Below are 72,089 nucleotides of genomic sequence, written 5' to 3' on the forward strand. Positions count from 1 at the left end.
GCTTTTGGATTACCTCATGGTTTGTTTTCCAGATCCTGATAGACCCAGGTCTCCAGATTCCATTTTTGATACCACACGGATCGGTGTGGTCCGTCTGGCGTCAGCCCCTGCTTCTCACCCAGTGTTTGCTACAGTCCAGGAGCCATTCGCTGGTACTCGTCTGGTAAGTTTGCGGCTCCAGAACCGGACCTTACAGCCATGGCTCCGGCTCCAGAACCGGACCTTACAGCCATGGCTCCGGCTCCAGAGCCGGCCCATTCAGCCATGTTTCCGGCTCCAGAACCGGACCTTACAGCCATGTTTCCGGCTCCAGAACCGGACCTTACAGCCATGATTCTGGCTTCAATTCCGGCCCCAGCAGCCATGGTTCCAGACCCAGTTCTGGCCCCAGCAGCCATGGTTCCAGACCCAGCTCTGGCCCCCTCTCTAGTCTCTTCTCGAGTTCCCCCTCTAGTCCCTTCTCTAGTCCCTTCCCTAGTCCCTCCTCAGGTCACTTCTCTAGTCCCTACTCAATTCCTTTCTCAAGTCCTTTCTCAAGTCTCTCCTCTAGTCTCTCCTCTCTCCTCTAGTCTCTCCTCTAGTCCCTTCTCTAGTTCCATCTCTAGTTCCATCTCCAGTCCCTCCTTTAGTCACTTCTCTAGTCCCATCTCAAATCCCAACTCTAGTCCCATCTCAAATCCCCTCTCGAGTCCCCTCTCGAGTTCCCTCTCCAGTCCCACCTCAAGTCCCAATTCAAGTCCCAATTCAAGTACCTACTGAAGTGCCGTTGGCGGTTCCGCTGGGGGTCCTGCCAACTCCATGTCCTGTCCCGTTGGAGGCCCCGCCGACTACTCTCCTGCCGGGGGTCCTGCCAACCCTTTGTCCTGTCCCGTTGGAGGTCCCGCCGTCTACTCTCCTGCCGGGGGTCCTGCCAGCTCCTTGTCCTGTCTCGTTGGAGGCCCTGCCGACTACTCTCCTGCCGGGGGTCCTGCCAACCCTATGTCCTGTCCCGTTGGAGGTCCCGCCGTCTACTCTCCTGCCGGGGTCCTGCCAATCCTTTGTCCTGTCCCGTTGGAGGTCCCGCCGTCTACTCTCCTGCCGGGGGTCCTGCCAACCCTATGTCCTGTCCCGTTGAGGTCCCGCCGTCTACTCTCCTGCCGGGGGTCCTGCCAACCCCTTGTCCTGTTCCGTTGGAGACCTCGCCATCCTCTGTCTCGCCGGGGGTCCTGCCAATCCCGTGTCCTGGTCCTCTTCCGTGGGGGATCCTGCCGAGGCCTGTCCCACCAGCTCCGGTTCCTGTCCGGCCGACACCGGGTCCCCCTTCTCGGCTTCTTCTGCCTTGCCCCCGGGCCGTCCGCCCGAGATCCCTTCCGGGTCCTCCGCGGTGCTCTTGGGTTGTCAGCCCAGACCCGTCCTCCGGACCCCCTCCACCCACCCTGGTGGCCCTAGTTTTGTCCTGTTATCCAGGACTCCTGATGTTCCTTGCCATGAGGCAGTTGACTTGGGTAAGCAGGATTAAGATGGGAAGTGGCAAAAAGGTTCAAGGCGACAGTATGTGTGTACTGAGACTTGCCTGGAAAAAACCTCTGAGACAAGCATTTGAAGTACATTTTGATCAATTCAAATCAAAAAAGCACATGGAAATCGACTCACTTTACAAGGTAACATGGCTCACTGTTATGCAGAAAGTTGTCATCTGAACTTCCCGATTGCCTTCATTTTTTGCCTACCAGGCATGACCCACCCCCCCCAAAAAAACAATTCCCCTCTTTAAATAACCCTGATATTCTTATATAAACCTAACAAATGTCAACGGGCATGCCTAACTCTGACCAACCCACCAGCAGAGAAAATATGTACTAGCAAATCTTAGGCAGAGAAAGGTATGTCATACTACGGCCATTTGGGAAAACAAATCTGGAAAGTCTGAAGATGTCATTCCTCAAAAGTGTTACCAATGTGCTTGTGATCGTTTCAGGAAGAGTGTATTTTCAGAGCAATGGGTGTTTGCTTACGGGATAACAAGCTGTTTTAGACAAATGGGTTTTCAGTCCAATGGGACATTTTTTGGATTTGAAATAATGGGCCATCAATATCCAAAATGAACAGGAACTTCCTTGGCTCATAATACACCCTTCCACCAAGTTTCATTAAAATTGGGCAAGTATACAACAATATAAACGCACAAACAAAGCGAAAACATAACAACGACAACTGAAAAGGTATTCTCGCAGTGCTGATCTGAGATACAGGCCATTCAAAGGTTGACACCTGAGATATCAAACCTTTATTTACATTATCTAGTATAAAATATATAAAAGCTCAAAAGGAAAGAATACAGATTAACAATATGGATCCCAAGTTCCTGCAATTTCTTCCTTGGAAGGTCTTCACTGAACTTTATCTGCACTCTTGCTCTGTTTTTTTGTCGCTGCCGGGCTTAGAGTTACATAGATTGTTTTCTGCATGCTAAAATACTTTCCAACACTTATTCTGCAGCTGATGATACACAAGCTGTTTTTTAAACATGTAATATACATGAAAAGTAATGTATCAATGTCTTAAATTATGAATTTAAACATGTTTGAACGTTGAGGGTTGCAGCATCAGCTTGCAGAGTTACAGCATGTGGAAATCGCTGTCCTATTTGTACTGCTACAGAGAATCCCATATCTATATGTTCACTGGTTACTGAATAAAATCATGAAACTCCTGGGCACAATTAGTCCTTATTAGTAATGCATGGGTCAGCTTTGACATCATTTAGATCTCCTCGCAAATAGAGCTCAGCCACCCGTGTGTGCCCAACATAATTAAATTCAGAGACCCACTATGCATAATGCTAATAATGAATAATGCACTACAGTTGGTGATCTCTTAACCAATGAAAATATTGCTGCTGTGTATATCAACGGGCATTGGTATACAGAGATAGCTTTCATAGGAATAGTATGAGTTTCTAAGACCACTGAACCACTGGTGAACCAATTAAGAAAGCAATGGGATTTTTTCATTAGATTTCAGAGTGTTGCAGGAATTCTGATCCGTTGCAAACACATATTTATGATACTTACATGTTTTGTTCAGCAGGATAATCTCCACATAATAACACCACTCTTATAGGATATAAACATACTACGTCACTGTCGCAAGGCATCGCATACGCTGAGCTAACGGCGCCTAATGTTTCGCATGAAGATTTGTAATAGTCTTATTTACTAATTAATAGCAACTGCCGTTTGTATGACAATTAGAAGTATCAGAATCATTAAGGCAGTGGTCCTATTGAGAAAATATACATGATGACGCAGGGTATGCATCGGGGATACCTTGAGAATGACAGGTCGTTAGTACGCCATTGTTCGGTTGGTGTGTTCATGTTTTCGCCTTCAATCTTTGACCCTTTTACAGTCTTTTTTCAAAGAAGCAAATTGTAGCAACTGTATCTTATAAAAGTGTTATTCAGCATTCAGTTGTACTTGGTTCCACTTTGTTTCATAAAATCAATTTGGCAATTCCAAAGAACCAAGATGGGCCCAGCTAAAATGTAGATTAGAGGCTACCTGTAAGAGCCATTTAGGCACATTATTTTATGGTAATGTATTATGGTTTTGTGAGCCAATTGAATATTCTTTAATTTAACTTAAATGAGCTGAATAACTATGAATTATTATTTTACTGTTTTGTAACGTGTTATCTTGCTTATGGACTGCTCTAGTTTACGTTTTGTTATTATTTATAAAAAGCAATCGTAGGAGCGTGTTCAGGTATAAATGACGCTGCCAGCAGGACACAGCAGGAAGTTGGAAAAAGTTTTTGACCGCACACATCCGTATGACCAATGGATCTTGTTTGTTTATTTGTTTAAATACCGTGCAAATGTTGCATGTCGGCAGTGGGCCGCCAGCTGATCGATTGAACCTCTCAATAAAGCACCTGAATGGAACGAGCAAGGTATCTGATTGTTTGAATATACGCGAGTCAATACTCGAGCTCGCCTCCTAGACTAAGTGGCTTTTGAACATGGATTTTCTTTGGACAATTGGCCACTACACTACCAAACCGCTATTCCACACACCAATGGGTATCTATACAGTGATCTACTTTTCATATACAGTCTACGATATTAATACACTCTTTTATGGAGGTATAAGAAAGACAAACCTTGAGATTTATATCAGGACGGAGTGCAGTTAAAAACAAGAGAGTTAAAGCTGGATTAGCCTCAGATGCCCTTTTTGCTATCAGAACCTTTTTTTAAGAAGAAAACGAAAAACATTGCTGTGTCTCCAGGGGCTTGCACGACTTTAAAATACAGCATGTCAAGTAGCCTATAGCTGTTATAAGATAATGAGGGTCTGTAGCATAGATCTGTATCTTTAACCGGCTGTCTTCTTTGACTTAATGAGAAAGCCACCAGGCTTGTTTACCCGACTAGATCGCTAACAATGTCTTCATTAGTGAACTCATTTATGAGTTTTGCTGTCAGGCCGTAGAATAAAGTCCGACACAGACTCAGGCCGTTTCTCAATGTCGAGTATACATTCATGTCTCAACAAGACCTTGAAAAACTAGTTCACGCCTTTGTTTTTAGCAGGCTTGATTACTGTAATAGTGTATTTACAGGTATCTGTAAAACATCGGTTAGAAAACTACAACTAATCCAAAACGCCGCTGCCAGAGTCCTGACCAAAACAAAAAGAGTAGAACACATCACCCCAGTACTCAGGTCTCTGCACTGGCTACCAGTAGCTTACAGAATCAATTTTAAAATTATATTGTTAACTTATAAAGCATGAAATGGTTTGGGACCCCAATATATGTCTGACATGTTGCCCTGTTACGAGCCCCCCAGAGCTCTGAGATCATCGGGGGCGGGCTTACTCATTGTTCCCCGGCTCAGAACCAAACACGCCGGAGATGCTTTTAGTTTTTATGCTCCCCACAAATGGGACTACTGCAACTCCCTCCCTCCAACGCTGAGTTCTTTTAAGTCGAGGCTAAAAAGACTACTTTTTACAGCTGCTTACCCAGAAGCCTTTTAACTTGTTTTAGCACTGACCGTATTTACAATGTCGTTTTTAAACTATTTTATATCTCATTATGTCTATTTATTGTGTTCCTCTCTGTTCTATTATCATGTGTTAATAATCATGTAAAGCACTTTGAATTGCCTCTGCGTCTGAAATGTGCTATATAAATAAAAGTACCTTACCTGCTGCAGAGCCACTATTTCAAGTACACTACGTCATCGAGTGGCGCCGAATGCTGGGCATTTAACATGCATTTAAACAGTCCTTCGGCTTCGACTTGAAATAGTGGCTCTGCAGCAGGTTTACTCGACATTGAGAAACGGCCATAGAGTTTACACGGAGCAGATTTGTCACAAAATGGGTAGAAAACTCCCCAAAGTTCACTAGTTTAACTTTGAAATATCTATAAAACGTAGCGCAAAAAGGTGGGTTTGGTTTTCGTTTTTTGCTGAAGAGCAAAATCACCCGACTCGCCCAGACGGCTATAAACCTCTCTGGAACGTAGAAGCACCAATCACTCGACTTTCTTTCAGCAAAAAAACATTAATCAGACAGACAGAGAAGATAATTGCACACCATACTCCCTTTGAATTTTGAATAGTAGCTCCTTTGCACACTGAATAGCTGCAAGTTCTTCTTTGTATAGCAGCCATCCTCCTCTATTATAAGTATACACTCAAGCGTGTGAATAGATGTGTCATGTATACGCCAATTTAAATGCACACATGGTCTCAGGCTTTTGTTAATTCATCGATGTTGTTCACGGAGAAGCCTTCTGTGAAATAGTCGACACAAAAACTTTATTCTCTGTGTATCTTCAACAATATTTAATCAGTCACGTACAGTTGATACATGCTTACATGAATAGATGAGGCATAACATTATCCTCCTTATGAGACTGCTACATACTGAATAATCTAATCCCTTTCACTTCGCACCAATGGCCCAAACTACGGCAACAGCATTGTAAGATAACATGATGGCAGTACTAATAGAGGTTTTCTGTAACTGTCCAAGTCTGTTCATATTTTATTTTCCATTAAACAGTCTTTAAACACTGCCAGATCCCACCATGTTTCTGTTAGTGTTCCTGTCGGTCTTCTTCTGCTGTTCCTTTTAGTATTTAGGCAAGGCAAGTTTATTTATATAGCACCTTTCAGCACACGGCAACTCAAAGTGCTTTACAAAATAAAATACCTTTAAGAATAAATACAGTAGAAGCACATTGTAAAATGGCATTTAAAAACAGGCATTCAAAAAACTTCCTGTCTTCCTGTTAGTGTTTACTTCCTGTCTGTCTTCTTCTGCTGATTTCTCTGACGTCCAACACTCTGTCCTTTTTAACCTCTTTCCTTCTCTTGCGCAGTTTCTTTTTCTTTACTGGGGACAGTTAGTTATCACAAATCCACATTTTTGTTCTTTTTTTCAATGACCAACTATGAATCAATGTATCCTACTCAAAAAGATAAGGTGGATACTGTATGTCTTCATCTTGGTTTCCATAGAGCTACATTGTTCATGTAGACAGACATGAAGTGGACGCTAACAGGAACAGAGTATGGTCTCTGGGCATTATGGCATTGTTCATAATGGAGGCTGTGGCTCAGTGGGTGTTAGTACACTAATCCACTGAACTGTGGGGATTGAGTATTGAGTATTGAGTGTATGCTTTGGGTAAAAGCATCTAACAAGTGACATGTTATTGGTTAGTCTTCGAATAACAATGTAGCTCTATGGAAACAAAGATGGAGACATATCATCCTTATTTTTTCAGTAGGATACACTGGTCCATAGAAAAACGTTGGATTCGTGATGGGTAAATGTTTTCGTAAATTAGCTCTTCTTTTAGAGACGAGCACTTACCAAGATAAGAAAAAACATTTAATTTTTTTACTGTCCATTCATTCTTTGTCCAAAGCAACAACACTTGAAATCTGAGGAACATGCAAAAAAACAACTCAATGATAACATCTTATCAAATGTAGATATTGGCAACTATTGGGCTCTGACCTTACACGCTCTAGCAAAACGTATAAGCTGATCTGTGATAAGCCCAACATTTCATCCATTACAGACTACAGAAGTCTCTTTAATGGAAGCTTATGTCACGATGGGAAATGGGTGGGAATTGTAGATGATGCAAACATGTACGCAAACAAAGAAAATGTAAATTATTGCTTTATTGTGATGACCATGAAGGGAAACCTTTGTGGAAGGAGGGCATGAACGCAAAGTTATATCAGAGAATAGATTAGCTCCAACCTTGTGTGCACTAAAGACAGCAATGATTTTTTTTCTTTTCAAATATGATGTTTAGCAAATGACAGATGTTGTCCTCGATGTTAAGTGTATTCAATTTCATGAATTAATCTAATAAGGACTTCAATTGTGCTTGCGTCAATAAGAGGAAATCAAAGCCAGCGAAAAGCGTTGATAACCCTGAAGCAAATGATCTGGGGTGATTTGAAATACAGGAGAAGAAACCTTTATTCCAATATGTTACCTTGCTTAATCAAAACTATGTTGGGCAAAATGGCACAACATTGAACTTCACCTCCTGGAATGAGCGATTAAAAAATAAATGTTCCTACACACAATCTCTCGCCTGCTCTCGTGTCCTTCGGTTTTGTAGTACATTGAGTCCTCAGCTGCTATTCCGACAGCCAAGGACACAATTCATGCTCTGCAAGTTTGCCATTTTATAAAAGACTAATAATTGGGGAGCGGGGCGTGAAGTGGCCCTGATCTGCTTCGTGAAAATGTGTATTTGAAGATTACGAGGTTGCATGACGTTGCTGTGTCTCACAAAAATCAAATGTATTGCTGTGGATTGCCTTATAAATCCTTAAACTGTGTTTTTCTTTCCTCTTAGCATTTCATTTACTGCACATTAACGGTTTATATACTTTAAAGAGGTATGCTCAGATATATTGCTTCCTAATCTCATCTCTAGGATTGTCCCAGCAGGTGGGGGGGGGGGGGGACGTCATGAAACGCTGTACAAGAGGGTCATGTAATAGAGAGGAAAAACAGCAGATTATGTGAGACAGAGAGATGCTGGCATGTTGTGTGGCGCGGAAGCATCATCACGTCACAGAGGGTCTAATCCTCTGATGACATCCTCTGGCAGAAAGATTTTGATGTTGGCCACAACCCAATAATCTGCTGGCATGTGTTCCTATGTGGAACAAATGAGATTGGAGATGGCAGATGAATGAGAGGATAAACTCTGGCTGTAATGGAAGCTGCAACCTCCGGGACTGAAAAATGAATCCAACACAGAAGTGTGAGATATTAAAGGTCACCTATTATGCAAAATCCACTTCTCCATGTCTCTTCTACATCAACATGTGTCCCCTCTGTGGAAAGAGACTCTGAAAGTTTCAGGAAAAAAGATTCTCTCTCTTTTGGTCCTGATCCATTTCTATAAAAACCTGTTTGAAAATGAGCTGATCAGATTTTGGCCACTTTATGATGTCATAACGATTTGTTGGCTCGTGTAACCATTAGCCAATCACCAACCAAGGTGATGGAGATGAAAGCAGCCTGGGTACGAAAGACAGAAAAGAAGCATTGGAAATTGTATACATCTATACTTAAGCTAAACTAAGATTAAAGACTAGCACAGTAGGTAATACAATTCATCCGGCATAGTAGGGTCATGGAACAAATCTAACATTTCTGATTGATAGATGCATTTTAGAGTTTTGGTCAGATTTCTGTCTGGATTGAGACCACATCAGAGCACCAAGTAGGTTATAATAGGGTGTTGCTGATTGTATATAAACATTGTCATCTCAGATTCTGGTAAAACATCCCTTTTGAAACTGTTGCCCACAAAGTATTTCTAAACAGACTTGAAAAGTAGGTAAGATGTTCTGGTCAAATTGTGAGTTGGATGAGATCATATCTCAAAGGAAGCTGTATTGTTGACATTTGTGTTCATGAGTCTGAATGGGTCAAGGAGTCCCCCAGGGCTTGAGTTTTGGGCCACTTTCATTCAACCTGTGCCAGACCATATGAGAGAAGTTGAGGGTAGTAGACTGTTAGTCCTCAAGTCCAGGCTTGATTTTATTTATCTTAATGTATTCTTTCATAACATTGCCACTCCTTATAATTGCCTCAATTGTGCTTTAAAAATACCTTCCTTGTCTTGAGGTCTATTCCTTCCTTGTCTATTAGTCATCAATATAACATAGCGTCCTTGGTGAAGACTTTATTTGTGACATCCTGTGTGACTCAGTTGTCAGTGTCACTGTGCTCAGCTGTGATGAAGTGTTGATGGGCCAAGGTGCCACTTCTCTGAAACACATTGACACCAACACACTCATCACCATCATCCGGTAAAAATACAAATATATGACACATGTAATAGTTTCAAAGGACAGTTCATCTCTGTATTCTTAAGAGTAACGACCATGGAAAAGCTATCGTTTTCTATGCTTGATTTCTTCCTCCGAGATTACTTGAAAAGACTCATTTATTATCAATGATCTCTATTGATTGTGTCTGCACTACTACTTTTGAAATAGAGAGTTTAATTATGTGTGTATAGATCCATTGAGATATTGTGAGAAATGAGCAAACCACTAAAAATGTAATCTTGAAAGACATTTCCAAAACAAGTGTTTAGTGTTGGAGTACATGTATCTAGTGGATACCTTACCTGCATTACTGCCATTAATTATTACACTTTCTGTGCCTCTTCATGGAAAAATGTGCTTCTGAAGACACCTACCTTAGAGGGAAATACCACAGAAGAAGTTAAAAGACTTTGCCAGGTGGTAATTTGTCTGTTTCAGGACCTATTTTGTCACCGCAACTTTGCAGGATGATGAAGTCACAGAACTTTACAGATGTTTAGTTGAGATCAACACAAAGGTTGAGTTTAAAGACAGATGTGGTAAGATTGCAAAATAGTTTCCATTTCTGTATTTAATCTGGTTTTGTTTTTATTCACCTTTTAATAATGTCTGTACTTGTAGTGCCCACGCTATGTGTTTTTGAAGTCACAACATTCTGCTATACTGTATGTACTTGCATGTCTACGTGACAAATATGAATCTTGAATCCTAAATACAATTTCTTTTCAGGAGTACAGTGGCCTCAGAAATGGGATTTATTGTTGAGAAAATCATTGAATGTGGGTTTGAAAAGGATGTTTTCAAAACAGTGGCCTTGGGATCTAAAAAGGTGAAGTGGAAAATATAAAGATGGTATGGATTTTACAGAATTCCACAGTGAGCACGGCTGCACTCATCTGGAGTGGGATACGTGTTTCAATATAAACGTACGGCAGTGGTTATTGTCATTAAGATGTTTACCTTGGTCTTTGTCCTGCTGTTTCGACGCTCCTGTGAGGCGATGCTGGTCTGAGTGAGTCACAGAGTTACTGAATGGCGGGCTGGGTTTATAAACCTCCGTGAGGGAGTTTGAAGTCCACTTGTCCCTGCGATCCGTCACGTAGGCACATCAAACAAGGTCCGACAGCTTCAGAAACATCACTTTTCACCATGGAGTGCACGGGAGCGCAGAGGCAGCTCTTCATCATTAAATCCTTCTTCCTCTTGCTCTTCACTCTGTTGTTGGTGTCCAACGGGTCTTCAGCAGTCATCACGGGGGTAAGTGGAGCAAACAGGTAGATAGGCAAGGCAAGTTTATTCATATAGCACCTTTCAACTTTCAATTTCAAGGCAATTCAAAGTGCTTTGCAAAAATGAAAGACATTAAGAAAATGGCATTTAAAAACAGTTATTAAAAAGCAAAGATAATAAAGTAAACATTAAAAGTCAAATACGTACATAGGGGCATCTTAACTCTAATCCCAGGGCAATGGGAAGCTCTCAATGGTGTATTATGGGAACATGCATGCTTTTCCAACTGCTGTTCTCATAGTGGAAAATGTTTCATATTTGTTTGTATGAAAGGCAAAAATATAATATGAGTTATTACCATCAAGAATAGTGTTTTTTTTATTTTAAAGATTGACAATTCAATTGGATTGGATTTTTATGAAGAATATGAATTATTTTTTGGGTAAATCTGTATAGGTATTTTTTTTTATTGTGGTTTTAATATTTATCTAAGTAAAAATATAAACATTTTATTCCGAATGTTTTATTATAGAGTGAAAATGCTTGACTTTTTTTCCGAATTTCTGTAACAATAAATTATAGTAATTCCTCACATCAGGCATTTTTGATATTCGAAAAGCATGAAGGGCTATTCATATAATATAACATTATAAGTGCAGCATATCAATCAGTTTCTACAAAAATACATCATTTCATTACAACCATCCAGGTAAACTTATCTTTGAAGTATTTCCATAAAGGATTTCCATAATTCTGCGAGCGTAAATCACGGACATAACCTTCTAATAAATCAGCCGTCCCTGTCACTACAGCCCTCTGTGTGCTGATGTGAGTGCACAGAGGAGCGGCCATAAAACAGACATTCATTCTCATCCTCGCCTGTCACATGAAATAATTTCTGTTCCTCTCCATCATCCTGTGTGTTCCCTTCATGTCATCCAAAGCGAGAACCGTAATTCAGCTTCTCGTGCAGACCCTCAACAATCAATCACCTGCAATCCTGACGTGTTTTGTTGATGTATGATACGACTAATGGAGCACTAATATCCTCTCATTAGCATAATATACTGTCAAGGTAACACCAGCGTTGCTTCTCATACATATCTCACACATTCAAAGCTTACACCAACATTACCTGCATTTTCCAGTTGATATACTAATGAGTGTTGTATCATTAATTTACATACATGCATTAGAGCATTACATACACAACTTGCATGTGTATTTGTCAAACTACTTTCAATATAGTAAGGGTGAAAAAAGGGTAACCAAAAAATCGAAAATGAGAAATGTTAAAAAATAATTGAGTATGTTAGTACGTTCATTTGTAGGCTGCATTAATTAGTAGCTGGAAATTATGATTAGATTCAAATTACGGTGGCAAGTTATTTCATGTCCATAAAACTAATCAGTCTTTTCCTCTGCATAATACGTCTTAAATATGCCTAATTAAATCCCAGAATATTAACCGTGTGTGTGTGCGTGTGTGTAGGCCTGTGAGAAGGACTCTCAGTGTGGAGGAGGGATGTGTTGTGCGATGAGTTTGTGGATCCGTGGCCTCCGTATGTGCACGCCCATGGGACAGGAAGGAGACGAGTGTCACGCCATGAGCCACAAGGTGAGGTCGTCGTCTTTGATTTCTTTCCGTACAGTTCTGCAAGAGGCCAAACATAATCCCAATGTGTCTCGATTTCTGTGTCCAGGTTCCTTTCTTTGGGAGGAGACTCCACCACATGTGCCCCTGCCTGCCCAACCTGTCGTGTCTCATGTTAGAGGGCAGATTCAAATGTCTCTCACCGTACCAGTTTCCAGATATCTACCTATGAAGACTACCACTCAGTTACTTTATCTCTACTTGCAATGTAACTATCTGCCTTTGAAGTCCTGTTTGTTTGTTTCTTAATTTATTTTGAATAAAGAGATATATTTAATAATGCATCATCATTTTGGCATCACCATCGCTAAGGTAAATGTGTATTCCTGTTGGCGTGATTACAGTGCGTTTAGTAGTTAAAGGTCCCCTATTATACTGTTTTTCATCAATATATTATAGGTCTCAGATATATACAAACATGTCTCTGAAGTGTTTGGCTCCAAACACCAAGCAGATCATTGCAGCATTACCCATAATCCCCTCTGTTTCAGCCCTGTTTCAAAAGTGCTGATTCTCTGTTTGTTACTTCAGATGAAAATAAGGAGCCCCTCCCCACGCCCCTCTGAGAGAGATTTGGTTACAAAGAATCAGAGTTGGGTGCATGCCCGGCGCCGTGGGAGGGCCAGGGAGGGCCAGGCCCTCCCATTTGACATTCCTGCCCTCCCCCAATAAACACGTTTTTTTATTATTTATAAAAATTAAAAAATATATATATTTCATTTTTTTAATTATAAATAAACTGTGAACTTTTATGCTACGATGTATGTGATGTCAGAACAACAACAACAAATCGCAGGCTACGTCAAATAAATGCATGTGTCTGTTGTGATTCGTCCCCATTTAGACCAATCACAGCGTCACACTCTGCCGCCTATTCTGGATTTGTTTATTGTGCATTCTGTAGACTCCCATTTCTGTTTGAATTACAAAATGGACATAACAAATTGGCTTAAAAGGTCTAAGGATTTATTCAAACGAAATAGCGATGAAAGAACTGCAGCCGATGGTGCTGCTGGCGACCCTGCACCTGCCATTTGTTCTGGCGCCGGGTCTGGTTGGGTGTAACACGTTACAAAGTAACGCGTTACAAAGTAACGCGTTACTGTAATAATATAACTTGTGTCGGCAACGGAGTAGTGTAACGCGTTACTTACTTACTATAATTCAGTAATCGCGCTACAGTTACTAACATTGCCCCGACACGCGTTACTTCGTTACTTTTATAAAATAATCACACTCACTGACAGACAAGAGGGATTTCCGCCGCAGGTTTATATACATGTAGGCCTATGTAATCTGCGCGATTTGCGAGACCACATCTCCACGTGCAGTGCTGCATAAACATGGCTGAGTCTTCTCATCTGTAAACTCCCTCAACGGGCCGCTCGCTCTCTTTTGTTGATCGCCCTCTCACGGGTGAACAGTTCAATGTCCCGCTTCATTGTAGGAATTCTGCCATGTCTCTACCACTTTAGTTTGACCATCTCTGTTACTAAGTTATGGAATACTAAATAAATAAGTAATTAGATACCTTACCGTTACTGCGCTCATAAAGAATGATAAGAATAATGCGTCTTGAACTGGTTTCATTAATTAGTGTCTTGACGTTTCACAGACTGTTAGCTTGTTGTGTGGCTGGTAGCCTATTTTAGAGCATAAAGAAAGACTTGTGTTATGTCTTCCTTAATGCAATAGTAATTGGGGTGCAAGTGGAGTCTCGCAGAGGCAAAACTGTGGCGCGCTTACACTGTAGGTGCGCCGCAGTCTGCGTGATCTGCCTGTAGGGAGGGGCGGGCCGGCCCTGCGAGTAAAGTAACGAGTTACTTTATGTAGAGAGTAACGAAGTAGTGTAATATATTACTTTTTAAAAATGTAATATGTAATATATTACAGTAACGACCCCATCTCTGCAAAGAATACAATGGTGCTCTAAGAGGAGATTCAGGTGATAAGGGGGGGGGGGGGGGGGGTTACCTTGGTTGCTGATTGGCTAATGGTTACACAAGCCAAAAAAATCGTTGTGACATCATTAAGTGGCCAAAATCTGATCAGCTCGTTTTCAGACAGGTTTTTATATAAATGAATCAGGACAAAAAGTGAGAGAATCTTTGTTCCTGAAACTTTCAGAGTCTACATGTTGATGTAGAAGAGACATGAACAAGTGGATTTTGCATAATAGGTGACCTTTAATTTAGTCACTTGTTAGCAATTGCAGATTAACGCATAAAAGCTTTGGACATTCACAAGGGAAGTATTGAGTTGTGTGTTGTGGAACAAAACGTGACGATCTCTTCAGCTTGTGTTACACAGACCTTATTCAGGACTCTCACCACACACACATTCAAAAACGAAACGACGGTACCATAAGTAAAATGCTATGTAATTTCCGGGTTTTAGGACTGATAACTTCACCACTCTACCTCAGCTCGCTCTATTTTTGTTACACAATTGAAAATAAATGTTTTGCTATGTGTGACACAGTGACTGATGATCCAAAAACGAAAGTATGAGGCTCAAAGTGAAATATTTCTCTGACTAATTTAGCGTCCGAAGGCTTCTAAAACACTCAGAACTTGCACTTTTCAAGCTTTAGGAATGGTGCCTCTGTTTATTTCTTTTCAACCATTAGACTGTGTCATAGTAATCTGTAGTAGCAGAGTTTTTGGTGAGCTTCTATGGAAGCCCTGACTTTAGAGCAAGCATTCAAAAGGAAGCGCACAATAATATATAGCGTGGCAAAATACCAAGTAGACTAAGTAAGCGTCAATTCCTGCCTATAGAATGCCTTCAATATGGACACACAACATTTCCTAACCTCATCAGGTGATATTGTTTCCCAAAAAAACTACATTTTCAATTGTACAAATTGTATTTTAGGAAAACCCAATGGGAAGTACAGAGGTCAGTGTAATTACTGAGCGGTTAGAAAGACCGAAAAGGTCAATAAAAACAGCCAGCAGTAAAAGCCTTGGTAAAAATTGAATTTAGCCAGCATCACAACGGAGCCTCGTGCCCTGAACACAAGATGATGATCCAAAAATACCCGAGCTGCATTCACATTGCATGAGAGAACATGCAGGTGAGGGACAATTATACCGTGAGACCTCTGCACGCCGACAGCAGAGCAAAACCATCTGTCAGGAACACGCAGGCACGTTGTGATGCCAAGTGTTGAGGATCTGGGCGTTGGACGGCAGATCAGAGAGAAACACCTCACAGTGATTAAAGTGTGCACTGCTCTGCCTTTTAAAGCTGTGGTTTGGTGTAAATGATGCAAATATCAATTAATGCAGCAGCAATTAGCTGAATCAATAGCTACAGGTTTAAGAAGGGAGGAGAGGATTGGAAGTTTGATTAAAACAGTCGCCACAGAAAAAAAGTAATTGAAACAAATGAAATGAACCCTTTAGTTGGTGCTTTGTTAGGAGGTGGAAATCAGAACTTTAACTCTTAACTTTAAAAAGGTATACGTATAGGTGCAATTCAATAGAACATTGTTTTACAATGTGTGTAGCCCAGTGCAAGAAGTTACAAGTTAGTCTAACGGCCTGTCCACACTACAGCTTCAAAAAAAGCTTGGAGCTGGGCGTGTCTGAAGCTCGACCAACAACCAATCACATGAATCTCCCGCCCCTGACACACAAGCAGCGGTTTTGATTGGCTAGAGCTTGTACTGGCATATGATTTGACTGGCTGACACTTCCACCGAAAGCTTCAGAAGCTTCAAAAGTTGAACATTGCTCAACTTTTGCAGCCTGAAACGCCAGGAAAGCTCCGCTCTGCTTCCCACAATGCAGTTCGGCGAAAAGTGACGTCACCCCATTCAAAGTGAATGGGCAGACGCGTTGGAAACCGTTTTTGAAGCTGTCGAAGCTGTAGTGTGGACGGGCCGTAATGTGTTCTTTATGGCAACGGCCCTGGGTTTGAATCCAACCCCCTCCTTTTCTATACCTTGGCACGTGGCTGTACAATCAATTATGGGAAAAAAAGGTTTAAACAAAAGATCTTCAAACAAGGAATATCACATTTAGAATCACAATATTGGTAAAGAAAACAAAACTGTTGCTATTAGATTTTTTCCACACACCGTTTAGAGCTACGCATAATTCTAGATTGTTTATCATTTTATATTTTTGCCTTTTTTTATTTAGGATTTTTGTTGAGTGTGTGTGAATAGGATTTTATTTGAGAAGCCAAACAAGTCATCACAACTGTGAGTAGAACAAAATTGAACGATAACGCGTTGGAAAAGTCTGTTAAAGGCTTGATGAAAACAAATGAAGGAAGCTGCCTCTCGTTAGTCTCAACTTTATGGAACTGCAACTCTAAATTGCTCTTGTGCCCTGTTACAACCTAACGCCTCAGAATAAAGACCAAGGATAGGACCTACGTTTGACCTGATAAGAGAAAATCAAAGATAACAATGTCTGTATTGATTGAGCAGCACTTTTTCAAACCTCAGGTGAACTTGATCTTTTTCTCAACAAGATAATCGATAACAATGTCTATCACCCTCTCCTTTTTAAAACCAGTGCAACAATATCACACCTGTTCTCATGGGGCTGTCAGGAAACAGAACACATTAGAAACCACTGACAAGACGGAGGGATTAGAGCTGGTGAGCAAGAAGAAGACATCTTATTAAAACAGATTATCAAGCCCAAAGAACATATCTTCATTTCTTATTTATTTGCTGAGAAATACAAACAATGCAAACATCCTTTCCAAAGCACCACATTGCTAAAATGTTTATGTGCATATCTGTAGAAAAGAATATAATTCAAGGATAACCCAACAGAACTGACCCATGAAGAAGAAGAATTTGCAAAATACCTTTTTTAAAGTGAGTTTTAACACCTTTTTAAACACAAGGAGTCCCAATGGATTAGGAAATATACCATCTGGTAAAAAAAAAGAAAAAAGCAGAAAGAATGATGGAAATGAGGCTATACAGTATTTACAAATGGGACACTTGCTGTCCTCATTAAAAAATATACTGAGATCTGTGTCTCATTTGTGGTATCCAAACGACTAGAAAGCCAGTGTGCCACAGAGAAACTGGCTCTGATCAGCTGATAAAAGAGCTCTGTTGTGTTTCAGTCATCAAAAGGCAAACGAGTGTGCCGGGATACAATTTGAAAATATACAAATAGCCAAAGTAACATTCATGTACAATATTGTTGTGGACCGATAAAGTTGATAGGACATGAAAAATAATCTCCAAAAATAGGACATAACATGACACAGAAGGCTACATGTCATACTTACCCTATATTTGGAATAAGTGTCACCTAGGGGAGAGCGGGCTCAGTTGGTACTTTTCCTCAAAAAGCATCTCTGCTCTTCACAATGCTCAGACGTTCACACTGGATGTAAAGTGGATTTTTTCCCATGGCGGGATTACATGTAAAGTAAATGCAAAGACGCCGATAGAAGCAGATTTGCAACGGAATTGCTAATAACGCTGCGCAATTTGCAAGAGTTCAATTTTTTCAACTTGAACAAGTCATTTGCGTGACGCTGTCTCACGCAAGCCAATCAGCAGTAAGAATCTCCGCCTGTATTCACTTCATGTCTATCTGACGTTATTTTGAGTATGGATGGAGGAGCAACATCGTTAGCTTAGCATGGCCTGATTAGCATAGCATTTCAAATGTTTTTTGCCTGCTGTCTTCAGATACACTTGCCAAAGCATTAATTCATGGTTTAATAACTCATTTGTTTAAGTGTGTAGTTACTTCGGCCTCATTCTGATATTGCGGAGTAAACTAAAATGATGCCGCATTAAAACTTGTGCGAGTTGGTAAATCTTTGCTTTGCGTCTGGTGTGAATGCATCATTCATTTGAGCATAAACGTCAATGTCCTCACATTTTAAAGACAGTTTCATAAATTGCAGCTTATAAAAGCCCATTTCAGATGTTAAGTGTGTCTGCTCTCTCAGGGATGGTAGAGGCATGTCCACAAATGTAATTGGGACTGTATTGTTTATAGTTTGTTTTTAATAACAAAAAAGACATGACATAAGGAGACCATAATGTTACGTCACTGACACAATGTTTACTCAAGTGGCAGCAATTGTTAGAAACCGTTATCATTTTTATTTTTCCCCAGAAGTTTTAAAGCAAATTATATTGTAAATATGAACTATGGTGTTCAAATTAAGACTGCACATTTGTATTTTTCAATTGTTTTGCCCTAAACAAGGTAACCTTTTACAAATGTGTGCCTTTCATGTTTGGTTGGGCATTAAAACACGTGTTTGATTGTCAGCAGGCACCAATATCTGTTTAAGCATTCAAATATTGTCATTATTGTCGAAGTAACGTATGAAATCAAAGTTATTTCGTGTAGATACATAAGTGTCCCAACTGACCCCGCTCTACTGTGAAGCCAATAAAACAAATGGCAAAGGGGATTGTTTTGAAAAACCATCAAATCATATGCTTTTTGTAGCTTTACTTTATATCACATTCAAGTTTTTGTCAGATTAAAAAAGCAAATTATATTTGCCATGAACAAAAAAAGCAATTAAATAAATATTAGAAGCAATGAGAAGTGGGTTCACCCTCCACATCATCCCTATGTATGTGTGTGTACAAACACATTTGGGGAGCAGTCTGCGTACATTCTGAAACAACATGTGTCTTTTTAAGTATTTTGGGGCCTCAGGTGACACAGTATGGCTCCATGGGAGTCTGTGTTCCCAGGCATGAGGGGAAACAGGCTCTGAGGCGCACCCGGAGCTCCTTGTTGAACAGGAAGCTGATGATGGGGTTGGCCCCCGCCTGGGCGAAGCTCATCCACACCGCAGCGCTCAGGTAGAGCTGCGGCACCGGAGCTCCGCGCACAAATATTCTCAGGTAACATGAGCTTATATAAGGAGCCCACAGAATGAGGAAGGTCAGGCTGATTATGTAGTACATCTTCCCAATCCGTTTCTCCATTTTAAACTCATCCAGCACCAGAAGCCTCCTGTTTCCGGGGTGAGAGGCTTGCCTGATCCCCACTAAGGTCGGCGGGGTTGGTCCTCGTCCGAATCCGGCTATCCAATTAGCGGCAGCCTGCCCGGTGGCCCCCGGTCCGTGGAAGGTCCAATTCTGACTGATAGCTGGCACCAACTGAGCTGGCTTCATTTTCCGGTGATCGTACACGAAGCACAGCATCTTCACGTACACCACATGCGTCGTGCCCACGATGACCGCCAGCATGAGCATGAAGCCCAGCGTGTCGTTGGCCTTCAAGTAGCGGTGCTCGAAGGTGCACTGCTCCTCCTCACGGATGAACTTGTAGGTGCCCACGTCGAACACCGGGGGGAACGCCATGGCCACAGAGAGCGTCCACACCATGCAGATCACCGCCGCGCACGTACACACATTCATCCGCTTGTAGTAGAAGCGGTGGTGGGCGATCGCCATGTAGCGGGTGACGCTGACGCAGAACAGCAGGAAGGCGACGTGGAAGCAGAAAAGCACCGACATGAAGGCGACCAGCTTGCAGCAGAGCGCGCTGTACGGCCAGGCTGACCCGCCGCTGATAGATGCCATGACGAAGGGGAAGCAGACGGCGGAGCGCACCACGTCCGCCAGGCACAGGTCCAGCAGGAAGAAGTAGTGCGCCTTGTGCAGGGAGCTGTCCTTCAGCAGCAGCAGGGACAGCGACGCGTTGCCCAGCAGGCTGATGCCCATGATCAGACCCAGGGAGGCCAGCTTGACCGCAGAGGCCGCGGACGCATAGTTGTGGAAGGACGGACTGCTGCTCTCTCCCAACTCGCTTGTGTTCGCCATCGAAGTCGGGTATTCGCACTTTATTCCCACATCACTTCAGTGTTAGTATACAGCAAATGATGAACAAAATAAACATCCATCCCGATCATCCCACTTCCAAAAAACAAAACATCTAATATTTCTTTTTCTTCTTCTTCTTGTCCTTCATCTCACAAGTGTCCTGCACATAACGCGTCCCTGTCTGTGGGTCCAGTCCCTGCGGAGTAAAGGCAGCTCGGGTTAGTTTTGTTTTGATACACCATCTCGCAAGGCTCAGCAGACAAGCGGCTCACAAAACCCCAGCCTCCTCTCGATGGCGGAGGGCTGCCTTTCGGCTCCGGGAATAAAAAAGCAGACAGTGTTGAGCGGAAGCATGGCGCAATTACGCATCCAAAGCCTCATTAAAAGGCAGGGAGGATAGGAGTTAAATATAGCCTAGGAAAACAAACGTGTTAGTAGGAAAAGAGTGGATCCGAGGCTCGCAGGATTGGGAGCGTCTGCGTGGGTCCATCGCTAGATCTCTGTCAGCGTCTGCAGACTGTAAGCGACGCACGTCCGCTTCCTGCATGTAGTGAGCAGGCCTGGGATCAGCCAAGAGGCTCTAATGCAATCCATAGGAAATCTGTCTCCATGCACAGGTGGACAGATTTCGTCGCAAAACATCTGATCACAGGCTACCAGCTAGGGAAATACTATGAAATATAGTTTTATATTTTATTGTATTGAAGTTTAAGGAGTAAGAGTAACTTTATTGTTCATGAATGTCAATAGTCTTAATTATTAATAGAAAACACATGAAACACAATAAGCTCGTGATTTTGAACCACTGAACATCTATTTAATAAAACTTAGAAAACACAGAGACCAAAACAATGACAAAGTGATACAAAGCCAATATAGACATATGATCACAGTAAAACAAAACAACTATCAAGAGACACAAAACAATAAAAAGTCACACAAAATTACTACATTTTGACACAGAACAACTAAAAAAGGACACAAGATTAACAGAAAAACAAATTCAAAGACCACAAGGAGACATACAACAACAACAACAACAACAACAACAACAACAACAACAACAACAACAACTAAGAGACACACAATGATCACAAAGTGACATTGAACAACTCCAAAGACACATGAAATTACCAAAGAAAAACACAAACAGACACAGAGTGAACACTGTGGGTTCAAATAAGGTAAATATAACCGAGCGGGGGCGTCTCAGAAGACAGAAGAGCAGAAGAAAATGAACTCTGACGTAGAATGCTTTATTTGATGCCTTTTTAAAGAAATTGAACAGGATTTGTCAAGCGTACTTAAAACAGACCAAATAGAGTAATTGCATTTTCAGAAGAGAAAACAACTCTTTCTGTCTCTTCTTCTTTCCTTGGCCTTACTACATATGACTTTCAAGGATAAAGACAACCAAATATCTAAAATATGTTTTTCGGTTAATAATGAATTGGTGGTCTCAGCAGAACTTGTGTACTTTGAACCTCAGTTGCCATCATGTGACAGATCTGCACCTGCAGTGAGTCTCCAGCTCCCCCTGCTGGCGAGGAGCAGCAGGAGCACATGATACATCTGGCATTAGGCCCTCAGTGCTGTCTTACAGGGACATAATTGGCTACAGCTGACCAGAAGCCACATTGGTCACGCAATACTCAGCTGAAGTCTGATGCCTAGAAACACTTTCCATTCCTAGTCAGGTTTTGATTTATGATCCCGTGATCACACTGGAGAGCTGAGCTAATGAAGTCCAGATGAATAATGAAAAAAGGATGTTCATACTGATACGAAACCCTATAACACCATTGCATGAATCAGTGGGTCCAACTTTCAAATGGGCGGGTGTAGACTCAAGCTGGTTGTGTTTAAAAATAAATGCTATTGTTATCTGTTTTAATTATTGTAAAATATGTAGTTGAATACAGTTGCTAATCAAAATGTTGGTAAGTATAGTTACGTCACTTTGGATACAAATATTAAATATAGAATAAATAGTTCATTCTGTTTCTCTGCTATAATATTAATTCCAGTTATATTTAAGGACTTCTAACAGTTTGACAGTGTTGCATTGATGTTCTGTCTGGTTTAACTGGATGGTTTCAGGATTTTCCATAAGGATTTCTGCATTTTTCATGTTATACTTAAGCCCTCAACATTGTCTAACAGGAAAATATAGTCTTTGTCTACAACTAACCATTAGGCACACTGGTCAAGCCATACTCAGCCCAAGTCTGATACCAAGACACACTTTGTATTGAATAATACTTTAAATAAGTAATTCAAATAGCTTTAATACTGTACATTTCTAACAGGGTAAGTCATAATCTCTATCCTAATACATGTTATATGGCTCTTGGTGTAGCAGTATTGATGGTTAAAAGTGGACTAAATAAGATAATGTCCTGCTTGTGAAACTATAATTGTTATGTTATATGTTAGTGTGGTTAAGTTAAACAAAGTGTTTGGTGGTGCAGTGCATTGACAATACAGATCCAGCCAGATGATATTTAGATTGCTGAAGCTTTAAAAACTCACATCTTGTTACCTGAGTGCTTCAATGCCCAAATAACTGCTGTCTTGTTGGAGCTTGCAAAGCACACTCGCCAGAGTGCTCTGAAACAGGCTACAAGAGTCGAGGGACCGAAGGTAGTGTAATGAGAGGATGCCTCACTCCTAGAAAATGAAGAAAAGGTGGCCGATTTCCTTGATGCTTACATAGTACTTGGTGCAGATCTAGAAGATATACATGGAGGCAAAGGTTATAAAAAATGTGTGAATAGTGCAATTTCCAAAGTCACTCTGTACCTTGTAAATGTACTTAGCACACTTAATTTAATAGTATTTAGTGTTCACATGTTAGTTCTATCATTGTGTGTACAACAACGTCAATTATATATATTTATTGTATAGTCCATCAGATACACTATAGATATAAGCATATATCATTCACTTTAAATATGTATATTTATTACAGTTTTGTGCATTCTACTATTGATAAGTACATATTCACTGTTTATGTTTGTTTTTCTAATGTTTACTTCATATGCAATGCCTTGTTCACTTGCTGCTGTGACGAAGACTTGTCCCAAAGTGGGATCTAATCTAATTTAAAATGTCTATCCCCTCAGGCCCCCCTATGGAAACTGAGCTCCAGATCAACTTTTCTTTTCACACGGAAACAGATGTTGTGGTTGCAGGTGTGCTGTGGTCTTCAAGTGTTGCAGCTTTGCTGGTATGATAAATGATAACTAAAGAAAAAAAATACAATAAGTGTTATGTGGATAAATGTAGTAATACATTCGTTGTTAAAGACTCGAGCCGGGCGTAGAGACAGTGTTCCCCCTGGCCAAGACACACTGGCCAAGGATGCTTTATTTTATTTTTTGTTTGTTGATCAAATACTATATTAGGATAGGAACTTAGATTCTGTAATCCCTAAAGATGATTGGCTTATGTCAAAATGAGAAAATTGAAGGTAAAAATGTGGATCCTCTTGCTCTAAAAAGCTGACGTTCAGGGGCCTTTGGGGTAGCTTTGAGCATGGAAAGAGCATGTTGTTTTTATGATCTCCATACAGCCTATAGACTGAGGCATGTAAATATACTCCATGACCAAAACACATAAGGCAAAAAGTAAACATGAACCCTGAGCCTGCTTTTTGTATTATCAGCTGGTTCCTTTTTCCTTGATACATCAGTGAATCCTCACCATGGTCTCAAACGGTTTCCACTTGTTCTCTCAGGTCATTACCGGGCGCGACGGCTGCTCAATGTGAATCCAATCTGAAGAAGATCTACACCGTGCAAACCGTTCAGGTGAGACCTGGCCCGCAGTGTAAAGAGCTGAGTCATCCTCAGAGGAAAGAGGTTGTGCATCACGACTCGGCTAGGATCACATTAGCTTGAGGAGAAAGCTTCATTGATGGACAGGAAGTACGGTCCACTTGCACTTTGAGTGTTAGGAAAAACGACAACATTTCTTATCTTGAAACTTGAACACGTAGTGAAAGGTTTATTGACGTCTTAAAACATACCAATATATCAGCTTTTCTCCCCCCCCCCCCCCCCCCCCCCCCCCCGTCTCGAACTATTTTAGGTTGCAAATGTGTGAAAATCCTGTTTGACATATCATCATCTGTCAAACTCAATTCACTATGACTCGAGCTGGACGTATAGACAGTGTTCCCCCTGGCCAAGACACTCATGACAATAGGATGCTTTATTTCAGAATAAAGCTGAATGACAGGTATAATAGCATGTCAACAAAGTATAACAGATTTTAAGGCTGATGTTTGAGGCAAATATTGATATTAGGAAGACACTTCATCGGGGGGAATATACAGGGTTCTGGTCTGGGCTTTTGTACCAATACGTTATTTAAATGTTGTTTTTAACCAGGAAGTTCCCAGAGATTAAAATGTATGTGTTTGTGGTTGAGGTAGCACACCATTACTCCAAAGTAACACATATTATAAAGTAAAGCATTTGAAAAGGTACATTTACACCATGTCACATAATCTAATGACAACCCAGACTACATAATACACAATTCAGTTTAGGGTTGCACTCTTCAGTTACACAGTTTAAAGTAATGCGTGGTCTTCCTTGTTGAAGACTATACTGTATGACTTGAGTGCTTTAGCCGGACGTCGAGACAGTGTTCTTCCTGGCCACGACACTCATGACAATAGAAGCTGTTTCACACTGAAAGAAAGTCTGGGGGTAATGTTCAGTATTGAAATAACATCACAAAATGGTGGAAAATGAATGCTTTATTTAAGAATAAAGTTCAATGACAGTATAATAGCATGTCAACAAAGTAACACAGATTTTAAGGCTGAAATTTGAGGCAAATGTTGATATTTAGGAAGCCACTTCTTGGGGAGAATATACAGGGTACTGGTCTGGGCTTTTGTACGATATATATTTCTTTTTTTTAACCAGGAAGTCCTCAGAGATTACAATATATGTGTTTGTGGTTGAGGTAGCGCACCATTACTCCAAAGTAACACATATTATAAAGTAAAGCATTTGAAAAGGTGCATTTACACCATGTCACAGAATCCAATGACAACACATACTACATAATACAAAATCCAGTTTAGGGTTGCACTCTTCAGTTACACAGTTTAAAGTAATGCGTGGCATTGCAAGTGTGGTAACCTCAATGAGTGACAGTAACTTACATTTTAAAGCCACAGTTGCAAACATAAAAAAAAAACGTTTCCCCCTTCATCGTCACTTCCATACACCGATCTTTTTAATGACAGCTGTTTATAAGCTATTTCCTTTCTTGGAATCAAATACATGTGTATTTCTTACACTGCAATGTTGCTTTCATTCTTGTATTTTATACCTGACTTGTTCTATTTTAGCTTGCTTTATTTTCATTTAATTTTCTCTGCCTTGTATGACTGGTTTTAAAATGTATTTAAAAGTAATTGTATAAAGTCTTTCTGTGACATTATATCGAAATGCTTTTAATGTTTATTTGATTTTTTGGTAAAGCACTTCGAATTGACTTGTGTTGAAATGTGCTATATAAAAACCATGATAAATACATTTGCTTTGCCCATATTTACCATCTCTTCTGTTGTAGATGTTGTGCTTCATGTCAGAATCCAGAAACACACACAGAGTGAGACATCGCTTTATTTGTTCCTGCTCTCTGGATTGGACCAACTGCGTGGTTTCTGCCCAGTGACGCACAGACGTCACCAGTCGGTAGGCGGAAAAGCGGTGGTGTGTCTGCTCAGTATCTACAGCTAACGCCAAACCGGGTGATTTTAGTAGACACATTCACACAGGAGCTTTTAAATAAAGTGATATATTCTTTAACCGGCTGTAATGGCGGTTCCAGCGGGTCAGACAGACTTACAGAGGGACAGAGGCGCACTCAGCGACCCTCAGACAGTTTCCCCTGAAAACAACATTGACATCGACGAGAAAGAGTTGGAAAACATCACAAAGAAACACCGAGAAGACGACGCGACGACGCTGCCTCTGCACTCACCTTGGACGTTTTGGCTGGACAGGTAATATACCGCCACTCTTCCGTGTTGCATGTGAGTTTGTAACCCGGGGAAGAGCAGGAATGATGGAGGAAAAACAAGAGTCAAGGCCACAGCTTTCCGCAGGCCTGCAGAGCGAATGTAGCGCGAGACTGTTCCATGACCTTCTTCTGTTACAAAGTTACCGTTTCATCCACGGTTATGAATCCTACGTGTGTTTACCTTGGTGTCTATTGGTATTAATCATTAAATTCAGGAGAGTTTCTCCTATGTCTCCCAGCAGGGGAGCCTGGCAGGGTAATGGTCTAAAAGTAGCTCAGTAATAGGATACAGTCTTTCCAGAATCCACATAGACAGTGGTGTAAAGTAACTAAGTACATTTACTCAAGTAGGCTACTGTACTTAAGTACAATTTTGAGGTTCTTGTAATTCAAATCTACATTTTCTGCTACTTTGTAATTATACCCCACTGCAGAGGTAAATAGTGTACTCCAATACATTTATTTAATACCTTTAATTTCTTTGCATATACAGATTACTGATAAACAATATGATCAACACTTAACAAATACTTTAGATACACCTGGATTAAGCCCCAATTAGTGGAAATTAGTTACACCTGTACCATTTTGATAAACATATGAATGCATCAATACTTATCAAAACATACAATATATATCATTCCGAAGTCTGCCAACCTGCATAATTAGTACTTTTACTTTTGGTACTTTAAGTATATTGTAATGCCATGATTTTGTAACAGTTGTTCCATGTTTCCGAGCAGGGGAGCCTGGCAGGGTAATGGTCTAAAAAGTAGCTCAGTTAAAGGATACAGGCTTCACCTAAATGAAGCTGTTATATACTAGCCTTATTACAAAGACTTTTCCAAATAAGACTGCAAAGTGTCTCTATTTGTCTTCCCTTCTCTTTTATGAGATCATGAGATTATTTATTGTTTGACTTTCTGCCTTTGAGCAAAGGTTTCCAGAGTGTGTATCCCACCATGTCATCTTCCATGTGTTTATTTAATGTGTTGACCCAAAAATGAGTGAAGTATTAAAGAGGCACTATTATACTCTTTGGAGTTTCCTCTTTCCTGTGGTGTGTTAGTTTGTGTGCATGTAAATGGAGTGCAAAGGCTACAATCCCAAAGTTTATAAGCAACACTTTATTGTACAGTATACAATATGTATTATCAGTCTGGTTCCAACCTCCAAAACGTGACATTTTTCTGCTGACCTCTATTTCTATGATTTCAAATGATTGGTCCAAAAAAAGAAGACTTTTAAAGAGCTCACATTAGGGCTCTCAAAATATATATATATAAATTAGCATTTTCTCGCTATTTTAACAACTAAACCATTAAAATAGGATAACATCTTTTGTCCATTCACACTGGAAAGTGTCTTTTAACACACGTAACACATGCTGCCAACAATCAACACTCAAGCACAACACGTATACAAATAAAACATCTGTAACTAAAATAATGTAGCCTACTATCTAAGAACATTCCTAGGTGTAGCCCGAACCCTTTCATGCATGAATTAGGAAAGCCTCAGTCAGGATTTGTTTACCAAGTGTTTTTATTGGCCATGAAAAACAAGGTTTTAACTTTAGTTTCTTTTTATCTAGTTTTTTAAAATGTACTCGGGTGAACAGTATGCGTTAAAGTTTGAACTGAAGACGTGTACATTTGGAAAAAATGATAAATAAAGATGTGCAAACTTAAAATGACATTATAATAACATAAGTATATTGATTGACGGCCCAAAAAGATATTGCAAATGAAGTATTTTCAAGAGGAACAGTACCAGTATGAATTGTAGTTGAAATATAGCCAGTGATGCATGACGTCCACTTTAGTGGACAGGTGGCTAATCATGATTTCCTGCAAACATAAAATCAATACTTTGACAATTTATGAATGATATGATTCCTAAGTTGTTGCTTGATGTCACCAACATTGTTACACCTGCAGGGGGGGCTTTCCATAAAAGGATTGGCAAGATGTCGACGTGTGATTCGGTCCATCTGGCTTTCTGTCGTCCATCTTGGTTTAGAGCAGTGATTCTCAAACTTTTTCATACCAAGGACACTTAACTAATAAAAAAACACTCGCGGACCACCTAACTCCTCAAATATCCAAAAACACATCGTTTTTCTAGAACAGATTACAAATCGCCTGAAAATGGTACAAACAAGTGGCAACATGTGTGATGGAGGTGCGCTGGGCTAAATCATGAAACTTAAGCTCGCTCCATTGCGGAAAACTTAAATAGATTAATTAATTTAAAATGTGAAATTTTACCAATATACTCACGGACCACTAGGGGGTGCTCACGGACCACCAGTGGTCCGCCGACCACACTTTGAGAAGCACTGCTCTAGAGGCATGTAAATATACTCCATGGAGATGATCACTAAAACTAAACGGAACTCTCTGTTTTAAAGTTGACACACATAGATCACATCAGTCATCTGACCAAAACACATAAGGCAAAAAGTAAACATGAACCCTGAGCCTGCTTTTTGTATTATCAGCTGGTTCCTTTTTCCTTGATACATCAGTGAATCCTCACCATGGTCTCAAACGGTTTCCACTTGTTCTCTCAGGTCATTACCGGGCGCGACGGCTGCTCAATGTGAATCCAATCTGAAGAAGATCTACACCGTGCAAACCGTTCAGGTGAGACCTGGCCCGCAGTATAAAGAGCTGAGTCATCCTCAGAGGAAAGAGGTTGTGCATCACGACTCGGCTAGGATCACATTAGCTTGAGGAGAAAGCTTCATTGATGGACAGGAAGTACGGTCCACTTGCACTTTGAGTGTTAGGAAAAACGACAACATTTCTTATCTTGAAACTTGAACACGTAGTGAAAGGTTTATTGACGTCATAAAACATACCAATATATCAGCTTTTCTAATTGGAATCCCCCCCCCCCCCGTCTCGAACTATTTTTAGGTTGCAAATGTGTGAAAATCCTGTTGATCAATATCATCATCTGTCAATTCAGATGCCTTTGATTTGTGGCTCTTCTTACACTTTAGCCATACTACCTTTTGTTGTGATGGCTTGTATGTTGTTGAGGAGAAGTCAGTGCTTTATTTATTTTGTATTGGGACTTTCAGCATGTGCAGTGTTGTAAAACTAAATATAGCAGCTGTAAGCAAACAGTCCAAAAAAAGAAACCAGGGACTAAACACAGAACAAACACCGCTCAATAATTGTGTGGGCTTTAGCATTCATTTCTCCACTAAACAAAAACGTATTGGTACCAGTTGACTTATTATATATTCTTCAGGTTTAACATAACAACCTTATTTATTTGGGAATGTATCCCACAATGCCATGGGGTCAAATATATGAATCTAATGTAATAACAATAACCAATTTCAGATTTGGCCCGAATTGTTACACACAGAAACAAACAGCCACTAGATGGCAGAAGGGTTCTCTAAAATAACACCTTCAGTTTCCTCCAGTTTCCTGGTTCAATCCCTTTACCCTGTTGTCAACACGTCCAAGTGTCCTTGGGAAAGGAACAAGGAACCACAAATATTTCAGATTTCTTGGCCAGCAGTGTGTGACTGTTAGTCTCTCTGAGCAGCTGGCACCTTGTATGGCAGCTTTAGCCTCTGTGTGAATGTGTGTGAATGCTGACTTGTATATGTAAAAGCACTTTGAGTGGAAAAGCACTATATAAAATACAGTCCATTTACAATAAAGAACAACATATTTAGTTTCCCCACCTGCAAAAAGACGAAAAACCCTATCTTGAGTTTTTCTTTCAACAGTTTTTTCGTTGATATTTTAACGGGAAAAGGCAAAATGTTGCAGAACCGAACATTACAGAGGAAGGATTTCCAATTCTGTTATTTCTTTGACATCTTCCGTCATCTGTGACTCCTCCTACGGTAGCCATGGTTTCTCAAAGTGCTGCAAGTAGGCATGGCTGGAGAAAAGACGATATGTGTATATATGAATATAAATGTGTGTGTGAGACATTAAAGTTCAAATCCAAACCCTTCTTACAGGTCTTCTCCTAAAAGCAGTGATAGTCCAGTAATATGGTGATAGTGAAGCATACCATAACAAAAACCTGGAAGTTACACTATCAAACTAAAGCCTCCGTTTGATTTGATGTGTGAAAGCACAACTTGTGAAATGCTTAGCCTCTTAGCATGGGGGCTATCCTGGAGTTGGCTTGATTGGCATTGTCCTGACACCTGTACTACGGCCATTTTGAATCGGCCCTCAGCCAATTCAAAAAGTATAATGCTCCACAAATTAAACTTGTGCTTGTATTATATTGTATAATACGTACACATATATTACACAGTATTCATGTGTTAGTAAGAGAAAATGTTTTCAACTTTAAAAACTGCAAACACATTTTTAAGTTGAAAAGAAAAAAGCCCAATAACTTATTTACAAGCTTGAAAAATACCCTTCATATTTCCACTTATTATAGATATCTGAGGCTTCTGTTTTAACGAATAAGCTGCTAACACAATAAAACCCTCTGGAGAGCTGTGAGCCTTTTCTTAAAGCATTTTCAAGTATTAAGAATATTTTACCCACATTTGATCGATTTTGCTAACTTATAACTGAACTTATGAGGCAATATTCCTCACCTCTAGTGAGTGGCCCAGCCCTTCGTATATTTTTCTGTATGTGGCCCTCAGTGAAAACAGTTTGGACACCCTGCTCTACTGTTACACCAACAACTTATCTGTGAGCTTTAAGAAAGGAAAACAGATCTCTTCTCTCCATGTTTTTCTCCCTGCAGTTGTTCTGGAGCGTGTACAACAACATCCCTCCAGCCACAGCCCTGCCTCTGAGGTGCAGCTATCACTTAATGCGTGGAGAGCGGAGGCCTCTGTGGTGCGTCTGTTATCACTGTCAATATTAGAGTTTATTCCCTAACAGCAGCAGCAGGAGCACAGGGCAGAGTCCAAGCTCAGGCACTCACTGTCATGTCATGTAATCATTTCCCTTCAGTTACACACAGTGGTGGAAAGTAACAAAGTACATTTACTCAAGACCTTTCCTTAAGTACAATGTTATGCTACTTTGTAATTTTACTCCACTACAATTCTGAGATAAATGGTGTACTTTTACTCCACTACATGTATTTAATACATTCAGTTACTTTACAGATTTGGATTAATGATGTGAAATATAATCAACTTTAGTTCCACCTGGAGTAAATCCACCAGCTACCCTGCAGTATACAAAATCATTCAAACTAGCTGCACCTTCACCAGCTTTGAGAACACTTTAAAGATCAATCATTATAAAACACATCATATATTATTCTGAAATCGACCAATCTGCACAACGACTACTTTTACTGTCGCTACTTTCACTATATTTTGATGCTAATACTTTTGTACTTTTACTTGAGTAACATTTTAAATGCAGGACTTTTACTGTAACTGAGTATTCCTACACTCTGGTACTTTTACTCAAGTACAATATCTGAGTACTTCTACTTTTACCCAAGTACAAGATCTGAGTACTTCTACTTTTACCCAAGTACAAGCTCTGAGTACTTCTACTTTTACTCAAGTACAAGATCTGAGTACTTCTACTTTTACTCAAGTACAAGATCTGAGTACTTCTACTTTTACCCAAGTACAAGATCTGAGTACTTCTACTTTTACTCAAGAACAAGATCTGAGTACTTCTACGTTTACTCAAGTACAAGATCTGAGTACTTCTACTTTTACTCAAGTACAAGATCTGAGTACTTCTACTTTTACTCAAGTACAAGATCTGAGTACTTCTACTTTTACTCAAGTACAAGATCTAAGTACTACTTTTACTCAAGTACAAGATCTGAGTACTTCTACTTTTACCCAAGTACAAGATCTGAGTACTTCTACTTTTACTCAAGTACAAGCTCTGAGTACTTCTACTCAAGTACAAGATCTGAGTACCCATACTTTTACTCAAGTACAAGCTCTGAGTACTTCTACTTTTACTCAAGTACAAGCTCTGAGTACTTCTACTTTTACTCAAGTACAAGATCTGAGTACTTCTACTTTCACTCAAGTACAATATCTGAGTACTTCTACTTTTACTCAAGTACAATATCTGAGTACTTCTACTTTTACTCAAGTACAAGCTTTGAGTACTTCTACTTTTACTCAAGTACAAGATCTGAGTACTTCTACTTTTACTCAAGTACAAGCTCTGAGTACTTCTACTTTTACCCAAGTACAAGCTCTGAGTACTTCTACTTTTACTCAAGTACAAGCTCTGAGTACTTCTACTTTTACTCAAGTACAAGCTTTGAGTACTTCTACTTTTACTCAAGTACAAGCTCTGAGTACTTCTACTTTTACTCAAGTATAATATCTGAGTACTTCTACTTTTACTCAAGTACAAGCTCTGAGTACTTCTACTTTTACTCAAGTACAAGCTCTGAGTACTTCTACTTTTACTCAAGTACAATATCTGAGTACTTCTACTTTTACTCAAGTATAATATCTGAGTACTTCTACTTTTACTCAAGTACAAGCTCTGAGTACTTCTACTTTCACTCAAGTACAAGCTCTGAGTACTTCTACTTTTACTCAAGTACAAGCTCTGAGTACTTCTACTTTTACTCAAGTACAAGCTCTGAGTTCTTCTACTTTTACTCAAGTACAAGATCTGAGTACTTCTACTTTTACTCAAGTACAAGATCTGAGTACTTCTACTTTTACTCAAGTACAAGCTCTGAGTACTTCTACTTTTACTCAAGTACAGGCTCTGAGTACTTCTACTTTTACTCAAGTACAGGCTCTGAGTACTTCTACTTTTACTCAAGTACAGGCTCTGAGTACTTCTACTTTTACTCAAGTACAGGCTCTGAGTTCTTCTACTTTTACTCAAGTACAAGATCTGAGTACTTCTACTTTTACTCAAGTACAAGATCTGAGTACTTCTACTTTTACCCAAGTACAAGATCTGAGTACTTCTACTTTTACTCAAGAACAAGATCTGAGTACTTCTACGTTTACTCAAGTACAAGATCTGAGTACTTCTACTTTTACTCAAGTACAAGATCTGAGTACTTCTACTTTTACTCAAGTACAAGATCTGAGTACTTCTACTTTTACTCAAGTACAAGATCTAAGTACTACTTTTACTCAAGTACAAGATCTGAGTACTTCTACTTTTACCCAAGTACAAGATCTGAGTACTTCTACTTTTACTCAAGTACAAGCTCTGAGTACTTCTACTCAAGTACAAGATCTGAGTACCCATACTTTTACTCAAGTACAAGCTCTGAGTACTTCTACTTTTACTCAAGTACAAGCTCTGAGTACTTCTACTTTTACTCAAGTACAAGATCTGAGTACTTCTACTTTCACTCAAGTACAATATCTGAGTACTTCTACTTTTACTCAAGTACAAGCTTTGAGTACTTCTACTTTTACTCAAGTACAAGATCTGAGTACTTCTACTTTTACTCAAGTACAAGCTCTGAGTACTTCTACTTTTACCCAAGTACAAGCTCTGAGTACTTCTACTTTTACTCAAGTACAAGCTCTGAGTACTTCTACTTTTACTCAAGTACAAGCTTTGAGTACTTCTACTTTTACTCAAGTACAAGCTCTGAGTACTTCTACTTTTACTCAAGTACAATATCTGAGTACTTCTACTTTTACTCAAGTACAAGCTCTGAGTACTTCTACTTTTACTCAAGTACAAGCTCTGAGTACTTCTACTTTTACTCAAGTACAATATCTGAGTACTTCTACTTTTACTCAAGTATAATATCTGAGTACTTCTACTTTTACTCAAGTACAAGCTCTGAGTACTTCTACTTTCACTCAAGTACAAGCTCTGAGTACTTCTACTTTTACTCAAGTACAAGCTCTGAGTACTTCTACTTTTACTCAAGTACAAGCTCTGAGTACTTCTACTTTTACTCAAGTACAAGATCTGAGTACTTCTACTTTTACTCAAGTACAAGATCTGAGTACTTCTACTTTTACTCAAGTACAAGCTCTGAGTACTTCTACTTTTACTCAAGTACAAGCTCTGAGTACTTCTACTTTTACTCAAGTACAAGCTCTGAGTACTTCTACTTTTACTCAAGTACAAGCTCTGAGTACTTCTACTTTTACTCAAGTACAAGCTCTGAGTACTTCTACTTTTACTCAAGTACAAGCTCTGAGTACTTCTACTTTTACTCAAGTACAAGATCTGAGTACTTCTACTTTTACTCAAGTACAAGATCTGAGTACTTCTACTTTTACTCAAGTACAAGCTCTGAGTACTTCTACTTTTACTCAAGTACAAGCTCTGAGTACTTCTACTTTTACTCAAGTACAAGCTCTGAGTACTTCTACTTTTACTCAAGTACAAGCTCTGAGTTCTTCTACTTTTACTCAAGTACAAGATCTGAGTACTTCTACTTTTACTCAAGTACAAGATCTGAGTACTTCTACTTTTACTCAAGTACAAGCTCTGAGTACTTCTACTTTTACTCAAGTACAAGCTCTGAGTACTTCTACTTTTACTCAAGTACAAGCTCTGAGTACTTCTACTTTTACTCAAGTACAAGCTCTGAGTTCTTCTACTTTTACTCAAGTACAAGATCTGAGTACTTCTACTTTTACTCAAGTACAAGATCTGAGTACTTCTACTTTTACCCAAGTACAAGATCTGAGTACTTCTACTTTTACTCAAGAACAAGATCTGAGTACTTCTACGTTTACTCAAGTACAAGATCTGAGTACTTCTACTTTTACTCAAGTACAAGATCTGAGTACTTCTACTTTTACTCAAGTACAAGATCTGAGTACTTCTACTTTTACTCAAGTACAAGATCTAAGTACTACTTTTACTCAAGTACAAGATCTGAGTACTTCTACTTTTACCCAAGTACAAGATCTGAGTACTTCTACTTTTACTCAAGTACAAGCTCTGAGTACTTCTACTCAAGTACAAGATCTGAGTACCCATACTTTTACTCAAGTACAAGCTCTGAGTACTTCTACTTTTACTCAAGTACAAGCTCTGAGTACTTCTACTTTTACTCAAGTACAAGATCTGAGTACTTCTACTTTCACTCAAGTACAATATCTGAGTACTTCTACTTTTACTCAAGTACAAGCTTTGAGTACTTCTACTTTTACTCAAGTACAAGATCTGAGTACTTCTACTTTTACTCAAGTACAAGCTCTGAGTACTTCTACTTTTACCCAAGTACAAGCTCTGAGTACTTCTACTTTTACTCAAGTACAAGCTCTGAGTACTTCTACTTTTACTCAAGTACAAGCTTTGAGTACTTCTACTTTTACTCAAGTACAAGCTCTGAGTACTTCTACTTTTACTCAAGTATAATATCTGAGTACTTCTACTTTTACTCAAGTACAAGCTCTGAGTACTTCTACTTTTACTCAAGTACAAGCTCTGAGTACTTCTACTTTTACTCAAGTACAATATCTGAGTACTTCTACTTTTACTCAAGTATAATATCTGAGTACTTCTACTTTTACTCAAGTACAAGCTCTGAGTACTTCTACTTTCACTCAAGTACAAGCTCTGAGTACTTCTACTTTTACTCAAGTACAAGCTCTGAGTACTTCTACTTTTACTCAAGTACAAGCTCTGAGTTCTTCTACTTTTACTCAAGTACAAGATCTGAGTACTTCTACTTTTACTCAAGTACAAGATCTGAGTACTTCTACTTTTACTCAAGTACAAGCTCTGAGTACTTCTACTTTTACTCAAGTACAAGCTCTGAGTACTTCTACTTTTACTCAAGTACAAGCTCTGAGTACTTCTACTTTTACTCAAGTACAAGCTCTGAGTACTTCTACTTTTACTCAAGTACAAGCTCTGAGTACTTCTACTTTTACTCAAGTACAAGCTCTGAGTACTTCTACTTTTACTCAAGTACAAGATCTGAGTACTTCTACTTTTACTCAAGTACAAGATCTGAGTACTTCTACTTTTACTCAAGTACAAGCTCTGAGTACTTCTACTTTTACTCAAGTACAAGCTCTGAGTTCTTCTACTTTTACTCAAGTACAAGCTCTGAGTACTTCTACTTTTACTCAAGTACAAGATCTGAGTACTTCTACTTTTACTCAAGTACAAGCTCTGAGTACTTCTACTTTTACTCAAGTACAAGCTCTGAGTTCTTCTCCCACCTCTGGATTTAAACATATATTAAAACATATAAACACAACACCCACTGAAAGTATATTTGAAGTATGACATCAAGGATTACATTGTTATATTTTGTAATCATTACATTTGTATTAGTCTGATTATGAATCTCATTCTTTTTGATCATCAGTTAAACATGTTGAATAGTCGATATTAGTGCTTCAAGTTACATTAAACGTGATGTTTCTGCTTCTGCCATTGAAATGAAATAACTTTAGAATAAAGTAAAACATGTATTAATGTTGTTGATACCAACAGGGAGGAAGAAAGCAACGCAAAAGGAGGAGTATGGAAGATGAAAGTACCAAAAGAAAGCACAGTAGGTGTCGTTGTTTATCATCACATCACACAAACTGCTGAGCGATGAATAAACTCTTCTGCTTCCTCCTCTTGCTCCAGTCTGCCGTTTGGAAAGAGTTGCTACTTGCTACTATCGGGGAGCAGTTTGCAGATTACTGTGCCTCAGGTGAGCCACTTCATCAGAATGAAAACAAGTGCTTTTTCCCCCTGCAATGACTTTGATGATCATGTATCTGTTTTATCCCCCAGACGATGAGGTTGTCGGCGTCAGTGTTAGCGTTCGGGACCGGGAAGATATTGTACAGATCTGGAATAGCGACGCATCTCTTGCTGACGAAGCAAATATCTTGGGGAAAGTCTATGAGCTCCTCCCGTACATTCCTTTTAAAGCTGTGTTTTATAAGCGTAAGTATTCCCCTTGTTTCCCCCTTGCATGTAACGCAGCATTTAGATTTAGCAACGGAGCTTACACTTTAAAATTGCTCTTGTCAGAAACGAACACCAGTCAAGTCGGACCGCAGAACATTTCTTAACGATGCTCTGGAATGAATTATGCACGTTTGCAGGAGATTCTTATTAAAGCACGCCAGAGGAGGATTTAAGGAGCGAACATAGCTGTAGGCTAACCAGGAATGTATTGATGTTGCAGAGAAATGCCCCCTAATGTATGCTTTCATACCTGCTCCACGTAGCATATGCACATGTCACTACATGTCAAATACCTAATCCCAAATGTATAATGAGCTGTACAGTTACTAGAATCAACTGGTACACAAGCAGAGCATGTTATTTAAGACCATAATACTAGTCTTTGAAATGTGCTGATGGGCAAGTGAAAAAGAAAGTCTGGTTACCCTAGCCTCTCCTGTCTTTAAAGAAGCCCTACTATGCTTTTTGGGGTGTTATATAGTGCATGTAAATGGTCTGCAAAGGCTAAAATCCCAAAGTTCCTTATTTTTTGATGAGAAAAAAACAACTCCAGATTATCTTAAAGCTCCTTCACTGTTTTTATGTTCAACAGTAAAACAGGTGGGACGAAAAGTGTTTGTTGTAATTCTCTCTTTGACCACAAGAGGACCCATTATTCTTAATCGTTTTCAGAAACGTACATTTTACTATAAATTAGATTTTTGCAAACGCACAATATATAATGTATTTTATATTTAGAGTGTATGGAGTATTTAAAACTTAGAAGTGTTTGACAAAAACGAAATCACCTGAAAAAAGTAGCTGAAGGAAGAAGAAAAAGAGAGTATCCTGGTAAAAGCTTTTTAGTTCCCCTTTCTTAAGTCGTACTGTAAACACAGAAAACAATTCAGATTACACTTGGATCACCAGAATTATAATTTTCTCAGGGCTAACATAATATTACTTTTTTCTTTAAAAAAATGGTCTTCCTTTAAAGACTTGATGTCAGATTCGTCTGTGATGTTCACCTGGTTTTGCTGTGTTAGTTTCTGCTGTGTACCTAAGTATCCAGTGTTCATCAGTTTGTTGCATACGTTTTCATTAGGGTTCATAAGGTGCTATGAGTGTCTGCAGTTTGTCCTTTTACACACTCTCTCCAAAGCATAACATCAAAACATTGAAAATAAAACACAAAGATATCTGGATTAAGAGGTCGCTTTTTCTTTGCACAGCATGAAAGAAAGGCGAAATGAATGGGCTGTGATTTGAGTTTTTTTAAGCAGAGGTTGAGTTCAATAATTTGCACGGCCCTCGTAGGATTTTGTAAACATTGAAATGGCCCTTGAGAGGAAAAAGGTTCCGCACCCCTGCTTTAAACAAAGTCTCCTGCATGTTAAAATACATGTTCATACTCACCGTGAATCCCTTTGACTTTCAGCTCACATGGACCATCATGCCTTTGAAGGAGGACGATCAAGACATTAAACGAATGTAACGCACTTTTTTTATTTTCACCTGAACTCTGTACCTGCCTTAGGCGCTGTCCACAACCTAATCAAGGGTATTATTTTGCATTCAACAAGGAAATAATTATCAATATATTTTTATAACTTTCAATGACTGATGCCTTGTTTCATGTTGATGTGGGTCCTAACATCTGAACTCTTTAGAGACTGTTTATCCAGCGTAATAACTTGTTAGTTCATTCTGATTTCCTCCTGAACTGCACTGTCATGGTCCTGTTCTCTGCACGGCATATAGACAGCTTATCCCTGGTGTAGAGTGGTGCAGGAATGAGTCCTCAAACCAGGAAAGGGGTCAGCAGTTTACCACTTCCAGTGCCCTTAGTCTCTACATACACTTTTAGCCACCTTTAGCTTAGCGGTGGTGATGCGCTGCCATGTGATCGTTATGTCTGTGGCTAGGCTAACGTTAGCTTTTTATTTCTGCTGATTGCATTTACGCTTTAAAATTAATTAATGTTATTTTAATATGTGGAGATTATCCTGCTGAAAATAACATGTACGTATCATAATCATGTTTGGCGGAAAAAAGCGTATTATTTGCAATTTTACGAGAAATCCCATTGCTTTTAGACGAGGAAGCCCTTCTGATGCTAACTTCAGTGCTAGCATACACACACATCATCGCTGCACCGCTCTATAGAAGTAGGAGATACATACTTAGTCTTTTTACAATATTTTAAAGTATATTTTTACCAGATGAGCATGGCTCTACATAATGAGTTTTATCTCAGTTCATATCATATTTAGTTAAGTCAACTTAGCCAGTGCCACAGCACTTTTTACAAATGTAAGTAGTTCGTATCTTAATGGTGTTTCATCGAGTTTGTCCCCATTTGATTGTTTGAAGCTTTCATACATCACATTTAAAATCAGGGTAACTCTTGGAAGTATTGCACATGACTACCTATTCCAATCCCAGTGTCCCTCAGTTACTAAGCCTTCACAGAGGATCAGAACACATCTGATATCGCCCCCCGAAGAAACTCCGATTTATCTAAAGAGCACAACCCATTCTGAAAGGTGCCTCTTTGAATGTCCTCAGCCACGCCACGTTTGACATTTCTTTCAATACACGTGTTGAAAAGTAGACCCTGCGCTCTCCTGAACGGGGTCACGGTGTGTTTAGCGAAAGAGATACTGCACATTTTTAAAGCTCAAATAGTGACGCTTGTCTGTACTTGCAGAGAGAAATGCAGCATTGTTGTTCAAGTAACATGAAGTATCCTCATAGTTAGCAGGATATGTACATTATGTTAAATTCTGTCTAAAATATGGTAAGTTTCAATAGTCATTGAGTCAACTGCTGCTTCAAAGAACCAGAAGAAACACTGACCTCATGTATTTGATCGTGTTCATGTTAAGGAGCATCAAACTTATTTTTCTATCCGTTCCCTTCACTAACTCTTCTACTAGTGCAGGGCATGCTGCAGTGAACTGTCATTGTGTGTCTCACCACTCTTACTGTGTTGTCAAACTAGACGACTGGTCGATGCGTTAGTTACTGAATAAGGGGAGAGTATTTCCTTTGTAAACATGATTTTTGCAGTGACATGAGCAAAGTAAATAAAATTGAAATGAAAAACACAATTCATAGTATGCCTGTTTCTTCTTTTAAAGTACTAACAACATGTGGACGTGAGTTAATGTCATATACAGTAAGAGCCTTAAATCACTGCTTATTGCACAAGTGCCACAAAAAAGAGGACGGAAATATTTAACATTTTTACTTTAAGGTCTTCAAAGGACTTAACTATTATGACGTATAGTGGGCCAATCACATGGTAGGCTACAATACAATTAACACATTTTGACTGAAACTGATTTAATTTTGACTTTAAGGTCTTCAAAGGACTGAACTATTATGCTTATTTGGGTTTTCCCTTTCCTGTAGTGTGTTTGTCTGAAATGTAGTACAATAGGGCCACTTTACATTTTGAGATAAAGCCTGATGAGTCACATTAATGTTTAATATTTAAATATTAAATCAGTTTCAGTCAACATGTGTTAATTTCGTATGATTGGTCCACTATATTTCTAGACCGTGCCATCGATGAGTGCCAAAAGGTTCTTTTTTAACTATAACATATTGAATACTGATAAATATAAGGATAACATATATTACATAATATTTATTTAAACGTTGTGTCCGACAGTGGAGCACAGTTTATTGCATTCATCATTATATTTACATCTATGAGGGAGATACATATGAATATAGAATAATATATGTACCATTTTAGGGGTTGATTCAAAGCAAATAATAAAAAATAAAAAACCCAACAGTTATTTAGTAGAAAAGTAGAATCTCTAAATAAAGCCACAGCACTAATACAATATTTTGCCCATTAAGGCCTCCTGTTGTCTTCGGGTCAAATCTGACCGATTTAATCAATCAATCAATCAATGTTTATTTATATAGCCCAATATCACAAATGTTACATTTGTCTCAGTGGACTTTACAGTTTGTATAAAATATCAGTATGACAATACGACACCCTCTGTCCTTAGACCCTCTGTCCTTAGACCCTCACATCGTACAAGGAAAAACTTCCGGAGAAAACCCACAGTTTAAAGGGAAAAATGGGAGAAACCTCAGGGAGAGCAACAGAGGAGGGATCCCTCTCCCAGGACGGACAGACGTGCAATAGATGCCGTGTGTAAATTGAAAAGATAATACATTTGCAACATAGGTAGTCCAAATGTTTGGAAATGCATGTGTGTATAATAGGAAGATGAATCCACGAGGATATCCATCCAGGACCTATGATCCAGGACCACAGCCACGACTCAAGATCCAGGGCTCGCGATCCAGGACAGAGGAGCGCAGGATCATCCATGTCTCCGGATCCCAGCGTATATAGACACCAAAAAGAAAGACATTTGGGGAAGCTGGGTTAATCGGAACATGAGAGTACACAGGTATAGACAGAGAGAAGGAAGAAGTAAGATGTCCCCCGACAAACTAAGCCTATATCAGCAAAACTAGGGGCTGGATCTAATCAGCCCTAACTATAAGCTTTATCAAAAAGGAAGGTCTTAAGCGCACTCTTAAAAACGGATAGGGTGTCTGCCGCCCGAACACAAACTGGAAGCTGATTCCACAAATGTGGAGCTTGATAAGAAAAGGCTCTGGCTCCCATTGTACTTTTAGAGACTCTAGGAACAACCAACAACCCTGCATTCTTGGAACGCAATGCCCTAGTAGGACAGTAGGGTATAATGAGTTCTTTAAGGTAAGATGGCGCCTGCCCATTAAGGGCTTTGTAGGCGAGAAGAAGAATTTTAAATTCTATCCTGTGTTCTATAGGGAGCCAGTGTAAGGCAGCCAGAACAGGAGTAATGTGGTCCCTTTTCCTAACTCTGGTTTACAACTTTCATCAATCATAACTTTTTAGTTTTACATTCGATTGCATTAAGGCTTTATGATATCCTTCACAGTAGACATTTGAACATATACAATTGCTGATCACCACTTTCATTGCATTTTGGATGATTTAGTCAACTTTGTAACACTCATGGTGTTCCCAGTCAAAAATGACCGCCATAAAGAAAAGGAATTAGTAACCATCCGGATCAGATAAAACAAACACACACATACTCTAAATGTGTCCCCCCCCCCCCCTTATGTGCCCAATCCCCCCATGTGAATCACACCTGTCACTCACACACAAACAGAACAATTTGACACATTTCCCGCTCTTATGTGCCCATCCCCCCACATGGATCACACCTGGCACACGCATTACATGTTCAGTGTCTGTTCTTTGTATATTTACTGCAGTTTCTCATGTACACCAGTAGTCTGACACAATATTTACAGTTTGAAAGGGTGTTGAATGAAATTTGGTGATGATTAATGGTTTTTGTGTTAATGTAATAGCAGTTAAAACAGGACCTCACCAAAGTAAGGGGGGGGGGGGGGGGGACGGGGGGACGGACGAAGACAATAGGAGGGTTAAACGTGTTACAAAAATGTCAGAAATATGCAATGTGTCTTCAGTGATGAGATGATGAGACATTAAAGTGTCTCTCTCCCCTGTGATTATAAAAGGCATCCACCTCCTCTCTGAGCTCACCGTGCCCACACCGAGCTGCACTTTATCAGACCCAGAAGCACACTTATCATGGAACCAAATCCACGGTCAGACATCATAAGCGTCCACAGGCCGGCCGTTCAGAAACATTTCTGTAATGTCTGAAGGGGAAAGAGCAGCCGATCCCCGCAGCAGAAAATCCTCTTGATCTTTAGAGAAACGCTCCTCTTGCTCTGTGATCTACACCGACACCTGACCTTTGTGCTGCATTTCAAACGCAAATCCTACGTTACAAGTTAAGCTTCATTTGCAAGGACACTTGATTCTTGGGAATGTGTTTTATAAAGACAGTTATACTATCATGATGCTGTCAAACCAGAACAATTATACTTAAAATCTATTGTCATAATTTATCACCCACATAATAAATGTGCAAATAGAAAAACTAAATAAGTGTGTGACCTGTATTGGTATTTACTTTTGCAACTGCACAACTTTTCCACTTCAATTCAGGCAATATATATAATATACTGTACTGAGTATATTTTCATGTTCTTATTGAAAGGTTATTTATAATGATATTAACAATTAGAGATGATTTATTGAAAAGTAATGCACTTTAAAAACATGTTTCTGTTGCTATACAATAATATTTCCTATATAATAATAGTAACTGCAATTTTTTTATTTCATGGTTTTCTGGATATTGCTTTATTGATGTTTTGTGGTTTATTTGACAAATTAAAAAAAGGCATTCCACACCAACACGTACAACTGCAGAAACAAAGTGTCCTGTCCTTTAAGTCTGTCCTCCTTTCACTCACATGCTTTATTGGTCATTATGTGCACAGCTTCTCCCTTTCATTACAGTCTGAATGTTTCGCCCCCAGCAGCAGGGGAAAAACACCGAGTGAAAGCCATCCTTCCCCCTTTGGAAATCAAGAGGAGCTCCTATTCAGATGCTTAATTACCTAATTAACAGAAAGCTAATTACTTTGTTGTGTGCACGCGTGTGTGTGGAGAGCCTGTTACGTAACTGATAGTGATCCTCAATTAATTTGTAACTACACTCCATCCAGTCAGGGCTTTAATCCACACAACACACCGACAAACAGGATAATAAATTCAGAGGCAGACACACTGGCTGCTGGGCTCGTGGATCTAGTATTGACATGCAGATCGAGACACTGAAGAATTACAAAGATCATGTGTGAGAGTTTTTCTCATTAATTACACCAGACAATCATGTTTACAACCTTTTGAAAACTGCAGTAATCCTATAAAGACGGGCTCAGTATACAAATCACAGCAAAACTGCAAATCCTGTTAGCAGTATAATGGGAGTGATGTTATACCATCAGATTACATTTCAAGAAGCATGTCAACATGAATTCACTGCGGAGAAGAACACAATAAAACAACATGAGTTTCAACAAATGGACACATTATGTAAAGACCTGCCACTCAAAGGATAGAGATCTTTGATGAGCCCGAAGGGTAAAAGGAGCCCTCTGATTGGCCCGAAGGTTGAGAGGAGCTCTGTTTAGCCCTCTAAAATGAGCCCTCTGATTGGCCCTCTGAAATTAGACATTTCATTGACCTAAATAATAGAGCAGTCTGATTGTTCCAAATGGCGAAGCAAGCATTCTGATTGGCCAGTTGAAAGACCTCTTTTAGACTGGTTGAAACAAGCCCTCTGATAAGTCTTTTGATTGTTCCAAATGGTGAAACAAGCATTCTGATTGGCCGGTTGAAAGACCTCTTTTAGACTGGTTGAAACAAGCCCTCTGATAAGTCTTTTGATTGTTCCAAATGGTGAAACAAGCATTCTGATTGGCCGGTTGAAAGACCTCTTTTAGACTGGTTGAAACAAGCCCTCTGATAAGTCTTCTGATTGCTCCAAATGGTGAAACAAGCATTCTGATTGGCCGGTTGAAAGACCTCTTTTAGACTGATTGAAACAGGGCTTGGTTGAAACAAGCCCTCTGATAAGTCTTCTGATTGGCACAAAGGGTGAAATGAGCCCTCTCATTGGCCCAAAGGAAAGACCCCTCAGATTGCCCATTGGTTAAAAAGAGCCCTCTTTGGCTGGGTGAAACGAGCCATGTCATTCGCCGGTTGGAACGAGCCCTCTGATTGTTACTCTGAAACTTGCCCACTCTGAAACGATTCCTCATATTGGTCCAAAGGAGGCTAAAAAAAGTTTCAGAGCATTCTTTTTTAAAATTTGAATCTAAATAGCTTTAAACACACGTGTTATTCTACTCTGAAATGTATTAAAACTGTGCAATTATGTTCACTTGTCCTGTGTCAGTGTTTATTATCTTATCTGTTTTATGTTAAGACTGACACATTAATGTTTGCTGACCTTTTAATGCTAGGGTTTTATAAGTTTGGGGTATTTGGTGTTTTTAGCTTGTGAATGTTTCTGTACATGAACCTTCTCCAATTCTAGATGTGTTGGAACATATTTTGCAAAAACGCTCTGTTAAAGGTAGGTAATTCACTTCAGAAACACTTGTTATTTTCCATGGAATGCTCTTAACATCCCGATACAATGAATACATTAAATGCTTTGACAATAAATACATTAAAACATTTCATCTGTGGAAGCCGTGGCGCTGTAAAAAGCACGACCAATCATCTGAGCCGGCCCGGCTAAAGTAACTGGATGGCCTACCTGCCTGTCAGCCTTCCATCGGGGCACAAATTTATCTCGTGCCCTCATTGGTCATGTGCGCGTCCGTGTGTGTTGGAGGAGGGGCTCTGTGAGGAAATCTGAAGGAAGAGGCAGATTTTTTCCGGTTGTGTATTTTCAAATTCTAGCGCACTCGAGCTGGTTTCTCCACTCTTACCTAACTTACCTTTATTAAGTGTTCGGGCCCCTAAAGCTTCAGAGAGCTTATCAGCTTGTATTTTAAACTGTTCTACATGTAAATAAATGAATTAAATGAATATAATAACAGGTCTCAGCTGAGATGTGTAGGCCAATAATTAATTCTCTATTTGTCCTCGAGGGAAATTAGGTTTCAGGACAGTTACTACATTTCAGAATTTAAAAAGAAATACAAAGAAATACATACAAATAAGATAGAATGTACTTTATTGATCTCAATTGGGGATGTTCTTGTTGTCACAGCAACATGTTAAAATTGCACATAATGTGAAAATATTGAAACAACAAACAAAAATTGTAGAAACAAAACAAACATACAATAGAAACATCTCAAATTAGAAAATGCAAATAAAAGTAAATAAAAATATTTATATACATTTAAAGAATAAGAACATAATACAATAAAATATAAATGATATATACATATTCAAATAGGTTAAATAAACATTTGCAATAAGAAGATACAAATACAATAAAATACAAATTATGTATTTGAGTAAAAATGTGCAATAATACAATAAAATTGAAAACATATATACACTATAGACTATAGTGCACATTGTACTACACAAACACAAGTATGTAACATGTGTATAAAACACATTATTTGGAACTATTTATGTTCCTGTGTGCACGGCCAGAGGGTGGCGCTCTCTACCCACAAACAGACTCTATGAGAGAGATCAGCAGCAGCACTACAGATGCAGCCATGATACATGGAATCTCGTTTAAAGCGAAATGAGCTGTGCTCCTCAAGACCTTGACCAAGGACAAAAAAGGACTTGAAATATTTTCTCTTGAGGTTAAATTAATGTTGCTTTACAATGAGTTGTTAACTGGACTGTTGAAGTGGCCCGTGGTAATTCTCCTCTTCAGGGCCAAGTGACAGAGGTTTTTAATTACTGTCATAATGTGTTTCTGCACATCTTGTGACAGACATGCTGAGGAAAGACTATTTAGGAGTGCACACAACTTTTCAACCACAACAAAAATGTCAAGCAGTGATTCTGAATGACTTTGTTGCAAAAGATGCATGCCACCTTGAACATATTATGAAGAATTGGCCCACATGCCAAATGACAACATCATAAAACTGCCCTCTAGTTATATACACTGTCATTTTAAAAACCATTATAGTTTAAAACTTCTCACATTTGAGATTTAAACAACTCAAATAATGTCATGTTTCTGCAGTGAGGCGTAGGAACAGTTATGATGATCCTCAGATATATAAAAAAGAAGATTTTTTGGAAATAATAATAAGTTCATTCTGCCTCAGTTGTAATTAGTCAGCTTTAGACATTTTAGCTTTTCTGACAGCCCCCTCTCTCCTGTCACACTTTGAGCTAAAACTAATGCATATCATTACATTTCCCCATAGAAAGGAACCTACTAAGTGCTACTGAATTGTACTTGTGTGATGTTTCTTATGAAGGATCCGCGATGCAATGATCGTTGTTTACAGCAGGTGGATATGACGTCACGGACTTGGAACATCAAAACAACAACATCCAAATCCGCGATGCTTGCTTCTTTTCTTTTTTTTCCTCCTTCTTTGCTCGGCGTGTTAAAAAAAATCTAATATGAACATTAAGAAACAGAGGAGCTAGTGCCTTTTCTGTGCACGAGGCAGAGGGAAACGAGTCGGCGAGTGTGAAACTCCACATTTTGTTGATCTTCTTCGACGCCCTCGGTAAGATGATATCTCTTTTCTCCTTGTAGTTAAGTTAGTGAGTTAGTTAGTCCCCCCCTCCCTCCTCACCTCCGCCGCACCACCACCTCAGCCACCAACAGACCAAAGGCGGGCGGAGTGATATTGTTGGTGTTTACGGTTTGATTTGTTGCACGCGTTATCTCATACTGGCGAAACGGTACCCTGCCTGTTAGCTGCTGTAAAAAAAAAAGCCTTTCGGGTAAGTTTCACTATTATCCTATTGTTAACATTTGCTGTATCGTGTCTTTAGCTACCTGCTGATGCAAACGCACACACACGGAGTTTCGCTTTTTGCTACATTTGTTACAATAAAGTCATAAAGAAACACCTGTATTAATAGCATGTGGGCTGCCTGGTAGTGCTGTTTAGTGTAGTTTTTGGAGAGTTGTGTCCTATACTTTTTTTGGAAAGTTGCAACTTAGTTGAGGCTATGCAATCCCACCCCCCGAGGGAAATGCACCTTCATAGCCCTAGTTTGTTAAAAAAGTGATAATTACAACGCTACCTGTTAAAAGTTGTTAAGTTTGAACGGGGGAAAGGGAAGTTTGAGTGCCGTGATTTCTTTGGAGTTACACCAAAGAGGGAGCTTTCCCCCCACGTGTTAGCTGTCCTCCAAACTGCGAGAGACCGGAGGAAGCTTTACTACTGCCCGAGACAATAGTTTTAATATCTGTTATATAGTTTTATCTAACAGACTAAGTTTATTTCGCTGTTTGGCTTCAGTGGTGTGACAGGCTGGTGTTTCAGTGTGTGTGTGCAGTGCTACTTTAATAGCGGATACTTACAGTCAACTTGTCATCAGACTAATACAAAGGATTTAAATAATACATTATAACTGTGGCAACTTCAACTCAACATTAAGTAATTAACACGCTTTATTCAACTGTACTGCTATAAAAGTAAACTGTTTATTAGCCAGCCAAGTCAGTCCCAGTGTGGGTTAAAGTTAATCGTTTTTATTAACTGTAAATAGGCTTTATTATCACTTCTGAAAAATAGTAACTTTTTTGTCAAATTAACAATTATCTGTTATTGATATAGTGTGTTTGTAAAATGAACGTTATGTCATCCTAATTTATTGTCTAAAAGGAATGTACTTAGAAATATAATTAGTCTGTAGAAATGCATTAAAAAAACACATAAACATATATATAAAATATTTATATCTAATTTCTTTTTGATCAATTTTCTAAACCGGTGTATTTCAGACAATTAGAAATATAATTAATTTTTCTCTGCTGCTTTTAAATGTACAGAATATAAACAAAAGTCTTGTCTATTTAATCCATGTGGATTTGTTAGTTTGTAAAGACAGAATTGGACTGAAAAATGTTTTTTAAAGCAGATTATTTTCCATTTAGAGTAAACGTTACACACTCAAGAATTACCCTCATATTTCTTTTTACAGTTAAGTCTGCAGCTGGACTAGAACCATGTGAATTGTTTTACAAAAGGGAAACTGCAGCTTTAACAACTATTGCTGGCAGGGCTCCCCTCCTTCTTGGTCTTTGGATTAGTCATTGTCTGAGGGGGAAAAAAACCCACTTTTTTGTAGGAGAAGTAAAGTAAACAGCCTCCAACAAGCGAACCTTGACAACCCAGATTAAGGAAAACATTGGAGATCAAACAGTGCTGCTGCTGGGCTGTTGTCATGAGCTGCCTGAGAGAGATCTGCACACTATTTGAACAGGCGCCGGTTTGTGTGCTCACTTATGCAGAAATGGACCTTCGCAAATGCTGACCCAGGTTTTAAAACACAAGATGAACTTTCTTTGCAACTTTTTTCTCGGCCTGTTGTTAGACACAGCCGCTACACGCTGACATTCTGCTGGGAAAAACAGTCCCCTCTCCCCTGTGTTTGCGTCTACTTTTCTCTGCTCCTTACTACGACTGAACACATTGAGTTGGCAGGGGGGCAAGTACAACAACAAAAAGAAATGCTTGAAATGTGAGGAAGAGCAGCTGTATGCATCGTAACAATGAAAGATCCTTGAAGCACCAATCTGGGATTTTGTATTATTTGGAAAGCCCTTGTTTCTAGTTTTGCCACTTCAGGCTCTTCTTTCGTAGAGAGCCGAGGTTCAACTGGTAAGAAAGTAATCAGTCGCTCATGCATTCAGCGCGAGGACTCCCATCCCTGAGTGGAGCGGCCCTCTTTCATCTGACGGCTCAGAATTTGTGAACACACATTGAAATACCCTGTGCAGTAAACTGACTCCTCGCTTGCAGCTGAGTGATAAGGAGAGTTATTTTCGGTCCAGTGTGGAATAAGGTTCTGCATTTTTGCTTCTTACTGTTTCTTGTTAAGATTTGATTTTTCCGGCTTCACCCCTCATTTGATTTCGCATACAAGACGCCCTCAAACCAGTTCAGCTTGAGACACTTTTTGCACAAAGCGAGACGGCAAGTGACAGATGAATAAAAGGGATTTTTCTGGTAAATGAATTTGTCATGTGAGTTTTGCATGTTTGATTCACACAGACAAAGGGGAAGATTACTCGCAATATGAATATGATTGCAGCACACTGATTAGAGCTGCATTAAGTGAATGGAAGTGATAACAAAAGGAAAGTAGAACATTATTTCCAGGGTCAAGGTGCGTGTGTCTCGCTCACCGGCTTGGCTTCTGGTCAGAGAGTGGACAGGTGAGCTCCTCAGTCTCTATGGAGACAGTCAAATGCTCAGGACGGCCATTAACCCATGCAGCCATTAATAACTATCTTCTAGAGTCATCTGTTCGTAGTGAAGGGACGGATGCTGACAACAAAGGTCCTCCTTGCTCATGCAACTACAATTAGTTTGTAAAAAAGTGTTGACTGCTGGTGTTGTGTATCAGGAATACAGTACATCATCAATGGCAAACAGATTGATTGATTGAAAATATCTAAGTTTGGTTTGTGAGGATACCTGCTGTTGGACTGGAAACATATTGTCAATTTAAGAAAATGTTATGGCATTTATAGAATTATAATAACTATTCAAAAATGTTTAACGTCATGTCCATTACGTACGATAAGTCAATAACGTCAAAATGATCTAATTTCATATTATTTTACGATCGTTAACGTAAAAACTATACATTTATTGTCCATATATTGAACGTTAAGTCAATAACGTAAAGTTTTGTGAAGTAATTTCATACATGGTAAGATATGTTGTTAACGTAAAAATGATCCATGTCCATATATCGTACGATAAATCATAACGTGAAAGTTATCATGGTCATGTCCATATATTGAGGGCTAAGTTGTTCATGTTAAAATGAAAGCGGTCCATATATTCTACGATAAGTCAATATCGTTAAAAATATCAAAGTCATTTCCAATATGGTAAGATATGTTGCTAACGTAAAAATGATCCACGTCAGGTCCATGTATCGTACAATAAATCGTAACGTAAAAGTTATCATGGTCATTTCCATACATCGTAGAATAAATCAGTATTGAATAAATGATCGTGACCATATGCACGATAAGTACGTATCGTAAAAGGATAATTATCATATACCATAATTTGATAACTTAATTATCTCGTCAGGCCTAATAGAAGTATCCTGCATATTTGGTTGCATCCATTGGTTTAAGTTTGTTTTAGAAGTGTTGTTATTTTGAAGTATTGGAACAGATGGATGAATAATTAAGGGAGTTTGCTTTGCAGTGTGGTGTGGTGAAACCCATTCAACTTTCTTTCACCACCCCTCACCCTTTTGTTACTTTCTTTAACCCTATGCTACCAAATGCACACCATTCCCTGTTCCCATATTGAGTAAGTACTACAGCCTTCTAGAAAGCAATACCATAACACCAGATCTTCTTTAATAGCACACAACACATGTCTGTTTCGGGACTGAAACAGGTAAGATACAAACATTTCCTGCAGACATCCAGGGCTCAGCCATATGCTCCAAACTGCGCTCAGCTACCAGGCGAAACCTGAGCACCTGTTTCTATCAGCTGTCCGCTCTCTATGTTTGTAAGTGTGTGTGTTTATGATGTGGTTCCATGGACCTGATGGATGATGTGCTTTTACATTTAAGAGAATTTGATGAAAGTTTACATTGAGAGGTGGCTGTTATTACTAAAGTGGATTGGTTTATTTTGCCAGGGGAGACGATGTGTCAGTGATTCCTCCTTTCTGTGTAAACCTTCACAGTATTTACAAAAGTTCAAACAACTACAAATCCTCATTTACAAAAGATGTCCCTGTCTTTTTGGCCCAAAAGTGTACACAGATGAAGTATTGAAGATCCTAATAATAGTAACAATAAAAAATGTTTGTCCGTCATTACAGTTTTCTATAAGAAATGTTGTCGGGGGAAGAGAAAATAATGCAAATGTCAGTTTACGTTGGAATTAGGCTATTCCTGAGCAATTTTTAAAACGTGACCTTAATGGGATGTTTAATATAGACGCAATGACTTGTGAGAGTTTAGAACAGGGGTGTCAAACTCAATTTAATCGTGGGCCACATCAGCATTATGGCTGCACTCAATGGGCCGGTTGTAACTTTAAGACTATATAAAAAAAGACATATATAAATATATATATAAAATAATGTATTATATTACATTATTGCCTCTGCATTGGATTATCATCAGATAGGGTAATAACTTAATAATTAACTACGTCTGAAAGAAGAAGTCTGGGGCAAATAATTGCAAGTCTCTTCTCTCAAGTCACATTTAAAAAAAAAAAAAGTAACATTTTGAAAAAAAAGTAACATTCTAAGAAAAAAAGTCAAATTCTGAGAAAAAAGGCATATTTAGAAGAAAAAAAGTCTAAAATGAGATGCATTGTGGGACATGTAGTTTATGGGCAACGGGCTTCTGTAAATCACCATCTAACCGTATAATAAACATATAATATTCTTTGCAAGCCCTTGCGGGGCCACAGAAAATGAAGTCACGGGCCGGATTTGGCCCCCGGGCCTTCAGTTTGACACCCCTGGTTTAGAAGAAGCATCACTTCAAAGTTGTGTTTTATAACGTTTTTTTAGTGCTGTTGTTGCCAGAAATCACTTTCCATTCGGTTTTCGTACAGTTGTTGTGGCTTATTTATGGTTTAGTTGTGAGGGACCATATATTATGTTATCTATCTGTTTGTAACAGACTGCTGAGAGAAATGTAACAATCTTTACTTAGACCAAAGTGCTCTAATATTAAGACCTATCCAAAAGGGGATGCTTGAAGCTGCAAATTAAAAGCTTAAGATACTATGAAAGGCTAAAGGTAGCTATTGTTTTCATAATCGAGTTATATGGCGATTATGACATTTTATTGTTGGTGAATAAAATGTCAGAAAATATTCATTAATTTCCTCCAAGCCTTGTTTTGTTAGTCCAAAATAACACATTCCCTTTTTGATATGAAATAAAAGCAGGAAATAGCCAAAGCCTTCTTACGACTGCAGCTCTTGTTAAATCAACATAAGAGAGCAGCAAAACTGAAAGTGACTAATGTGGAGATATGTCACATACTACCACTTAAACCCTGTTCACTGCAGCAGCAGCGTAATGCAGAGTAAGGTTACGGTAGCACATCTTTAAGGGCCTCATCCTTGACTCCTTGGCTGTGTTTTCAGTTGGCAGTCGCAGCCCTAATAAGAAACACAACATGGCAGGGCCTGCTCTTCCATCATCATTGCCGGGTGGAAAAGTTGGTGCGCTTTGATCATGTCTTTTGGGCGCATCACTCCGGCTTAGCCTGCTGCTCGCTATGTGATAAGCCATCAGAGTACTCAGATCTAAGCCGGCAGCTCCGTGGGCTCGAGGAGAGACAGGAGAGAGTAATGGAGATGAGGAGAGAGCAGTAATGCAAATTTTGTTGACAGACTGTTTCTGCAGCTGTTCTCCTCGCCTTTGAATTCAACAATGTTACTGTCCCCTCTTCACTCGTCTGTGAAGAAAAAAGGCCATGTTTCTTTTTGAACTCGTCTTTGTGGTGCAGGGCTGTTCCATGTTGTATATTTTGCCCCATTGTCAACTTAAACACCTCTAATAGAGTGGTGCAGGAATGAGTCCTACAACTGGGAAATGAATTAGCATTTAGCATGTATTTTTTATTGACTTGTTTCTTTTTAAAAGCCTGAAATAAGGTCTGTGGTTAACACAAGCTGAACAGTTTCTTCTCATGTTCTCCGACATGAATTACCCCACTGATTTAATATCTGAAGCTTCCATGTGTCTCAACAATGGTGGTTGCTAAAGAGTGACTCAGTGAGATAACTATACATCATCATACTGAACAATAGCTACATTTAGCTTAGCGGTGGCGAGGTGAAGTCATGTGACCGTGATGTAGTTTGTTTGACGTGTAACCTTATATATTTGCGTACTATCGCACAGTGATTATCCTGCTCAATAAAACATTAGAGTATCATAAACATAAACGTTTATCTTTACAACGTTTGTAAGGTTTATTAACACAGCTGAAAACGCAACAAAATAAACCGTTGGATACAGTTACACTCAACATTCTGTTTCCATAGTAACACACACTGTCTAACGTTTACTATGTTAATGTGAAGGTAAAACATCACAGAAAAACAAACATAAGTTCATTACTAGTCCACTTGAACCATTAAGACCTTAAAGTCTGCTACATACTGTATGTGTGTTTACCACCATTTATTTTCCTGCTATATTCCAAAATCAAATCAAAAATGGCTTTTTGTCACGTCACCCCTAGTGATGCTAACTTCCTGCTTGGCCTACCAAACCACGTCATCACCTACCACTATAGAGGCGAAGTCCCGCCCATCTACTTCCGCCCCATGAAACCTTATTTCTGAAAAATTATGTATTGAAGTCAATGGGGAGAGAAATATTATCTTTCGATCCCGTTTGAATTGTTCCACGAATTACACATATGATGTTTGTCAATATTAAAAAATAATTTCCATGTCAAAAAAGTCACAGTTTGTCGTAAAACTGTTGAAATATAAGACTATGAAAAATATGCACTAGAAAGACTACAAATCCCAGAATGCCGGTCCCGCATGCTGGCTCTTAGGAACCGACTAACTCGCCTTGTGTACGGCTCTCAACGCGCCCAGACTTGGAGTGATTTTCACCTCGTTTAATACTTTTCGCCTCATTCTGAAAGGAAGAAGTGAAATGTGCCAACGTGACGGCCGTCTTGGTGTGTGGTGCGAGACGGGAGATGTAGTTCATTGAGCGGTTTCACACCAAAAAAAGTGTTACTTCACAGTTTTACGACACATTTAAAACATTTTGACTTGCAAAATAATTCGTGGCACAATTCAAACGGGATCAAAAGATAATCTTTCTCTCTCCATTGACTTCAATACATACCTTTTCCCAAATAAGGTCCCATGGAGCTCCCCCGGAAAGGGAGGGACTTCGCCTCTCTATAGATTAGAGCACGTCACTGCTGGTGATGCTAATGAGGTAGCGTCAATCATCAAAGTAAACATTTGTCATGTTAAAAGTCAAAGTAGTGACTGTTGATTAAAATATAAAACACTAATAAACCAAGGAAATCCCATTTTGAGTGTTAGAAAAACAACTTTAAATGTTAGACACTTGTCTACCGGCAGACTGAACAGACATCATTCCTCCGTAGCTTTTAATTTAACCATAAATCGACAATGATCATCTTGTTGATCAAAAATGCATGATATTCAACATTTTTGGTTGTGAACGACGAAAAAAACTCAGAATCTGTATTTACCGCCAGTCAAATGAGAGCGAATGTTTTCACCCAAAAAGGAGTGGGGCCCTGACGCAGGGGGGAAGCACCCGGATGTGTTGCTCTCGTCTATTAGACACGTAAAATAATTGCCTCAGAAACATTAGTATTTTACAAACTGTTATGGGGAGATGTACCGCTACAACTCCGCTTTGAAGTGCAATGCTCCTGCCTTCTTCGGCACGTGCTAAAAAACATCATTTCGGACCCCCCATTATGAAAGGGTGCTCCTAATTGACGGTTTGTTGCTTGTTTATTTGATATATATTTACCAAGCTGGGTGGTAATTGGGAAGCGGTAATTACCCAGGATGCAGTGCAGCAGAGGAGGTGCTAGCATGCTGATGAGTGTGGAGCACAGATGAAAGTATGCAGGTTACTGCTATCATCTTGGCACGTTGTTTAAATACTTGACAGCAGAGATGGCTAATTGGGCTCCGTGTCCCCTCGTTGTTTACCGTGGTGATGTACAGCACCAGATCAAAAGCAGGATACTTTTATCTTCTTTTTTCTTATACCTGAGCAGTTAATAGCGACAATAAAAGGCCAGTGTGTGTAAGGGCCTGGAGGATTTGGAGTCCCTCCTGATGATGTAGTTCCTTCACTGATAATGGCCTTGTTAACTGAGATTCATTACCTCTTCATTCAGAGTCCCCCTGGATATTGAGCGAGAGTGTTCTCAAGCTGCCGGCTCTGCCACGGTGAAGTCACACTGATGTGGTTTTCGCGAGCTATTCGTGGAAGGTGGTGACGGTATCTTCCCCGACTCCTGATGATTCAGTTGACCTGAGACTCTGGAGGTGTGTGGGGGGGGGGGTGTTTTTTGAGTTTGTTTTCAGCTCAATTCCACTTTCAATTCTCGCTTTTTCTCTTCCTCAAATGAAAGTTTAGGAATGTTAGTTGGTTTCTCCGTTTGAAACAAATGTGTCATATGCGATGTAATCGATGTCTCACCAGAAAGCTTTTTTTTAATAAGCTAGGCTTTAGCAAGTCTGTACTTTGACTGTATGTATATTGATATTTAATTAGTTCCAACTCTCGCTTTCTCTCACCCTCAAATCATAGTTTAGGGTTACTTTACTAACAGATGACACAAACTCATGTTAATCACTAATCTAATATTTCTTACTTTGATTTGAAATGATTATAAAAGTGTATAGTACATTAGTATTTGGATTTATATATGTACTTTTATGACCTTTCTCTTTTTGTGGTATCGTTATTTCAGCCCCTGTTCATGACTTTGTTAATCTCTTCTCTTGAGACTTTAAATATATATATTTGTAACTTATTTATTGTAAAGTTCATTCCTCCATGAGATTTTAGATCTCTGACCAAAACAGACGTTTGAAGGTTTTTAGTTAATCTTTTTAAAAATCATTATTTAAGGTTATGCTATTGTGATATATGTATATGTACTTATATGGCATTTTATTCCTCATTTTTCTTAATTTTCTGGTATTATTATATTATCCCGTGCACATGCCACTGTTTCTACTTACCGTGAGACTTAAAATCTTTATTTTTTTCTAACGTTCTCATAAAAATGAGTTATTTCGCCATAAAATTGAAGTTCTTTGACCAAAAACAATGTCCTCTCAAATCACTCACAGGAGGGCTATGTACTATAATCTTTGTATTATAAACTAAGCTTTCTGCCCCCTTGCTTCACCTACCTTAGCTTTCCTTGTTCTTTTACTGTATGTATATTGGTATTGCATTAGTTCCAACTCTCCCTTTCTCTCTCTCCCTCCCTCTTCCTGCCTCACACACTTTCTCCCGCCTCTCAGAGAGACACACACCTTGTTGTTTGATAGCCGTGCTCTCCCAGTAGATCCTCACTCGTTGTTGTTGTTTGCCTGTAATGCTTGCAGTGTGTGACTTGCATTTGCCCGGGCTCCTTGGAGGGAGTTTGTTTTTGTTCTCAGTGTTGTAAACAGGGTGGGGCTCCATTCCCAAACCACTCAGCCGAGGATGGTTATTTTTTTGTTTATCACCTCGGCCAATAGATTATCCTGGGATGGGATTATGTGTTGAAGCAGGTAATGTGCCTCACCATTTTCTGCATGTGCTGACTAGATACACACTTTGTCTCTGTTGTTTAGCTGATTTAAAGAAGCACTTTGATTATAACTCTGGTCTGGGTGATAAGTCAGTGGAAGATCTTTCAATATGATTTTACTTTAAGTAATGTGTCATTGGGAAGTCTTGTGAAGATAGGGTTAGGGTCTTTTTCATGTAGAGAAGTTTGTGTTAGTAAAACTCCACCAAAGTCCTGATGTTTGGATACACACACACACACACACACACACACACACACACACACACACACACACACACACACACACACACACACACACACACACACACACACACACACACACGCACACAGACCCTTTTAGAACTGTATTACTAACAAAAAAAAGCAACTATTGACACATTTAACGACTCAAGACCATCAGGGTTAAATCAAATCAATAAATCGAATTATTTAGAATCAAATATTCTTATTCTGATGAATTACAAGACTCACTCTCACTAGTACACCAATAGCAGCAAACTATGTGAGTGTAGCAATGTTCCATTCATTTATAGAAAAAATGAAAACCCACAACTTCAATGAAATGCAACTGAATCCATCAAAGCTGCACGAATACTCAAATCATGTTGTCAATTCCTCTTAAATGAAGTTTGAATGGTTAGAGAAGACACTTTTTGTGTAATAGACTGCTAGTAGCATTCCCTTGTTACATGAGACAGTCAGCATGCTCACTGGCAGTCAGGTGACATAACAGTAGGCTGCGAAAACGTGATCTGTGAAAAATAAGTGTTTACAGCAGTGAAGAAAAGCAGAAACTAGACGTGGTACAGGATAGACTTCAGCGATGAGCAGAAACACATCCTGCGTATCTATTTTATTAACCTAAGTTAAAGGGTTAACACTGACTGACTGACTTCACGAGCCAGACACCTCCTCAGCGTTCTTATGAATGGGAACGCACGTTTATATAAGGGATGGAAATTCTGTTTAATGTTATTGTGGCTTACAAGACATCTATCTTAGGCACTACCAGCCGGTCTAAAAAAAGACCAAGACAGAGAGAACAAGAGAGAGTGGGAGAGAGAAAGAGACTCTGGAACTGGAACTGAAACTTCTTCCGGGAACTCTAGTAAAGCGTGAGAAATAACGTAATTCTGTACAACAGCAGTAATGTCAATAGACCGAGAGAACTTGAGAGAGAGTGTGGTGAGCAGAAGGCAAACCATCATCATAGATTTGGTTCATGTAAAGATATAAGCGGGTTCTGGGAAATATTCCTATTTATAAGAGAATCGTCAACTCGTTTTTGGATTTCTGTAAATAAAAACCCTACTCTGACTACTAAGACAAACACCAGACAACGACATTCTTACTCAACCCTAACCCTAACCCAAGGAATTCAATATAAGGGGATAACCTGATGAACTGTAAATGGAAATATCTTTTAAATTAAATATATGAAAATTGGAAATCAAGATAATTTCTTTGACGGTAAAAATGGGTAACATACAGTCTAAGGAGTAATAATTAACATTAGAATGATTGATGTATCCATTATCTGTTCATTATATCCTTTTAATGAATGTTTACCATTTTCTTCACCCTTTCACTATTTATCATTGTAATCTTTTTGAATTTTTTTGTATAAGTTTTACTGCATTTCATATAATTTGTGTGCGCTCTGTAACCATATCATTCCTTAAAATAGAAAAAAGTCAGTTGCAGATTGACAGCATTGTGATTGGTTAGCTCAAATAAAGGGATTTTGTATGAAAACAACCACAATATCCCTTGTATTAGCTTATTTATGAAATATATATATATTCTTTTAGCTTTACCTACACGTGCCCTCGCTCCCGTTAACCATTTACTGTTTACAGCCTTTTGTTGGGGCTTTACTGCACCTGTTGTAAACGCTGTGAATACGATGAGCTTTAAGCAATCAGCTGTCCTGAGTTATTGGATATTTTTCTAAAAGCCTTTTCATATCGTGTGTATGGACTGTATGAAGCTTTTAATATGTTGACCAATCAATTCCTCGCGCCCAGAACAAACTCAGTTAGAAATGAGTGAATCAATCTTTTCATACAGTATACAGCGAGGGTTTCAAGCCACGATTTTGAGTGCATTTCTGTGTACTCCATACACAATCGTACGCGGTGATTGAAGGGCTAATTCAAATAATTGTAATCACTCCGACCAACCCTCTTGCAGTGTCATCTTTTTTTTGCAAATTCCCCATAAAATGAATAGATGAGGAGTCTCTTTTTAGAGCCTAATGGCTGCATTAGAATAAGAAATGGATGGCAGATGAAACATTCTGTATCCTTCATTCTCTTTCACTCTGATCTCTTTTATGAAAAGCTGTGTTAAAAGACCTCGTGTTCACTTCACATACACACAGGAATGGTGGTGAGCAGTAAAGGGTGGACGGACTGCCTCAGAGCTTAGCTAATGCATGATTTCATGCTTTGGGACCAATAATAGATTTGTTTTTGTTTCTGTTTAAGTCCCTCCACCTTCATTGATTGCAACGCCACACCAGAGCCACTACCAGGCTCCCAGTGACAGCTCTTTTTCCACCAAGTGACTTCATGCCATCGGACGCTGTGTGTGTTGTTCTCATCAGGGCCGACCGCACAGTGCCAGTCAATATGTAAACAATGGCAGAGACAGTTTCTCATTGCCTAACTGACATTTCTCGGCTGATGATTCATCCGGAGATGTCATCTGGCAGAGTGTTTTCAGGGTGCACTGTACTTATGGTGGTTTCAATAATTCACTCTGTGATCTTTGTCCAGCCGTACACTGTATATGTTAATATTGTAAGGCTTTTTGAGTCCACTCACTTCTTGTTTGGACTCTGATCCATAAATAAGCAATGATTTTCCACATCATGTGACCACTGAGAGACTTGGAAAAACAAGTTCTAGTCTAAACAGATAATACAGTTGCTAACCGGTGTAACAGTTCATATGATTGGGGTTAATCACTATTAATTGTAGTGGATCATTCTGTGTTTATATTTTGACGGTCCATCATTTAGAGTGTTGAACATGAAAGCTCTCGCAAAAAACAATGTATGTTGCCAGTTGGTTTAGGTTAACACTTTGTGCAGCTTGTTTTCGTATGTGCTCATTTGCTTTAATAGTGATCTAACAGAATGCCTTTTTTGTTGAATTAATGGCAGAATGTGCTTTTGCATGGATCAGACAATAGATACAAATGTTTATATTAAAGATGCACCAATTGAAATCCTCTTGGCTGATTACAATTTTCTTTTAGAAGTCTAAACTGCGGTTTCTGGTTTCGCCAGTTTTTTCCATAACAACATTTTGTGTTAAAGTGGACCTATCATGCTATATTTTAATAATATATTGTAGGGCCATACCTATATAAAACATGTCTGTGAATTTTCTTTTTCAAAATACCAAACAGATCATGCATTTTAGCCATGCCTCATTTCGCTCTATTTGATCTATTCCAGCCCTCTCTTCACAAGGGCTGATTCTGTGGCAAATGAGCTGCAGCTGACCTCGCCCCCCTGCAAAGGAGGGGGGCGAGACACGAGCGTCATGTTACCATGCTGTTACCATGCTGTTACCATGCTGTTACCATGCTGTTACCATGCCACGGCAACCCCACATTCCCCTGATAGGTGGAGAGTTGCCCATATAGGCGGAGCTCCCCGTTTCTGACGTCAGATTATTTTCAAATCTGTATCAGTTCCGTTGCAGCCCCGTTTTTAGAGATTTGGGTATGGAGGAAAAGAGAGGGTTGTGTTTTCTGACACTTGGTGAGTTCCCTGACACACCGGGGGGGACACATATTCATGTATAAAAGACGTACAAAAGTGCATTTTGCATGATAGGTCCCCTTTAAATTGAAATTCAGTTGTATCTTTGTAACACGGACTGTTAAGTAACGTATATTTTCTCCTAAACTGCTCCAAGTAGGAGGATCTTCTTGTGTTCAAATCCTTGTTTTTGTGGACTTGAAGGTGTTACAAATTAAGAGCTTTATGTGTTCTTCACTGGCGCTAAATATCTTATCATTTGCTTGGAGTTTTCAGTCAAATCTAAATGATATGGCTTACCAATATTTTGATGGAATTGTAAGACTAATCAAAAACAGAACACGTGTATGACGACAAGCAACTATGGTGGCATTTTGTTTGTTTAATATTCTGCAAAACGTCTTCTGTTTACTGGCAATATAATAGGATTAAAGCGTGTCATCCGCACTGTTTCTGTCCTGTAATTTAATTGGTTTCCGCTTTGGAAAATAGGAGATTTTCCCTTGAATCATAATGACAAAATCAAGTGATATATACTGCATGGTTTTACACCAATTGAACCAAACTCTTCTTCCCGTAGAGTCACCTGGCAGCGAGGCTTACAGCAGGAGAAAGATGTTCCTCATGTGAAAGCTCAGACACTTCTCTCCTCTTGTGCTAATGTAAATGATTTGCATGGAGTTTGTCCCTGCTGATTAAGGCTGTTTGGACTGTTCTTCTTTGGAGCCGTGCCAATTGAATTTTCTGCCTTCTAACGCGCTTGGAGAGCGGGGAATATGCTTCTCATTGGGCCCGAGGCTTGATCTCCTTTTTCTGCATCCCCCCCCCCCCAATCCTTTCACATCACTCTGACAATTAGCGAGCTCGACCATCCCCAAATGACACACGTAATTAAAGAGTTGGCATTATAATTACAATGTGTTTATTGTCTGTTTATGGGTTTTGTGCAGTGGGAGATTTCTCTTTGGTGTAAATGGATTGAGAGCTGTTAATATACTTGAGGCTAAATGCGATTTCATGTGGTTTACATCCCGGTTATCAGCCCCTTTGTTTGTCGCACGCTCAATGCGATTTGGCTGAACAGGAGAACCCTGAAAAAAAAAAAAGATTTAGTCATGGGCTTTTAACGGGCACAACGGTAAATGCATGTTAAGTAAATGATGCAATTTATTCCCTTCTCCTCATTGCCAGGCTGGCTGCCACGGGACTTCTGCCAGCTTTAACTAAGTGGTACCCAGATGGTATTCGCATGATGCCCACTTGGTTACAAAACGGTCCTGGGGAATAAAGCCACAACAAGCAATGGGTCAGCCGGTTGAGCCTGTTGCTTTCGCACTCGGCGTGTGCAAATGGGTTAATGTCGTGTCACTTTGCTGAGTACTTCGGGAAGGTTGTATCTCAGGGGTCCGAAATGGATTGGAGAAGAGCCCTGTTAATGAGGAGGGCGGGATGGAGAGAGATAGGGGAGAGAGATTCTTTGCAGGGTTTTTTTTCCTTTGCTAATGTCGGGCTTCTTGATTTCTTCAGAAAAGGCCCAGGGAGGCAAGTGATGAGCTTTGCCCCTGGAGAGCTTCCTGTCCGTTTTTCTGGAAAGACCGATACAATAATACAGTGCGACAATTCAAACAGGGTTTTTCCTTTCATTTCACATGTCTTCCCTGCAGAACTAACCCTCTCTACACACCACCCATCCCTTCCCACCCCTACCATGAAAATACATAAACATACCAAAATGACATTTATTCCATATTGGAAATTGAATAGAGTAAATAAAAAATCAAGAAAGAAAGAAAATAAATGATTAACGGTAATAAAAAAGAAATAACATTAAGTAACAGTGCATAGTGTTGAATAGAAATACTCTACATGTTGAAAATGTTCCTCTGCTATTCGAGGGAGAGTGTTTGAAAGGCTGTTTAAATAATCCATCAAGCAGTGCCATTTATTCTCTGCAAGCTTCACGGAGCGTCCACACTACAGCTTCAAAAAAAGCTTGGAGCTGGGCGTGTCTGAAGCTTGGGGATTTTATTCGAGCAACGCGACCAACAACCAATCACATGAATCTCCCGCCCCCGACATACAAAGCAAAAAACCCCGGGGATTTTATGCGAGCAATATATATATATAAACTCCCCAAACAGGCGAAAACCTACCAGTTTCACCCACTGTCTCTGCCACCTCCCTCGACTGGTTCTTCCGGTTTGTATCCCGGTAGGTGAAGAGGGTCTGCTCATACAAAACCGGGTGATTTGCTACGGCGATAATTAGTTTCTCCTCCATCTTTTTTTGAAATATAGAAATGAACGGCGGGATATCTCTCCCAGCTTAGACGCGGTTTGATTGGCTAGGGCTTGAGTTGTCAGATTTTCAGAAAGAGGATTTGATTGGCTGGTGCTGGCTACTCCGGCGTCTCCGGCGTTAGAAGTTGAACATTGTTCAACTTCTGACGGCGGAGACGCCAGAGACGGACCGCTATGCTACCCACAATTCAGTTCGGCGAAAAGCAAGGCAACGTGACGTCACCCCATTCAAAGTGAATGGGCAGACGCGTTGGAAATCGTTTTTGAAGCTGTCGAAGCTGTAGTGTGGACGGCCCGTCACAGTCCCTACGAGTACATTGTATCTCATCAAGTTTATAAAAAAATCTACCAGGTCCTTAAGCCAGTTAGAGGACAATGGAGTTTACGTTGAATTCAGTACAACCATAAGAAGATGCATGTGTGCTAATATATTAGCTTGTCTGGCAGTCAAAGTAGCGAGCTAAAAGTACAGGGCTTCAAATGATTTCCTAGAACTGTTCCTACAAAAGGAAAGGCCCAGAAATATTTTCATTTGGGACAAAGAAAAGAGCCTATGAGCTAGGTTATGGAGTTGTTGCACCGGTCACATCTATCGACAACATTGGGGTAGATCTTGGCAAGTTTGGGACAAAAGCCTTTTTCTCTGCGTTGGCCAATCGGCACACTGCTCCCTCAATGCGAGTGGAACCCAAGTAACCCTCAAAAATGAGTTCCCAAATCTTTCATCGCAGACAAAAAACCCAGCTCTTTCACTAACCTTGGCCAATAAAAAAAACTCTATTCTGTACGATACGATATAATTGATTGTCCCCGTAAGGAAATTAGTTCTGGACTCCGTCCTGCACTTTTGCATGCATGTACATATACAAACATAGTAGACGTTAAAATACATACACATATCATCACTCATACACCGTTTGAACAAACATGGCACTAAGAAAGGTTGCTTTATTTCGAGCAAATGCAGTATACTTACAATACTTTAGCTTATTAACCCTAACCCTAACCCTAATTAAAGGTAGAGTAGGGTAAGAATGGAGAAACCAGCTCGAGTGCGCTAGAATTTGAAAATACACAACCGGAAAAAATCTGCCCCTTCCTTCAGACTTCCTCACAGAGCCCCTCCTCCAACACACACGAACACGCACATGACCAATGAGGGCACGAGATAAATGTGTGCACAGGTGGAAGGCTGACAGGCAGGTAGGCCATCCAGTTACTTTAGCCGGGCCGGCTCAGATGATTGGTCGTGCTTTTTACAGCGCGGCTTCCAGATGACGTTTTTTATGTATTTATTGTCAAAGCATTTCATGTATTCATTGCTATCGGGATGTTAAGAGCATTCCATGGAATATAACAAGTGTTTCTGAAGTGAATTACCGACCCCACCTTTAACCTGCAGGATACCTTTTTTAAGCTTGTTTCTTCATGTTTGAATGTTCTTGTAAAAGGTCAGCTAAATCAAATGTCATGTAAAAGTCTTGCTCTGCTAAGAATAATACAGTGCAGGACCTCAAATTGGATGAGCCCAAGATTAACATTGTGGTTTCCAACTTTACAAAGAGGCCGAATCTTCTCTGCTATTTTCTTCTCTCCATGCGTTTTGCCGTCCTCCTCTGCTCCTCTTTCCCCTGGGCCGTTCTCCTGAACGTGGTGAACTGTCATCTCCAGCCACTAACAACCAACAGCTGCAGCACCAGCCACCGCTGCACATACAGAAACAATGTGAAACTGATTTTTCCAACGCAGAGAAACAAATAAACAAAGCCCCTGGGGGAAAAAAAACTAAACAACACCACAAACAAGAACAGGGCTTATGCAAATTCCCGGAAAATGTGTTCGCGAATCGATAAGCCCTATTTGTGTACGAAGAGACTATAGTGACCATTTTACACAAAGATACACATTACCAAGTTTGTTGTTTTATCTGCAGTAGCTACCCCGAACATCTGTTTTTAGTTTTTATCTTCTACAGTACAACCCACACATTATGATGAAACACAAACTATTTGTTGTTGGGTTGTGACATGAAACCACTCAGAGCTGTGGAGGGTGCTCGTTGCCGTCCACACATACGAGACGCCAGATGTTTAAAGTTTTTACTCATTGTGGCGGGAGAGGGGTCAAACTGTCAGTGGGTCAAAGGTCGTACAACATAAAAAAAAACTGCAGCACCCACACGGTTAATTACAGATGACAGATTTATCGTGGAATGGGATATTTATGTCACTGGTTCTGGTTTTTGTTTCTGTTGTTTAGAGCCTGATTGCAAAATATGAGTATTCTGTCAAAGACCATTTTCTGCTTTTGTGAGGTTTCCCATGAATGAAAAAATAAATCTCAACAGCTCGTCCCATTGTTTAGCTTTTTCCTCCCAGTCACCTTGTAATTGTTTCTGTGTCATAAGCAGCTATTAGTATTGCTGGCAAAATGGTAATGCTTTGAGAGACTCATCTCTTTGAGAGAATGGCTCTCTATCACACTCTCACATTCTTTTAAAAGGGGAAAGGAAGATGAATTTTGCCCATAACGGCTGTATCACAAGGGCTTTCTATCCTAAATGGCTCTGGGGATTGTTATCTGTGGAAAGTGTGTCCTGCCTCCATCGTGTTCAATCAAGTGTCCACTTAGCTGTGACTGGGAGTAATTGTTCCCAAGTGGGCCACACACTGACCTGTTAATGTCTGCGTTGACCCTCTAACCTTGTCAGCACGTCTTGGGGAGGAGTTTAAATCATGTGGATCTCTTCCATGTCTTTACGCTACCGGGTCAAGTGGGCGTCGGCCCTGAAAGACCACTTTCTTGTAATTGTCCCCAGCAGCATGGGTCAGCTGTGGGTGTTCCCAAACAGCGGCTCTTATAAGATGAGGTGCTGGGAATGGTGTGGCTTAATGGGTCATGCCATTGATCCAATACAGCACCAATGTCCCCACAGTCTCAGCAATAGCTGATCAATGGCTCCACTCTTGTCAAGGGAGTGTAGTTAGACTACGTTGTCGTTATGTGGTCGATACATCTCACAGACTACAGATGAAGTCTTTTGTGAATATTATCTCATATTTATCTATGGCTTTTCCACTCTCAATGAAAACAAAATATGATGGTTTGAATACGTCGGGCAAGTTCCAAATAGATGAGTGTTTTGTTGACATATTATTGGTGGCTGATCTGAGAGTTAGCCTAGCAATGGGTCCCTTGACAAAATGCCAAAGCGATTTTAGTTTATTTTTACGCTATAAACAAACATCACATTTTCATTGCTGCGCTTCACCACCGCTAAAGTAAAAGCGGCTAATGTTTGGTGTGCTAACGCTTAGTAATCTAATTTAGTCACTTGCAGAGATGGGGTCGTTACTAAAAAAAAGTAATATATTACATATTACTTTTAAAAAAAAAGTAATATATTACACTACTTCGTTACTCTCTACATAAAGTAACTCGTTACTTTACTCGTTACTTTACTCGCAGGGCCGGCCCGCCCCACCCTACAGGCAGATCACGCAGACTGCGGCGCACCTACAGTGTAAGCGCGCTACAGTTTTGCCTCTGCGAGACTCCACTTGCCCCCCCAATTACTATTGCATTAAGGAAGACATAACACAAGTCTTTCTTTTTATATGCTCTAAAATAGGCTACCAGAGTACCAGCCTACCACAACAAGCTCACAGTCTGTGAAACGTCAAGACACTAATTAATGAAACCAGTTCAAGACGCAATATTCTTATCATTCTTTATGAGCGCATAACGGTAAGGTATCTAATTACTTATTTATTTAGTATTCCATAACTTAGTAACAGAGATGGTCAAACTAAAGTGGTAGAGACATGGCAGAATTCCTACAATGAAGCGGGGCATTGAACTGTTCACCCGTGAGAGGGCGATCAACAAAGGAGAGCGAGCGGCCCCGTTGAGGGAGTTTACAGATGAAAAGACTCAGCCATGTTTATGCAGCACTGCACGTGGAGATGTGGTCTCGCAAATCGCGCAGATTACATAGGCCTACATGTATATAAACCTGCGGCGGAAACCCCTCTTGTCTGTCAGTGAGTGTGATTATTTTATAAAAGTAACGAAGTAACGCGTGGCGGGGCAATGTTAGTAACTGTAGTGTGATTACTGAATTATAAAAGTAATGCGTTACACTACTCGTTACCGGCAAAAGTAATATTATTACAGTAACGCGTTACACCCAACTCTGGTCACTTGTTAGAAACCGTTGTTTTTTTCTTACACATAGAAGCTTCAGAGAATCACACATGGGGTATTTACTGATGTATTTTATGTCGAAGAAAACATTTGAAAATCTCTTGTTTTAACCATAGACCTCGTTTCAGGCATCTAACCAAAAACATAAAGAGACCAGACTGTTCTTACAAATATTTTTGTATTCCTGTCAGAAACACGCTGAAAAATGTAGTTCGCTGCTGCCTCGTGTGTTTTTGGCGTTATTTCTTAAAAGCAACAAGCAACTAATTAAGAAACTTTTAGAACAATCAGGGTAAAATAGTCAAATACATTATATTCTCCACTTGTGCCTTGAGCAGTCGTATGTGCGCCGATGTTCGCTGACAGCAACCGGAGTTCGCGATAATAAAATGTAAAAAAACATACTTTGAGATTATAGTAAATAGATATTTAGTTTAAGTTAACATAAATGGTTGACTCCCTGTAATAGGCTTACATACAACGTATAGACTACTATTTTCTCTGATTCTTCTCTGAAATGTATAAACATACAATTAAAACACTTAAGAAAAAGTTGTTTTATGCTGCCTATAATAGTTCTTAGAAAGAAAATCACAATTGGCAGGTCAGACTTTAAGTTTTGTTTTATTAAATGGTGCCCTTCATATGTTTTATACTTTTCTATGTTGCCTCTACAAGCGTTCAGCATGTGGCTCGTACTGAATTACATCGCAAAAGCCATGCCTTGGTTCCCCTAATCTCCGACCCTTCTCGTAACCCTCAACAAGGATGGACAGCTTCAAATGCCTGTCTACTTTGCCTGGAAACTCACAAATGAGTGGCAATTAACACACATGCTGCAAAGTGGCTGGATGTGAAGTTTCCTCAGAAACTGACACAGTTTGTAATTTGAGTGAAAAGAGGGGATTACAACCACATGTTTCCAGAGCAGGAGTGAGTCAAGTGTCGAGCAGCTGGCATGCAAAAGGCCCACAGAGTGAGAAAGCTTTAAAGTTGGAGGTATAAAAAAAGTTCCACTTTGTCGATGTTTTTGTTTGCAGTATATCTTAAAGTGTTTGGTTGTTTAGTCTTTTTTTGTATGGACAAATTACACAGTGAAACCTAACCACATTTTAAAATCCACTGCTTGTTAATTTGCAATAAAGATTTTAAATCGGAGCTACCTCTTAAGTCTTTGCACCAGTGCTGTTTTAACATCTGAGACTGCACATAAAACTCTCTTTTGAATCTTTTCATGGAGTTAAGCTTGAGTACTTTGTTTGTGGGAGACATGGCAACCAGTAGATGCCAGCTGTATATTTCAAAGTGAGGGTAACTTTAAAGGGTTTTTATTCTGCTCATTTTCAGTGTGTCATATTTGTATTTTGTGTCTCTACTGCCTGTGCTGCAGCACCACTTTTCACCCTCTGTCTGAAACCAGAGATCAGTCTGCTCTGATTGGTTAGCTGGCCGGCATTGTTGTGATTGGTCCTCCGCCTAGACCCTGGCCACACGAGGACGAAAACGGCTAAACGCATAGGATTAATGCAAACGCAATCGCAAACAAGCTTCCGTCCACACGCAATAGTCATCCGGATAGTGTCTGTCCACACGAGACCGCTCCGTTTAGCTCCAACCGCTGGAGAAGCTGCAGTACATATGCAGGAGCCTGTACGTGGCGCTGTAACTTCCTCCACAAAACCAGCGAAGAAGCATGGTTGTCATGGTTGCCCTTCTGTTTATTCTCCGCGGTGGGGGCCGAGGGAATCGGGCAGAGTTTTTCGCCAGTCAACGTGTATTAAAGTTTAAATCTTCCGACAAAATTATAAAAGTACCGGTCAAAGGTCTTCTTTGTTATTTATTGAGCTTTAAAACAAATGAATAACGAATCTATATATTATAATAATAAGATACACGGAGCCTCTCTTTTTCCTCCCTCTCTTCGGACAGCCCAGTGTCTGTCTCATGCAGCAGCTGATCCAGTAATGAGTGACCCGGCCGACAGTAAAAAATAAACATATTTATAACTAGGTAGTTTGAGAGGTGTCTCCGTCCTGTCAGATTAGACTTCACTCGCGTTTATGTCCATATCGAGAGAAAGATAAATAATCTGAATTCAGTGTGCAGTTTACTTTGACGCGGGGGTGAGCAGCAGAGGTGGGGAGAGGCGGGGCTATTGCGCAATCACTATCAGAAAATGTTCGTATAGGGCGCACACACGGAGCCGTTTGACCCCCCCAGAGCGTTGCGTATGCCGTTCTATCCACCTTGGGACCCGTTTTCGGTTCCTCAGTCGTTTAGTGCCGTATTCGGTCGTCCTCGTGTGGCCGAATGGTCTATATGACACTAAACATTAACGCAAACGGCCGTTTTCGTCCTCGTGTGGCCGGGGCATTAGAGATGTCCCGCCCCTTAGCCTATCACGTACAATGTGTTGGAGTGCTAGACAATAGAAGTGTGAGTCTTACAAAGTGATGTCAATAGGGCCTCTTTAAAAGGAATTGCTACAGGCTGCTCGATATCTTACCTGGTAGAGTTGCATTCAAACTTGTAGAGTTGCTTGGCTTACCTGGGTTTGATTATTATATCGACTATTTACTTGCTCACCCCCTTTGAAATCTGTCTCTTTAACAAAGGCACCGGTGGCTAACCCTAACTTTAAAAAAACAAAACAATCGCTCCTTTTGAGGGGCTTGGGGAATCAATAGCACAGCCATAAATGCTCTAAAGGACAGTTGTCAGTCGGGATCAACATATTTTTGGAAGTAATAACAGGGATGCAACGGAGCAATCAGACGGGTCTTATCTGGGGTCGATGGCAGGCCCAGGAATGTGGTCCGTCTGTGGAAACAACGGCCGCTCTAATGGAGTCAGTGGAATTCCACTCTGGTGCATTACGAGGAGTTGGGACGTCGGGCCTGTGGTTTGTTGTGTCTGCTCGGAGTACACTGCTACACCCAGAAACAGAGTTATAGATTTAGTTTCTGACACGCTTCCTCGTAGAGCAGCAGGCCAATTAACCGGCAGCTGAATTGTGTGGCGGAGACACGGCCACATTAAACAGCAGAAGTGGTACACACATATATCACAGGGCAACAAGCCACACATGCAGCCGTGACTCGTGTGACAGCGACAAAGCCAGAAGCCATCCATCCTGCTGCCTCATTTGCATGATCTGAAGCGTTATCTGGAAGTCATTAGCATCTTCCCACTTGTTTATCTGGTCGCAGATGAATGCTTTTTAGCTCAAGAGCAGCTTTCTGAATAAACAAAGTGTTGTTTCAGATGTTTCAGTAGTGGTACAAATCATGGATCATTTATGTAAAAAATATGTTATCATAAATAAAAGTCCTAATGATAACACCACTGCTGGGTTTATAGGTCAGTGCATATGTGAATGCAGTCTCCAGAACAATCAGACTTTGGGTTTTATACCAGAGGTTTGTTAGGGGTGTGAATATGTCTGTACACAATGGTTCAATTTGATTCGATAAATGTTACAAAATAATCCCCAATTCAAAATCGATTCTGGATTCAGTAAATGTACTCAAATAGCCGGTGTGACAAATGATGGCATTCAAGCCAAAAAGACACCGGAGACCACTTTGGGTATTGTCACTATGCAAGGACAAGTACTCAAAGTGGTTGCCTGTTATAAATACCTTGGTATCTGGCTTGATGATTGTCTCTCTTTTAAACTTCAGGTCAATAATCTGCTTAGAAAGCTGAGGGCTAGGTTTCTTTCTCAGAAACAAGTCCTGTTTCTCGCTTGAGGCCAGGAAAAGGCTAGTCTCTGTGACCTTTTGACCTGTGCTGGACTATGGTGATCTGGTCTATATGAATGCACCTGCCTATTACCTGATCAAGTTAGATGCCGCCTATCACAGCGCACTGAGATTTGTTACTAACTGTAAAGTATTAACCCATCACTGTACCCTGTATGCCAGGTTAGGTCTGCCTTCACTCACTGTACGGAGGCTCAGTCACTGGTACATGTTCATCTGCAAAGCCATGTTAGGTAAACTCCCATCTTACATCTGCTCTCTGATCACACGACGAATTGAAAGTAGCTATTGCCTGAGATCTCATGATGTGGTTTTGTTAAACGTGCCTAGTGCTAGGACTGTCTTAGGGACGAAAGCTTTTAGGTGCGCAGCTCCACTAACTTGGAACAGTCTTCAAAAAGAATGGAAACTGAGCAATCTGGTTCCACTACATGTTTTTAAAGCTCGGATAGATGCTATGCAATCAGATACTGTTGGTATCTGTACATGTCGTTAGGTATGTACATCCCTGTAACTTTGCTGTATGATGTCCTTTTTGTTTTTCTGTTGTTTTATGTCTTCATGTGGAACCTACTTGCAGGAGGTCTCCCTTGAAACAGAGATCGATGATCTCAATGGTATTCACCTGCTTAAATAAAGGTTTGAAATGAAATGAAAGCAGAGTAAAGTGTGTAATATTATGGGCTTTTCTATTTGAACTGGTTTCAATTACGTGAACACATAAAGGTTAACTTATGTGTATGTCATCTTGGAGAAACCAGCTCGAGTGCGCTAGAATTTGAAAGTACACACAACCGGAACAAATCTGCCCCTTCCTTCAGACTTCCTTCCAGAGCCCCTCCTCCAACACACACGAACACGCACATGACCAATGAGGGCACGAGATAAGTTTGTGCACAGGTGGAAGGCTGACAGGCAGGTAGGCCATCCAGTTACTTTAGCCGGGCCGGCTCAGATGATTGGTCGTGCTTTTTACAGCACTACGGCTTCCACTGATGAATTTTTTAAATCTCTTTTTTGTCAAAGCATTTCATTTATTCATTGCTATCGGGATGTTCCATTCCATGGAATATAACAAAAGTCTTTCTGAAATAGATGACATACCCCACCTTTAACCCAAAAGATAACTAACTCTAAATAACTAACTCTAACTCTAAATATAAG

The 72,089-nt window shown here is 39.8% G+C and overlaps 4 protein-coding genes across 16 annotated transcripts in view; 3 read left to right on the forward strand and 1 right to left on the reverse strand.

Moving 5' to 3' along the window:
• The first annotated feature begins 10,296 nt into the window (after positions 1-10,296).
• Positions 10,297-12,537, forward strand: prok2 (prokineticin 2). Its single transcript, XM_034212403.1, has 3 exons — positions 10,297-10,633; positions 12,099-12,224; positions 12,310-12,537. Exons 1-3 carry the CDS (start codon positions 10,526-10,528, stop codon positions 12,430-12,432), a joined length of 357 nt encoding a protein of 118 aa, XP_034068294.1. The 5' UTR covers positions 10,297-10,525; the 3' UTR covers positions 12,433-12,537.
• Positions 12,538-16,930: 4,393 nt separating this feature from the next.
• gpr27 (G protein-coupled receptor 27) lies at positions 16,931-20,571 on the reverse strand. Its single transcript, XM_034212329.1, has one exon. It carries the CDS (start codon positions 20,044-20,046, stop codon positions 18,928-18,930), a length of 1,119 nt encoding a protein of 372 aa, XP_034068220.1. The 5' UTR covers positions 20,047-20,571; the 3' UTR covers positions 16,931-18,927.
• Positions 20,572-23,785: 3,214 nt separating this feature from the next.
• Positions 23,786-40,054, forward strand: LOC117543772 (eukaryotic translation initiation factor 4E type 3-like). The gene is made up of 8 exons (XM_034212330.1): positions 23,786-23,858; positions 25,642-26,077; positions 28,670-28,742; positions 30,847-30,941; positions 36,492-36,552; positions 36,633-36,699; positions 36,783-36,938; positions 38,380-40,054. The coding sequence occupies exons 2-8, from the start codon at positions 25,890-25,892 to the stop codon at positions 38,424-38,426; spliced, it is 687 nt and encodes a 228-aa protein (XP_034068221.1). The 5' UTR covers positions 23,786-23,858; positions 25,642-25,889; the 3' UTR covers positions 38,427-40,054.
• A 6,826-nt stretch (positions 40,055-46,880) lies between these two features.
• foxp1b (forkhead box P1b) overlaps positions 46,881-72,089 on the forward strand; it is a 210,224-nt gene continuing 185,015 nt past the window's right edge. For 2 of the 13 annotated variants that reach the window (XM_034212295.1, XM_034212292.1), the window contains exon 1: positions 47,113-47,310. The gene's annotated coding sequence lies outside the window, so the exon portion shown is untranslated. The other 11 variants (XM_034212286.1, XM_034212296.1, XM_034212297.1 and 8 more) reach the window with 9 other exon arrangements.

The sequence above is a fragment of the Gymnodraco acuticeps genome, unplaced genomic scaffold (assembly GCF_902827175.1).
Source record: "Gymnodraco acuticeps unplaced genomic scaffold, fGymAcu1.1, whole genome shotgun sequence".
Taxonomy (NCBI): domain Eukaryota; kingdom Metazoa; phylum Chordata; class Actinopteri; order Perciformes; family Bathydraconidae; genus Gymnodraco; species Gymnodraco acuticeps.

Bases quoted from the DNA above. Each gene is read 5' to 3' on its own strand.
- LOC117543772 (XM_034212330.1), top strand. From the start codon at position 25,890: ATGGCGGTTCCAGCGGGTCAGACAGACTTACAGAGGGACAGAGGCGCA. The intron at 28,743-30,846 runs GTGAGACCTGGC...TTCTCCCTGCAG, and splicing joins ACACCGTGCAAACCGTTCAG to TTGTTCTGGAGCGTGTACAA. The intron at 36,700-36,782 runs GTGAGCCACTTC...TTTATCCCCCAG, and splicing joins TGCAGATTACTGTGCCTCAG to ACGATGAGGTTGTCGGCGTC.
- prok2 (XM_034212403.1), top strand. From the start codon at position 10,526: ATGGAGTGCACGGGAGCGCAGAGGCAGCTCTTCATCATTAAATCCTTC. The intron at 10,634-12,098 runs GTAAGTGGAGCA...GCGTGTGTGTAG, and splicing joins CTTCAGCAGTCATCACGGGG to GCCTGTGAGAAGGACTCTCA. The intron at 12,225-12,309 runs GTGAGGTCGTCG...TTCTGTGTCCAG, and splicing joins GTCACGCCATGAGCCACAAG to GTTCCTTTCTTTGGGAGGAG.
- gpr27 (XM_034212329.1), bottom strand. From the start codon at position 20,046: ATGGCGAACACAAGCGAGTTGGGAGAGAGCAGCAGTCCGTCCTTCCAC.